Source organism: Triticum urartu, chromosome 5A, assembly GCF_056163025.1.
Source record: "Triticum urartu cultivar PI428250 chromosome 5A, HENAU_Tu73, whole genome shotgun sequence".
Lineage (NCBI taxonomy): Eukaryota > Viridiplantae > Streptophyta > Magnoliopsida > Poales > Poaceae > Triticum > Triticum urartu.
Window position 1 is genome coordinate 11,647,097 of NC_141877.1, and position 71,412 is coordinate 11,718,508.

General features: G+C 46.9%; 5 protein-coding genes and 1 pseudogene across 5 annotated transcripts; 5 read left to right on the top strand and 1 right to left on the bottom strand.

The window, feature by feature from the left end:
• Window positions 1-16,617: 16,617 nt before the first annotated feature.
• On the top strand, window positions 16,618-18,850 carry LOC125506617 (cell number regulator 2-like). Its single transcript, XM_048671407.2, has 4 exons — window positions 16,618-16,714; window positions 16,832-16,903; window positions 17,029-17,241; window positions 18,515-18,850. The coding sequence occupies exons 1-4, from the start codon at window positions 16,657-16,659 to the stop codon at window positions 18,574-18,576; spliced, it is 405 nt and encodes a 134-aa protein (XP_048527364.2). The 5' UTR covers window positions 16,618-16,656; the 3' UTR covers window positions 18,577-18,850.
• Window positions 18,851-24,933: 6,083 nt separating this feature from the next.
• Window positions 24,934-25,608, top strand: LOC125555423 (uncharacterized). The gene has a single exon (XM_048718387.2). It carries the CDS (start codon window positions 25,049-25,051, stop codon window positions 25,460-25,462), a length of 414 nt encoding a protein of 137 aa, XP_048574344.2. The 5' UTR covers window positions 24,934-25,048; the 3' UTR covers window positions 25,463-25,608.
• Window positions 25,609-33,516: 7,908 nt separating this feature from the next.
• Window positions 33,517-37,457, top strand: LOC147967463 (uncharacterized; annotated as a pseudogene).
• Window positions 37,458-37,916: 459 nt separating this feature from the next.
• On the top strand, window positions 37,917-39,532 carry LOC125506885 (uncharacterized). Its single transcript, XM_048671599.2, has one exon. The coding sequence runs from the start codon at window positions 38,371-38,373 to the stop codon at window positions 39,031-39,033; it is 663 nt and encodes a 220-aa protein (XP_048527556.1). The 5' UTR covers window positions 37,917-38,370; the 3' UTR covers window positions 39,034-39,532.
• A 6,362-nt stretch (window positions 39,533-45,894) lies between these two features.
• Window positions 45,895-47,840, top strand: LOC125555424 (uncharacterized). Its single transcript, XM_048718388.2, has 2 exons — window positions 45,895-46,724; window positions 46,853-47,840. Exons 1-2 carry the CDS (start codon window positions 46,385-46,387, stop codon window positions 47,155-47,157), a joined length of 645 nt encoding a protein of 214 aa, XP_048574345.2. The 5' UTR covers window positions 45,895-46,384; the 3' UTR covers window positions 47,158-47,840.
• Window positions 47,841-56,205: 8,365 nt separating this feature from the next.
• Window positions 56,206-57,793, bottom strand: LOC125506619 (uncharacterized). The gene is made up of 2 exons (XM_048671409.2): window positions 57,748-57,793; window positions 56,206-57,632 (listed from the first exon to the last, which is right to left on the bottom strand). The coding sequence occupies exons 1-2, from the start codon at window positions 57,791-57,793 to the stop codon at window positions 56,206-56,208; spliced, it is 1,473 nt and encodes a 490-aa protein (XP_048527366.2).
• Window positions 57,794-71,412: the final 13,619 nt, after the last annotated feature.

The window sequence follows — 71,412 nt, forward strand, 5'->3', positions numbered from 1 at the left end:
GGCCAAGCGAATTGGCCCGCAGTGCGAAGCCGCCGAAGATGAAGATCTGTCCGGGGAGGAAGGTCTCACCCTGGACTGCATCGCTATTGATGATCGTAGGAGCCATCGAGCCTGACGGCGACGACACAGAGGGACTTTGTAACACCCTCGATGCGACTATATCTCCCACGTGTCGAGGCACGACTTAGAGGCATAATCGCATTGAAGGCATATGTCGCAAGTGAGGTAATCTTCACACAACCCATGTAATATAATAAGGGAAAGAGATACATAGTTGGCTTACAATCGCCACTTCACCCAATTACATGAATAAAGCATTACATCAATCAGATACAAACAAGGCCCGACTACGGAGCCAAAATAAAAGAAGAACCCCAAATGCGACAAAAGGTCCCCGATCGACCCCAACTGGGCTCCACTACTGATCAACTAGAACGAAACAACACAAAGGACAAGATCTTCATCGAGCTCCTCCTGAGCTTGGTTGCGTCATCTGCACGGACTCATCGGCACCTGCAAGCTGGTTTTGGAAGTATCTGTGAGCCACGGGGACTCAGCAATCTCGCACCCTCGCGATCAAGACTATTTAAGCTTATGGGAAAGGTAAAGGTATGAGGTGGAGCTGCAGCAAGCGACTAGCATATAGGGTGGCTAACATACGCAAATGAGAGCGAGAAGAGAAGGCAAAAGCACGGTCAAAAATCTATGATCAAGAAGTGATCCTAGAGCAACCTACGTCAAGCATAACTCCAACACCGTGTTCACTTCCCGGACTCCGCCGAGAAGAGACCATCACGGTAACACACGCGGTTGATGTATCTTAATTAAGTTAAGGTTCAAGTTATCTACAACCGGACATTAACAAATTCCCATCTGCCCATAACCGCGGGCATGGCTTTCGAAAGTTCAAATCCCTGCAGGGGTGTCCCAACTTAGCCCATCACAAGCTCTCACGGTCAACGAAGGTATAGACCTCCTCCCGAGACATTCCGATCAGACTCGGTATCCCGGTACAACAAGACATTTCGACAGGGTAAAACTAAACCAGCAACACCGCCTGAATGTGCCGACAAATCCCGATAGGAGCTGCACATATCTCTTTCTCAGGGCACACTCAGATTGTCCTAGGTACGGGTAAGCCAGCCCAGAGTTGCCCCTGGTGGCCATCGGCAGCTGACAGGTTGGACCAACACTCAGAGGAGCACTGGCCCCGGGGGGGGGGGGTAAAATAATGATGACCCTTGAGTCCGCGAAACCCAAGGGAAAAAGAGGCTAGGTGGCGAATGGTAAAACCAATGTTGGGCATTGCTGGAGGAGTTTTACTCAAGGCGAACTGTCAAGGGGTTCCCATTATAGCCCAACCGCGTAAGGAACGCAAAAATCTGGGAACATAACACCGATATGACGGAAACTAGGGCGGCAAGAGTGGAACAAAACACCAGGCATAAGGCCGAGCCTTCCACCCTTTACCAAGTATATAGATGCATTAATTAAATAAGATATATTGTGATATCCCAACAAGTAAACATGTTCCAACAAGGAACAACATCTCCATGTTCCAACAAGGAACAAACTTCAATCTTCATCTGCAACTAACAATGCTATAATAGGGGCTGAGCAAAGCGGTAACATAGCCAATTAACGGTTTGCTAGGACAAGGTGGGTTAGAGGCTTGGTTCAACAATATGGGAGGCATGACAAGCAAGTGGTAGGTATCGCAGCACAGGCATAGCAAAAGAGCGAGCAACTAGCAAGCAAAGATAGAAGTGATTTCGAGGGTATGGTCATCTTGCCTGAGATCCCGCAAGGAAGAAGAACGAGTCCATGAAGAAGACAAACGGGCGTAGTCGAACGGGTCCTCACAAACACGACGTTATCGGAACCAACCCGAAGAAGCAACACCGGAAAGAAGCAAACAACATAGTAAACAACCACCACATAAGCATGGCACGATGCGCAAACAAGTATGATGCATGTCCGGTTTAATGATACATGGCATGGCATGGCAAAGTGCACAAACAATCCTACAGATTAAGTGGAGCTCAATATGCAACTCCGTTGCATATTGACGAAACACCACATGACTTATTTAGTTCTCACTCGTTTATGTAACCAACAAGATTAAATGTTGTTAGCATGGCAAGAGGTGAAGCAAAAGAAAACTACCTATCTAGTCAAGGTTAAATGAGGCCGGAAGCAACGAACAACAATTCTGAAAACCCCCTCATGAGCATATTATAGATTTGGTACTGTTCTCCCCTAAACACAATTTTAGAGTTGTTAAACATGCTAGGTGAGTGCATCATGTTAAACTAGGCATTTTTCTACCCCATTTACATATAAAATTTATTAAATTCCGAGTTACGGTTATTTAATTATGAATTAAAGCATTTTAACATGACATAGGGGCAAAATTAATCAAACAACATTTTAAACATTTTAAACATGGATGAAAGTTGGATATCATGAAACTAGACAAAATTCTAAGCAAGTTTCATGTATAATTCATTTTAATCCGATGCACGGTTATTAAGTTACTATATGCATGAACAGCAGGGACTTTTCTATAAAACAGCAATCCTGCGGATAATAGCTAAAATCGCAACAGAGGAAAAAAACACGCATCGGGCCGAATCTGGTGCAAACGGGCCAACAGGAGCAGGCGCTGGGGGCAGCTCACCCATGGGCTTTGGCCCGGTTCGGTGGGGAGGAGGCCGTCGGGGTGAGGAGGCGCGCGAGCTGGGCCTTGGGCGGCTGCGGTCAACGGAAGCAGAGCAGCGGCTGAAGCGGTCGTGGCGCTCATCTGTCTCCAACGAGAGGAAGCAGGGGCAGCGGCTGGCGATGCAGGTGGTCTCCGGCGAGGGCACCGGTGGCCGGGGACGGGGCCCAGCCGGCGGGATCGGGCAGGAGCGGTCAAGGGCGGCGGAGGAGAGGGGATCCGGTCCAGATCAGGGCCGAGGCAGCGGGAGTCCATGCTTCGGGCGCCCATGGAGGCTTGCTGGTTCGTGTCCCTGGAGACAGATAGGGAGAGAGGTGAGGCGAGGGAGAGAACACGAGGGAGAAGGAGATGGCAGGGGTGGCGCGACCTGGCCGGAGGCGACCTGGTGAAGGTGCTCGCCGGCGGGGGAGGCAGCTCCGGTGAGGCGAGGCAGTGACGAGGTGGAGGCGAGGGGAGCTCGAGGCGGCTTGGGGCCTGGTGCAGCTCGGGAGCCCTCGAGCGGGAGAGGCTGGAGTCTCGGGGTCAAGCTCCTCTCGAACGGAGCGAGGCTACTGTAATTGATTTGGAAGGGATCAGGAGGAGGCTCACTGGTTGGGTGGAGAGATCGGGAGGGATCGATGGATTGGATAGATGGGGAAAACGAGGAAGGTGGCGGCGGCATGGGGATTGATGGATGGGATAGCTCCCCTAGGTTTTAGGGTTTGGTCTTTAAATAACAAGTGAATTTTGGGTAGGGGTATTTGGTCCCTCCGATTAAATCGGACGGCCCTAGATAAATAGGCTAGAGAGACCAAACAAAGAAAACGGAGATATTTTGTAGATGTTAGGGGATGATCCGGACACAATGGTGACGACTGCCCGGGTCGTGTCCGGAACAACTTTCGGACGCGCGTGCGAGGAGGTCCGCGGACTGAAGAAAGAGGTTAGGTAGGTCCTGGCGGTTAGGTAGTGGGCTGTGAAGAGAGATTGAGCTGAGATGAGAGGAGAGGAGTGCAGCCCGGCAACTGTTTCCGGAGACCGAAAACGTCCGACGTTAGACCGGCTACTATTGCCGCTATATATAACGGTTGGACTATCAAACGAACTCCGAATGCAATGAAACTTGACAGGCGGTCTATCTACACTAAAACAAGACCACACACCAACTTTCAACCCATTCCGAGAACATTTTCCGGCCACTTATAAAATAATATTTCAGACGTGCCGCGGGCGCGTGCAAGTGAGGTTGGGCTCAGAACGGACAATGGAGAGAACTCGGAGAACCCTGACGGATGCAAGTTTTTAAAACATGATGATGCAATGCGTATGATGACATGGAAAGATGCAACACACAAGCAAAAGACAAGGCAACAACAGCGAATAACTGGAGGACACCTGGCACATCGGTCTCGGGGCATTACAGACTCTCAATGAAAGCACCAATGTCGGTGTCAAAACCGGTGGATCTCAGGTAGGGGGTCCCGAACTGTGCGTCTAGGCCGAATGGTAACAGGAGGCAAGGGACATGAATTTTTATCCAGGTTCGGGCCCTCTCGATGGAGGTAAAACCCTACGTCCTGCTTGATTAATATTGATGATATGGGTAGTACAAGAGTAGATCTACCACGAGATCGAGGAGGCTAAACCCTAGAAGCTAGCCTATGGTATGATTGTTGATGTGTATGTTGTCCTACGGGCTAAAACCCTCCGGTTTATATAGACACCGGGTAGGGTTAGGGTTACATAGAGTCGGTTACAATGGTAGGAGATCTACATATCCGTATCTCCAAGCTTGCCTTTCACGCCAAGGAAAGTCCCTTCCAGACACGGGACGGAGTCTTCAATCTTGTATCTTCATAGTCCAGGAGTCCGACTGAAGGTATAGTCCGGCCATCCGGACACCCCCTAATCCAGGACTCCCTCAGCGGGACGTCAGGCTAAGAAGACGGCTGGGCGGAAGCCGGCCCCCAAGACAGTGTTGACGGTGGCGATGACGACGCTGGGTGGCGAGCTGGGGGAGGCGTTGGGCAAGGCAGACGTGGGCAGCAAGGCAAGACGCTCCAAGGCTACTCCGGTGACACCGCGGGTCCCCAACGCCCGCGCCAAGGCCAAGCTGGGAGAATTGACGTCGATGGAAAGTGCGAAACTGCGGCTCGCTGACAAGAACCTGGAGGTTACGGGTAATCCCCTACCATCTTACCGTATCTTGAATGCTTTTACGGATGATCAGCTTGCTAGCATTCTGGATGATAGTGGCATGGCGATTAGTGACCCTTGTAGTGAGATTATTTCTATGGTTCGTGCTCGGGAAGAAGCGCAGGCCATGCTGGCGGCTGCGGCTGCTCATGGGGACGAACAGATCCAGCGCGCCAGCGTTCCGGGTGCGGATGGCAGCGAGATAGTGCCCGAGGAGGAGACAGAGGCTAGGGAGGCCTCTGTTATCCCTTCTTCTAGTCGGATGCCGGCTAGGAAGCGCGTGGCGAAAGCGGTGACATCCAGGGGATGCGCCTGCGCAACCGTATCATTTAAATGCGTTATCATTTTTGGAACATTCGGGGTTGTGGCCACGAGGGGGGGCGTACACAACTCAAGGAGTACATTGCCAGAGAGAGGATTGATGTCGTAGCCCTTCAGGAAACGATCAAAGCTGACTTCTCGTTCCGTGATCTTCTGGCTTTCGATCCCTTACATCATTTCTCTTGGCACTGGTTGCCCTCCACGGGCCACTCGGGTGGTATCTTAATGGGCTTTAATAATGATATTTGTGATGTTTTGCAATGGGAGGTTGGTGTATTCTTTCTTTCTGCTACTATTAGACACCGCGTCTCGGGCCTTTCGTGGGTAGTGGTGTGCGTTTATGGGCCTGCAGATCACTCGCGCTCGGCTATTTTCCTTCAGGAACTGACTAACTTGGTAGGGACCAAGCGAGCTAGCAATTTGCCCCTGGTTGTTGGTGGAGACTTCAATCTTATTCGCTCGGGTGCGGACAAGAACAACGCCAACATTGACTGGACTCGGGTGTCCATGTTCAATGCGGCCATAGCGGCATCGGCGTTGCGTGAGGTCGCTCGGACCGGTGCGAGGTATACTTGGACAAACAAGCAGTTGTGCCCGGTCCGGAGCATGTTGGATAGGGTATTTTTTACCCCCGAATGGGAGGTTCTATTTCCCCTATGCAATCTGGTGGCTGAAACTAGAATCAGCTCGGACCATGTTCTGTTGATATTTTCTTCGGGGGAGGAATATATTAGGCGTAGCCCCCGATTCTATTTCAAAACGGCGTGGTTTGAGTCCGAGGGGTTTGCTCAGATGGTGTTGGATCGTTGGGACACGATCTGCCACCAGCTTGGGCCGCAACGGGGACCGGCAGAGCGCTGGAACTTAGCGGCAAGCAAACTCAGGGCTTTCCTGCGTGGTTGGGGGGCTAACCATGGCAGCGAATCCAAGCGAGAGCGGGCCCAAATTTTTGAGGCAATTGCCGCGTTAGACTTGGAGGCTGACCGGCGGCCCTTCTCGGAGAGTGAATGGGCCGCTCGCTACGACTTGGAACGCCAAATTCTTGCCATACTCCGGGCCGAAGAGGAGTACTGGCGCCGCAGGGGCGGGATCAAGTGGGTCACCAAAGGAGACGCTAATACCGGCTATTTCCATGCTTACGCTAACGGTAGAAAATGTAAAAGTACGATCTTAGATTACAATCCGATCAAGGGCTCTTACTCTCCAATGAGCTCATCGTAGCTCACATCTATGATTTCTTCATCGGGCTGTTGGGAACGGCCGAGGAGAAAACTCTATGCCTCCGGGACGACCTTTGGGACCCTGCTGATCGGGTCTCTCAGGAGGAGAACGATGGGCTCGTCCTCTCTTTCCTTCCGGAGGAAATAGATCGTGCTGTGCACGATATGAAAACGGGCACGGCACCCGGACCGGATGGGCGGCCGGTGGAATTCTTCAAGAAGTTCTGGTCTAAGCTCAAATTTCTTTTCTACGACTTAGTGAATGGCTTTGCGCTAGGTACCGTTGACCTATCTCGTCTCAACTACGGGGCTATAAGTCTGATACCTAAGGTTAAAGGGGCCGACGACATTAAGCAGTTTCGGCCTATCACTCTGATTAATGTCCCTTTCAAGATTTGTGAAAAAGCTTACGCCTCCCGCTTGGCGCCTGTCGCACAACGAGTGATTAGTCCTAGCCAATCGGGTTTCCTCAAGCAGTGTAATATTCTTGAAGGGCCGTTAGCGCTTCTCGAAATCATGCATGAGCTCAAACGTACCAAGTCTATAGGTGTTCTCCTTAAGTTAGATTTCGAAAAAGCGTACGATCGCGTGAACTGGGAGTTCGTGCGATAGGTCCTCATCAAAAAGGGTTTTGATGTGGGCTTTGTCCACCGTATCATGCACCTTGTGAGTAGTGGTCACACGGCTGTGACCATCAATGGTGTAATGGGCAAATTCTTTCACAACAAACGCGGCCTTAGGCAGGGAGATCCTAGCTCTCCTTTGATCTTCAATTTCGTTGCGGACGCTTTGGCGGCTTTGATCAGTAAAGCCAGGGCTGCGGGGCACATCAAAGGGTTGATTTCCCACCTCATCCCCGACGGCGTGACCCATCTACAATACGCGGATGACACGATGTTGCTTTTCGAGCCAGACGACCATAGCATTGCAACTATTAAGTTGCTTTTGATTGCTTTTGAAATTCTTTTGGGTCTAAAGATTAATTTTCTCAAAAGCGAAGTGATCACCATAGGGATGGCTGGTCACGAAGGTCGGAGAATCGCAAACTTGCTCAATTGTAAGATTGGGAAGTTTCCGATCAAATACTTGGGACTACCGATAAACCACAAAAACTTGACGATTGCCGACTGGGAGCCACTTTACGGCAAAGTGGTGAACCGGGTTAGTCCGTGGAGAGGTAGGTTTATGTCCTCTGCTGCCAGGTTGATTTTGACCAATTCTAGCTTATCCTCCTTGCCTATCTTTACGATGGGTATGTTCCTCCTAGCAGATGGAGTGCATACCAAGCTTGACACGCCTCGCGCCTGGTTCTTTTGGGAAGGAACTGGGACAAAGCGCAAATACCATCTGGTTAAATGGGCTGCGGTCTGTCGCCCTAAGAAGTTCGATGGTCTGGGGATCACGAATTTGAAGCTGATGAACGTTGCTCTCCTTACCAAATGGTGGTGGCGCCTTGCCCAAAACGAGAAGGGTCTCTGGGCTGATATTCTCCGGGCCAAGTATTTCCCGGATGGCAACCTCTTTAAGGCCAAAACCAAATGATCGCCCTTCTGGAATGGCATTCAAGCGGTTAGGCCAGCGTTTGTGGTTGGGGCCCAGTTTATAGTTAACAATGGCAAGTCCACGCGGTTTTGGTTGGATTGCTGGAAGGGTTAAACGCCGCTGTGGCAGTCCTATCCGCAGCTGTACCAGCTTGCCACAGACACACACATTACGGTCGCTGACGCTCTCAGAGTGCACCCCCCGACGATCTCCTTCTTTAGACCTCTGGAAGCGGGAGAGGCGACGGCTTGGGAGGCATCGGTAGCTGAGCTCGAGGGATGGAGTCTCAGCCACGATCAAGATCAGATTGATTGGAAGCTTTCGGCTTCTCGTAAATTCTCGGTAAAATCCTTATACGAGAAGCTTTTGGAGGGGAATGGGATTGACATGGCCAGGGGGTTGTGGAAGGCTGGCATTCCACTCAAAATCAAGATCTTTTTGTGGCAAATGTTCCGCAATCGTCTCCCAACCTCGGACAATGTGGCCAAACGCAACGGGCCGGCGAACGGGACATGTGCCATCTGCGGGCTTGGGGAGGATGCTAACCATGTCTTCTTCAAGTGCTGCCTTGCTAGATTTGCGTGGAGCGCTGTTAGGGATACATTTAAGCAGAATTGGAACCCGCAAAATAGCTCGGACCTTCTTTCTTTATTAACCGCACAGAGGGGTGCGAACGCGCGTGTGGTGTGGCGTTGCGTTGGGGCGCTGTTTTGGTCCATTTGGACTGTGAGGAACAAAATTACCATCGAACATAAATTCCCTGCTCACCCAGCTGAGATTCTTTTCAAATGCCATATTTTCCTACAGGCTTGGGCGCCATTGGGGAAGCAGCGTGATGAGGGGCGCATGAACGAGATCATGGAGCAGATCAAAGCATGCACGGCAAGAGCAAGACCTCAAGATCCGCCAGACTGAGCTTTTGCATTTATTATCTTTATGGTTATGTGCTTTTAGCATCCTCTTGAACTTTAATATCTTTCTTTGCCGGGACTGCGAGCCCGCTGAACTAGAGTGTTTTGTGGTTGTGGAGTTTGAATCGGTTGGATGCTGCCTAGTGGCTTTATTAATTTAAAGTCAGACGCATCATGCGTCTATGTTCCAAAAAAACATGCAAGAGCTCCGCCGGCAGCACCCGGAGCTCGTGGAGGCGGAGCGGGTGATCTTTGTCGGCGCGGATGGCGGCGAGGTTATCGCGCTCTCCTTCGATGACAAGGTCGAAGGCGGCGAGGACGGTGATGCGGAAGGCGGCGAGATTATCGCGCTCTCCTCTGACGACGAGGTCGAAGGTGGCGAGGACGGCGGCGCGGAGGGAGACGGCGACGGCGGCGCGGAGGGCGGCGGCGACGGCGGCGCGAAGGGCGTCGAGGTGGGCCCCAAGGACGAGGAGATTGATGTCGACGAGTGGAGGAGTGCCTTCCCCAACGACCCCGACGACGGTACTGGCTCGGACCCGGCTCGCGGCACACCGTACATGATGAGGAAGGATTGGCTCGACCTCTACTTCGTCAGAAAGTAGTTTAGCTTAGTTTAAATTTATGTTTTATTGTCGGTTATGCAAAACTATCTATATTTATGTTTGAATGCATGCTACTTTCGATTGAACCTGCTTTGAACTTGATCAAATTGAAGTTTACAACCTTAAGTTTAAGGGATCGACTAAAAAAGGCCAAAAATTGCTGGAGTATATATATATATATATATATATATATATATATATATATATATATATATATATATATATATAGTTGCACATATAGAGCATCACATTGTGAAGAACTGAAATAAACAAGTCATAAGGACATCTCTAGGCGATCCTTAAAAAGTTAAAAGACTAAAACCCTTAGTGGATATATATATATATAGGTAATAAAATCTTATATAATGGGATGAATGGAGTGTTGTACTACATCATTTTCAATTGTTGTTTAGCTTCTAATATTAAGTTGGTGCTTTTAGGTACATATATCATTGCCAAAGATCCACACTTCGACCCTTTCTGCGTATGGGACAATGAGATATTCATGAACCAACATCAAGTGAGGAAACTGATAAAGATTGTTACTAAAATGGGTCAAAAGATGTCAATCGAACTATTTGTTTACGCTTTATGCAAGACAACAGTGAACTGCAGGATGGTAAGTAAGAACCCTATAGCCTTCTTTTTACTGCCCGTAATGAGTTGTGTTAGATGACAATATCTGAATCTTTTTTCTTTTGCAGTGGATTCTGAAGCAGTTTACTCAAGAGTACCTCTCAAACTACATGATTGGCGGCCGGCCATCACAGGGGGTTGGACTAGAGTCTTGCATGCCTTCTGCATCCAGAAGAGCACAATAGGGCCATTCCGCTTCACCTTGTTCAGCAAATGGAATGTCTATCGCCTCTTTCTTTACCATCTGTAATAGTACAAGTATAGAACCTTGATACATCATTCTTTATTTGGTGCTTCTGTAATTCTTAAACATATGTACCTATGAATCGAATAATGCATTGGTTGTTTGAACCTGATGGATATGAATAAAGCTATAGCCTACTTTCAAGTTTAAATTGGGTACAATTTTAAATAGCAGTAATTACATTAGGGCGAAATTAAGTTGTGTAGGTCATTACGGCACACACGGTTGGTAAAACACAAACATTTGCGATATACACCATAATCCGAGACGGTTCACAGAGAGGAAACGTGTGCAAGCATGCACACAATTGCCATTTGCAAAGCGTGTGTGATGTCAGACACTATCACATACGGTGCGGGAAAACTAAATGTACGTGATTGTCTACCTATAGTACACGGTTTATAATCATGAACTGTTTGGGATATGTCAGGCATCGTAAATCTCCCATTCCTAGAATCTACCTAGAAAACTGCCATGCCTGGAATCTGCCTGGTTTTAGGCAGAACCACAAAACTCCGACTGCGATGGCAATGAAAGCACAAACGAGTGGCAAGGATGAAGCATTTGAGATATTCGAGATATCGGAAACGGTTATACAAGGACAATTGTATGCATCAAGGCTCCCTATCCCCAACGGTTTCTGGGTCGTGTGGGAAGGACCCCCCTATCCCCACACTCACTTGGAGACGGTTCCATATGGCGTCGCGGAAAGGGGTTAAAAACCGTTTGTTTAGGACCGACGTGCACCAGTGGATGAAGTATAAACTAAAAAGAACCTAGAAGAGGAAGGTTTATCCTACATCGACTGTGCGTAGGAGTGCGAGAGTTAAACAAAAGAAAAAAATCCATGATGAAATATGAAAGGAATATTCTGAAATAGCATAGGTCTAGCGGACTTGGTTAAAAGAAGATTCCTTAGTGATACATCGATATAGCAAAAATTGGATTTCATGGCTTTATTAGAGACGGGTGGAGATAATTTCACTCCCTAGTTTCTCAACACCATTTCAGGTGGGGTTGATTTTGAGTGCCACTGTCTACCTCCAAGAGGGCGATCTGGAGGGATCCTACTTGGGGTGAAGTGCGAAACTTTAGAGGTGCTAAATGTGGTTCACGGTGAATTTGCTGTCAAATTTTGTGTAAGATCAAAAATTGATGGCTTTAGATGGGCTTTGGTGGCCGTATATGGTGCGGCGCAACCAGAGCTTAAGCCTGACTTCCTCGTAGATTTAGTGACAATTTGTGGGGATGAAAGGTTGCCCATTATGGTTGGAGGAGATTTCAATATCATTAGAAGACAAGATGAAAAATAATGAAAATTTCGATGGAAGGTGGTCATTCATGTTTAATACCATCATTGAAAGTCTCAACTTGAGGGAGATTGACCTCACTGGTAGACAATTCATGTGGGCTAATTCCTCGCCAATTCCTACTTACGAGAAATTGGACAGGGTTCTCATTAGTGTTGAGTGGGAACATAAATTTCCACTGGTAACGGTTCGTGCTCTACAGAGGGCCATTTCTGACCATGCCCCACTGCTGGTTGATTCCAGGGAATTGACCCATGTGGGCAACATAAATACTTTCTCTTTCCAACTAGGATGGTTTGAGAGGAAGGGCTTCATGGAGCTCATTGCGACAGAATGGGCTAGGGAGTCTGGTGGTACTTCTCATGTGGAAAGATGGCAAAACAAAATTAGACATTTGCGCCAATTCTTGAGGGGATGGGCCAAAAACCAAAGTGGTATTTATAAAGTTGAAAAGGAGAGACTGACACAAATTATTAATGAACTTGATTTGAAAGAGGAGTCCACACCCTTCCTAATATGTCTGGGCAAGATATTAAGAATGAGGCCGAGAAGAAGTTACAAACCCTTGTGAGAGACGAGGAGATGAAATGGGTGCTTAGAGCAAAGGTTTCTAAGATCGTCCAAGGAGATCATAATAGATAGTTCTTCGACATGGTAGCCAATGGGAAGCATAGAAAGAAGAAGATAATTCAGCTCGAACAAGATGAGTGTACAATTGTAGGACATGAGAACCTAAAATTGTACATCTCTGAGTATTATAAGAAGCTTTTTGGAGCACGCGAAGAAAGTTTCGTAGCTCTAGATGAGAGTGCAATCGGGGACATACCTCAACTTAACTTAGAAGAGAATGAGGTGTTGTCTGCCCTGTTCACTGAGAAATAGATGTTCGATGCAATAACGCAAATGAAGCATAATAAAATCCCTAGGACGGATGGGTTTCCGGCGGAATTTTATCAGAAATGCTGGCATATCATAAAGGGAGATCTTATGCCTATGTTCCATGATTTGTTTGATGGTCACTTAAACTTGTTTCACCTCAATTTTGGAAAATTAATGCTATTACCAAAGAAGGTTTAGGCTATTCATATTGAGCAATCCAGACCGATCTGTCTTTTCAATGTAAGCTTTAAGATTTTTACAAAGGTTGCCACGAATAGGTTGACACGGATTGCCCATTCGGTTGTGCAACCAACTCAAACTGCTTTCATGCCAGGATGACACATCCTTGAAGGGGTTGTGATCCTACATGAAACGTTGCATGAAATCCATACGAAGGAACTAGATGGTGTGATCTTCAAAGTGGATTTTGAAAAAGACTATGATAAGGTCAAATGGCCCTTCTTATAGCAAGCTTTATGTATGAAGGGGCTCAGCGAATCTTGGAGATCTCAAGTGGATTCATTCATACAGAAAGGTAGTGTTGGAATAAAAGTCAATGGTGATACATGACATTATTTTCAGACACGTAAGGGGTTACGACAGGGAGACTCCATGTCTCATGTGCTGTTTAACATTGTAGCGGATATGTTGGCAATACTTATTGGTCGGGCCAAAGAGAGTGGCCAAGTAGGAGGACTCGTCCCCCACCTTGTAGAGGGGGGTGTCTTCGTTCTACAATACGCGGATGATACTATTATATTCATGGAACATGATCTTGCAAAAGCTAGGAATATGAAGCTTGTATTATGCCTTTTTGAGCAACTACATGGGCTCAAAATTAACTTCAATAAAAGTGAATTGTTTTTCTTTCGGCGAGCCAAAGAGGAACAAGATGACTATAGAAATTTGTTCGATTCTAAAATGGGACCCTTACCTTTTAGTTATCTAGGGATCCCAATTCATCATAGACGTTTAGCGAACAATGATTGGAAATGTATAGAAGATCGATTTGAAAAGAAACTGAGCTGGTGGAACGGCAAGCTAATGTCTTACGGAGGTCGGTTGGTTCTGATAAATTCAGTTTTGACGAGTCTGCCGATGTTCCTTCTATCTTTCTTTGAGGTGCCGGTAGGGGTATGGAAAAGACTTGACTTCTATAGATCCCGATTCTTTTCGCAAAGTGATGAGGCCAAGAAGAAGTACATATTGGCTAGATGGGATATCATTTGTAGACCAAAAGATCAGGGTGGGTTAGGGATAAAAAATTTAGAGGTAAAGAATAGATGTCTTCTTAGCAAACTGCTATACAGACTATCTATTGAGACTGATGGTATGTGGGTACAAATCTTGCGGAATAAGAATCTACACTCTAAGACTTTGGCCCAGGTCACCGCTAGGCCAAGGCACCCACCCTTCTGGAAGGGATTAATAAGGATGAAAGTAACTTTCTTCCAACAGGTGATGTTCCTAGTTGGTAATGGGACCACTACTAGACTCTGGGAGGATACATGGCAAGGGGAGACGCCTTTGGCTTTGCAATATCCCTTCTTATATAATATTGTGCAATGTAAGGAGGATTATGTTGCCACAGTATTAAACTCGATACCGCTTAATATCCAATTTAGGAGATCCTTAGTTGGGGAACGTTGGAATGCTTGGCTGCACTTAGTCTGTAGGTTGATGGATGTTCACCTATATCCGATCAGGCATATACAATTCGCTGGAAGTTAACCACGAACGGAATCTTCTCAGTGAAATTCATGTATTCGGACCTAATTGATTCTGGGCCATTGTCGAGGTCTTTGCACATTTGGAATATTAAAGTTCCGCTTCGATTTAAAATCTTTATGTGGTTCGTCCATAAAGAAGTCATTCTAACCAAAGATAACTTGGTGAAAAGTTATTAGATTGGTAACTCCAGGTGCAGTTTTTGTGATCAAAATGAAATAATTAAAGACCTCTTTCTTGAATGTCCTCTTGCAAAATTATTATGGCGGTCAATTCATATAGCTTTTAACGTTCACACCCCACGGATCATAAACACGTTATTTGGGACGTGGCTTAATGAAATGAACATACATAGCTAAACATATTCGGATAGGAATATGTGCATTATTCTGGGCTATATAGAACACTAGGAATGATATGATTTTTAATGAGACAAAATTCACTAATTTTTTGTAGGTTATCTACAGAGTTACAACTTGCATCCGTATGTGGTTCTTACTCACACGTGCGAACTTTAGGGAGCCTTTGGTTATTGGGTGCAACCGCTGGGAGACGGTCACACGGGCTATCTTTACCCGATTTAGGTGGCGAGCTAATAATAGGCTAGGTGTGTAAGCATCATAGCTTGTTTTTTATTGCCGGATGTGGCACTTTTCAGTTCTATATCGCCGGAGGTGACGCTTTTCAGATTTTTTTTCTTTTGGCTACTGCTTCGTTTATGAGCTTCTTTGAACCTTAAGACTTTGTTATATTTTTATTTAATAATATGGCTGCATGCATCAATTGATGCAGAGGCTGGGGGTCATCCTTCTTTAGAAAAAAAAAGAGGGCTCCTGAACATGCTTGGGCGCGCCCGGTCAATCCGCCACGTAGGACGCGGCCCCATCCCGGACCACCTTTTCTCTTTCTTTCTTTATTTTTTCTTTCTCTCTCTTCATCTCCACCTATCACATGCAACTGATCGGACATATGAGGAAGAAAGTAAAAATTGTGGCTGCGTGGATGGACAAACAGGGACTCAAAATAGACACGCCCGGCCACTGACCGGATGCGTCCGTAAACGTTTGAGGGAATCGAATTAGGGATACGTGGCTGAAGATATTCTTACCAAGTCAGATAAGGAGTGCCACACTAGCACTCCCCTTGCTAGTTGCCTTTTCTTGTACTCCCTCTGTCCTATAATATAACAGCGTTTTTTTACACTAGTTTAGTGTCAAAATGCTCTTATATCAAGGACGGAGGGAGTAGCTCTCAATTGACTTTACGGGCTACAAGAGTGCACGGTCCAATGTCGTTGAGCATCTTAACCGTGTGATGACGAGTTGATGGATAATGTCGGTGTGCAGAGCTTTGCGTACCATCGCTCTGAGGATAGCTGTGTTGGCGCCGAAACCTTGCCCTAGCTCACCCTCCCGTCACTCTCACTCTCTCTTGCCGGTTCAAACCAAAGGAAGAAGAAGGAAGAGATGGCACGGTGGACACAATGGTTTTTCCGGCGCACAAACGCCCGCTGCTCGAACAGCTTTTCCAAAGCTCAAATTCCACACCCCACGCCATTACAAGGATCACCGCGGTGATCTTATACCCGGGCCAGCGTTGGGCCACGACCCCCACGCCAACACCCATTCCTGCGCATGGTCCAGCCTGCTGTGGACGCGCCCATGATGCGCTCGCACACTCATACGACGGGCAGAGCCCGCAATAAACCAGCGCGAGCACTCCGTCACCCCGTGTGGTGCACACTAGTGCTTGCGCAACCGTGTCCTGGTGGACGTTATCGGCTCCTCCTAGAACGGATCCATCATCGATCTCACGTCAATTGACACTTGCGGGTTTGGACGAGAAAGAGTAAGGCATGGGAGACGGCGTGGCCTCGACTCCCATGAGCCATGTCGTGTCTCATGTCCTACTCTACCTTACCGGCGATGGGACCAACACTCTGGGGAGCGTTGCCGGCCGCTGGACATGGGCACGACGGAGCCGGACGAGCTCCGCTTAATATTAGGTTTACGTTGCATGTAATAGTGTGGATTGGAGGTATTCATTGTTGAATAGGTATTTGAGGCTTGATCGGTGCGACCGGCGTTTGAGAGGTCAGATTTGCAGTCCGGCTATAGAGTCTAGTATGATGCATTTCTCATCCGAGCGTGGACCGAGCGTGTAGTCCACGCTCGTAGTACCCATTTCCCGCTTCTCACGGTTATGAATCTTCAGAGCGCATGGCGCACGCGAGAGACTGCATTTTTGTCGCGTGGAAAATGGCCAGTCAGTCGTCGTCCGGAATAACGCGACTCCGCCCTTAAATACGAGGCACACCCCGCGTACAGGGCCGCTCACACAGCAGGCAAGCAGCACCGGCGCCCCCCATGGCCAACACTTCCTGGTCCAGTGGCCTGTGCGGCTGCTTCGACGACGTTGGCGGCTGTAAGAGCTCTCCCCTCCCGTTCTACTGGTCATGCTTTCGGTTCCCATGCGTGCCTCGTTGTGGTTTCTCAACTGTGATCGACGGCCGGGCTCATTACCACCTGTGCTGTGCTGCAGGTTGCCTGACCTTCTTCTGCCCCTGCGTCACCTTCGGGAGGATCGCCGCGATCGTCGACAAGGGAGACACATGTCAGTCCATTTGTCTTAATTAAACCCCCACGATCTGATGATAGCAGTATTTTATGTTTCGGTATGCCTTTGTTAATTGCTGAATGATATGGTCTTGGTATTGATCCGGCAACGAACGATCTCAGCTTGCTGCCTGAGCGGGACCGGGTATCTGCTGCTCAACTGGTTTGCAGGGTTGGGCTGCCTCTACTCCTGCTACTACCGCTCCAAGCTGCGGGAACAGTATGGCCTCCAGGAGAAGCCCTGCCCCGACTGCTGCGTCCACATGTTCTGCGAGGCCTGCGCCCTCTGCCAGGAGTACCGCGAGCTCAAGAGCCGCGGCTTCGACATGAGCGCCGGTGAAGCAATCCATCCTGCTCTCTCTTTACGTATTTCACTTAGCCGGACCAGACTTTGACAAACAATTACAATATCATAACGTATAAGATTTGCGTTATACTATATCGCCGGAGTAAGTCATACAATATATTATAATTAATATGATGTAAGTACGAACAATTTATGTCACACAAGAAACATACTAATACAGGAATATTGAGGTGGTTTAGCAGTGACTCCCTCCTGTCACTATACGAGACACAACATGAATGTGACAAATACTTCATGATTTTTTTGAAGACACCAATCCTCTAATTATTTATTTGATAAAACGCTTGATTATGCACTAAATAGTACTTTCTCCGTCCGGGTTTTAAAATCTCCTTTGTATTTTCGACCAAACTTTGACAGTAGGATTTCACTAGCAGAAAATTATAATTATATGACACAAAAATTATATTTTTGAATTCGTATTCGCAAGAGAGTTTCTATAGTGATATTATTTTTTTTAGTACTACATATACTACGTACCTTCGCTCCAAAATATTGGAAGTTCTAGTTTCAGTTTCCCTTAATAAGATGTTATTTATGTTTGACCAAAAATATATAAAACATATTACTATCTAGAATATCAAATAAATAAATATATAAGCATTGGATTATTAGTGAATAAGCATTGGATGACGTCCTCCCACATCATTGTCCGTGGACTGATACCCACCGGTTCTCGGAAGGATATGATGGTCTATTTAAGGGTCATAGTTGGAGATTCCTGAAGAATGGACGTATGGCTCTCGGCCTCTATGGAGGCTTTTTCCCAAAAAATTCAAAATTTAAACTTTTCGGTTTCAAAAAAATCTGAAAACATTTGTGCATGTAAATAAGGATGTTATGTGTATGTGTGTAAAATTTCAGGATGAAATACATGGTCTGGGAGGAGGAACAGTATCATTTGTTAAAAAGCCCCAGATTTGTCTTTTTTACACAGCCCTCATTTCAACGTATTTTGCCCTGAAAATTTAAACACATATGTGTTTTTTTCAGACTTTTTTGAAATGTAAAAAAATAAGAATTTTGATGAAATTTGAAATTTGAATTTAATGGCCTCCTTGGAGACCGAGCTCCCAAGGCAATTTTCGGAGTTGCCCGTAACTAACTATAGAAAGTAGCAACGTGCCAGCAGTTTCAGGATAATACAAAGTATTATAAAATACAGTGCCTCTCTAATGTAATGGAGGGAGTACGTATCACCGGCACTGCCTGTTTTAATCAACTTTCGTGTCGGCTCTACAGGATGGCAGGAGAACGGCGCTGCGACCGCCGCGCCCCAGATGAACCCAGGGATGACTCGTTAGTGCGTCCGCATCTTCCGATCAGTCGACTACTGCATGCATATTAGTCGACTACTGCACGCAGTGCATGCCAGCTTCTACGCCGGTCCTGTCATCAGATTATGTTTATGATCGAGTGTATGTGTGTCCGCCTTCCACCATATGAGTTGTTTCCATAGATATTCGAATCGGTATAATTGTATCAATGCCTTCTTTATGTGCTATATGCGTGTTATTGAGCGTGTGGACTGTATAGACGTTTATATCCATGATCAATGTAACTTTCAACTTCTGCTTCGAGCTTTCTGTGAGTGCATGCGCCTTTCACTTTTACCTGCAATGTTTACACATTCTTAGTGGTGAAAAATGGAGTGAAACCAACTGAACTAGTATCAAACTGGGTCTGTCTAGTGCACATTTAGATATGTCCTTGTTAATAAATATTTAAGTGACTCGATCAAACTACAAAAAAAATATGCTTGCATGAATCTTAGCGTAAAATCAATAACGTAGGACTTAGATATGTAATACTTAAAACACATTTAGATGTGCTTTAGCAAAACTGTATCAAATTTCTTTCCAGATCCTTGTTCTTTATGGAAGATGATATGGAAATCATGAAGAAGTATACAAGAGAAGATAGTATGAAAAAAGATACATAAAGGTACGGATACACAAACTAGTGTAAGCCTCAATGCGAAACCCCTTGAATATACTGTTTCACAAAACACTCACAAGCTCCAAATGAAATATGAGGGAAAATATTTGGAGCATCTCCAACATTGACCCACAAAATGGACACCACATCCGTCTGCGAACCCGAGGGAGGGGGCGGAGGGGCAGTCCGCGGACACGTATGTGAGAGCCGGCCATCCAACGAACAAGTGTATCAACAAACCGGACGAAATTCAAGCAAACTGGATGATATTCATACAAATTTACGTTTTGGACATATTCTAAAATAAAAAACTATACTAGATTAGGGTAAAATTAGTCTACAGCTGGCCGTGGTGGATCTTCACTCCCACGACATGTCTTTCCTATGTCCAGCAACCCGCTCATCGAGCTACCATGAGCCCCAGACGGATATGCTTTAGTGGAAAGGGCAAGAGTAGCCTTAGCTCCCCCCATATCTCACCTATATCCGCTAAGCCGCTCATCGGAGTGTCACCGAAGGGATATGCTTTAGCCGGAGGGGAAGCGTGGCCTCCACTTCCATGAAGCACGTATTAGGGTTGCTTTTTGGGTCGGGGGACGACGGTGGCTATAAAGCGGGCAAGGCACCGGTTGTGCGCACCCACGACACGACGACGGTGTCCTTTGTGGGACCCAGGCGGCGGCGGCCTTCCAGGATCTATTTTCCCTCGTTGTCGGTGATTTTGCATTTTCCTTCCATGGTTATACGAGCTTTTCAATTCTCATATCTTTGCAAATTGCGCCGTGATTTTGCACTTACAAGATTGCCTAGGTATACCCTTCAGAATGCTGTTCGAGGTAAAAACACATTTTGTTTCTGCTGCTGTTGTATTTTTTTCGCATTTTTTTGACAAAAAAGTCATTGATGAAGAAGAAACATAGAGTAGCTGGTGGTTACATAGACAGGGTTAGGCACCGGCGACCAACTTATACAGACCAGCTTTGACACACTCAAGGCGGATCAAAAAACTTGGACATTGGCTTTAGCCCAGCGTGCAGCCAACACCGTGCCTCATCTAGGATTCTGGAGTGGACCATGCGACCAGGAGGCACGATGCCCGCCAGGTGGGTCTATCTAACTTTGGCAGTGAGGCCACCTGCCTTCGAAAGCGATCTCGGAGATGCCCGGTTGCCTGCATATGGAGGTCCCAGAGAGCTCGCCGTCTTCTCCCAAACCCAAGCCGAGAATGTGCAGTTTGCGATGAGGTGGACGGCCGTTTCCGGGGTCTGCTGGCAGAGGGGGCACAAGGGGTCGTGCGGTATCGCGCGAGATCGCAACTGCTATGGTATTTTGGGTGGGTCCTAGCTATGGGCTGTTCCTCGGTTTGTAAGTACTCCCTCCGTTCCTAAATAATTGTCTTTCTAGACATTTCAAATGGCTACCACATAAGGATGTATGTAGACATATTTTAGAGTGTAGATTCACTTATCTTGCTCTGTATGTAGTCACTTATTGAAATATCTAGAAAGACAAATATTTAGAAATGGAGGGAATAGCTTTGTAACTGTTGTAGCCTTCAGCTGCTTCCATTTCCATCACACACTCAAAGTATGCGAGGACGGCGGGTGGCCGAGGGCGGCCGACGACTGTCTCTGGTCTCGTCTGGGAAAGGTATGGGCGGATGTTGCGGTCGTAGTACCCTCCTCTCCTAGGGGAACTGTGATGGTGAGTTTTCCGACGGCGATGAGGGGTTGGTGCGTGTCACGGCAGGCATCTGTTAGAATTTTCATGTATAATGTCTTGACGAGGTGGCGCCGTGTATGCCAGTAATGGTTTTGGCCTCTGCCTCTGGGTGGGCTTAGCTCGAATGCCTTCCCGCCTAGCGTCCCGCTTAGCTCTGACGAGGTTGCTGATGTGGGTTTGCTACCTTCCCGCCTAGGTCCGACAGTCGCATGGAATCATGTTCGCTTTGATCTTACCCGGGTGGTGTGATAAGCCTGGCACGCTAGCGCTCCCCTTGCTAGTGGTCTTTCCTTGCGGCTATCAGTCGACTGTACGGGCTACAAGAGTGCATGGTACAATGTCGTTGAGCATCTTGGCCGTGTGATGGCGAGTTGATGGATCGTTAATGTCGGTGTGTGGAGCTCCGGGAACCATCTCTCTGAGGATAGCTGGCTGGTCAACTTTGGCCGTCCAGTTATCTTATAGGCTAAATATAGATGGCCTATGCCAGGTTCGTCTCAATGAGAGACAAAGCCTGTTCGCGGCGGCCGGCAATGTTTCGTCTCAATGTTTCCTACCTCGGCCGTCGTCTTCCTCGACTATACCTGCAGCAGGATGTCCTCGGCAAGCATCCCAAGCAGGTACGCCCTCTCCGTCTTGTCCTTCTTTGCGTCAACCGCCGCGGCGTCCGCCAGAGCCACCGCGTCCCAGAGGCCCTGCGCCGCCTGCGTCCTCGATTGCCCACATGCCGTAGTTCTCATCGGTGAACATCAAGCACTGCAGGGACAGCGAGCTCCCCGCGCCGCCTGCGTCCGGGACGATCGACATTGCCGGCGAGCTCCTCGGAACCCTAGCTCTTATGCCAATTGTTGGCGACGAAACCTTTCCCTAGCTCAACCTCCCATCGCTCTCACTCTCTCTTGTTGGCTCAAACCAAAGGAGGAAGAAGGAAGAGAGGGCACGGCCGACACAGTGGTTTTTTCGGCGCACGAACGCCCGCTGCTCGAACAGCTTTTCCAGAGCTCAAGCTCCACACCCCGTGCCATTACAACAATCACCGCGGTGATTTTATACCTGGGCCAGCGCTAGGCCACGACCCCACGCCTCCACCCATGCCTGTGCATGGTTCGGTCCCGCTCTGGACGCACTCCCACACGCGCACGACGCACCGAGCCCACAACAAACCAGTGTGAGCACTCCGCCCGATTCGCCAACGGCATGAACCTGGTTCGGTGCGCCGCATGCACACACGCGCGCACCCTTACACTACACACGCCCGCCCGCCATGGTGACTGCCACGTGCAGCGCGCACACGCGCACTAGTCGCCATGGCCAGCGTTGCTTATTCATGACAAGCTGGCTGGTCAACTTTGCCGTCTAGCGGTCTTTTTTGTTGAGTACTCGACATCGTCCATCCTGATTCGACATCGACCACGACGTCCCACGCACGGCTACATCAACCACGGCTACACTACCCTACGCTCTCGGCTACCTCGACAAACGGCACAAAGGGCTACCGCCTTGTTTGAGCAAACTCGTCGGTTTCCACTCTAGGCACGACTTCCGCGATGCATCGACAGTTACGGCTGGGGGGGGGGGGGGGGGGTCCGCCGGCTTACCTTCGGATTATTCTTCAGTTTCACCATCTGCGTCGCTATCGTTGTAACTGCGGGAAATATTGAGTATCGTGATTATTAAGAAAGCTAGGATAGCGTAGGATATTATTCTACCTTATCTTGTGCTCCAAGATGATCATATATATATATATATATATATATATATATATATATATATATATATATATATATATATATATATATATATATATATATATATATGCCTATGAGGCTCAAGCAATACAACAAGTTATTCCATCATACTACACCAAATCCCTCTCTTTCTTCTAACATTGTCGGCTAAAGATAGATGGCCCATGTTGGGTTGGTCTCAATGACAGACACTGCCTGTTTGCGGCGGCCGACTACGTTTGGTCTCTTCGACGGCAAAAGGGCAGTAAAAACTGGTTCATGCCGATTCGTAACAGTGTGATATTTGTGGCCGTTGATGAGGCATCCAAGGCACGGGAAACGAATCTTGTGTTTGGAGGCTTTTAGTTGGTCCAAAAGGCGGCGTGTACTAGTGTCGTACCTTTGTGTCGCATCTCATCGTATGCTGCATTAAATATAGTGGACATTTCGACAGGTGCCTAGGTTGCTGAGACGCAGAAATCTGATTGTTAAGATAGTGGTGTGCAGTGGTGCGACTTGCACGTCCATCGATCGGCTGCAGTGGTAGATGTACGTACACGTCTGGTCAGATGCGTGGGCTGCTAGACTGGGTTATCGAGTGCGCCTTATGTAGGGTTTGCACGTCATTGAGTGTTATGCCGAGCGAGTGTTCATATCCTATGTGTTTTTTTCATGTGTTTTTGAGAATATGTTTTCCATTAATAATGCAGTGTGGTGTGTGCATGTATATGCGTGTGTATGTGTGTGATATATTGATTTTTGCTATGTTCCATGTAGATGACGAAGCCAGATTTGTTAGAGGGGATCTCTCCCGTGGAAAAGGAATGAGTCTGCCAACATGCCAAGGCCATACAGTGGGCAGAGCGGTTGAGGAAGGTGATGTCCTCTTGGATGCATGTTGTTCACGATGCTCGGGATGAGCTCTTGGAGGGTCAGCTCGACGCGATGTAGAAGGCACAAGAGAGGTAACTCAATTGGCTTGGGAGTTGGGATGTGCTTCCTGGCGGAGTAAACCACCGAGGTGATCAACGAGATGCAGGTAGATGGATCAAGGCCAATACCCAGCGAGATTGTGGTGCTTCACTGGACTAGCTCTTCTGGAGGCGGATCTTTGATCCCGGAGAGGGCGCGGCGCTGGCCTTTCCCATGCGAGCCCACTCCGATATTAGGTTCGCTGGAGACATGCTCGGTATTTCCACTTCTTTGCCGCCGATCAAGGACCGAGCGACTGTCGTCAGGCTCCGAGTCTAAATGTTGCATCGTGTGATGATAACAAACACCAATGTGATGTTGTAGCTGTATTGCAGTTTCGTTATATGTTTGTGTTGTTGTCCTTTTGTTGTGCCTTTCATGGAGATGTTCAACTGCTGCTCCTCGTTAACTTCTACTTTTCTGGCAGGATGTTGGGGTGCCTGTCGGCTGGAAACATGCTCGCTTGTGGATGCCTTTCGCACCGTCCAATTCGTGCGTGCCCTCGATCGACGCCTGCCTGGTGCGCTTCCGGCCGTTCGATCGAGCAGACGTATCCACGCATAAACATCACAAAGCTTAGGTAGTTCGGACTCATATCCATCCATCCTTTGGTGCAAAGACCAATTGCAGCCAAGAAATGCAATCAAAAGGTCAGATGAACCATATGAAGGAGTATATTTTTTAAAATTGTCTGCAAAATACAATATCAATGATATGCTCATGTTGTGCTACTTTACACCCATACATTATTGGGACAGTGCGTTAAGGAGCATGAGATGACCGCATGACCGCATGCTGATCAAGGTTACACAGAACCGAAAGCCAGCCTCTCCAACAACCTCCCACTCGGTGCGTGGGGTGGCCACGCTCCCGGGGTCGGTTCGTCTGCGGCCCGCTGCCATCCCCTGGGTGCGGGTTGTTTGGTCCGTGTGCGCCGTGTAGGCTCGGCCGGTCACCGGGTGAAGGTGTGAGTGTTTCTCTCTGTTGTGGGGGCCTAACAGGTTGCTGTGAGGCGCTTTTACCAGTTGGTCTCGTTCAAATACGCGAGGGGTTTGTGAATCTGGGCTCTTTCCGTCGCTGGTCCTGGACGGGCAGCGTGTTTTCAGATGCCTGTGGCGAGTGAACAAGAAAACGTAATTGCCGTGCCATCAAATTGTGGTGTTCAAAAGAGACACTTGGTTAAGTTTTCATACGTACGTTAGGATCAGGAGATGTCGTCCATTAGCTAGTGGAGCATTTCGGTAAAGAAGCCAAGGACAAATTCGGTAATCGTACAAAGAAATAAAGCCGCGCAGGGACTGAAGCTTCAAGACTTGGCGCCAAGAATAATAGCATCACTGCACTGCACTGACCATGCTTTGCTGGGTGTATAAAGGCGCGCAAGAATCAAACTAATTAAGCTCGCGCGCTGCACTCCATGCATATGGTTGATAAGATGCCACCCCTCGCAGCATCCGCATCCTCGTCGCGGTGCGCCCCCTTCGCCTGCCGCCGCGGCGCCGAGCAGCGCTCCAGGGGCCTGGATCACGCCTCAGCACCGGCGGCCCAGGGGTGCGGGCGGCCGCTGGGCCGTGCGGCCGGAGTCGTGGGCGGCAGCATCGCCGCGGCCTTCTTCGCATCCCTAGAGCGGTGCGCCTGCGTGGAGGTCCGCACGACCGACGATCTCTCCGACTGCAGCAACAGCTCTACGGAGGCCGCGCCGCTCATGGGCAACGGCGGCAGTTCCGACCGTTCTTCCACGGCGAGGAAGAAGAGCAAGAGGAAGGCCGGCGCGGGGAAGGGCCGGAGGGGCGGCCATGGTGGCTTTGGGTGCTGCGAGAGCATCAATTAGCTACTGTAGTTCTTAGTTGGTATTCTAACGAAGTTCTCGCTGATATATGCGCGTGTGCAGATTGTATGGCATCATTAAGATTGTATGAACTTGTCGAGAGAGTGAGACCATGCACGGGGTTCTGTATATGATCAATCTTGATGTTCTTTCTTTTTTGCGGTAAACATTCAGATTTATTACCAAAGCTCATAAGAAGTAAAAAAAACACCTCAAACATAATAAAACTTACATCAAGCTTTTAGAGCACCGAGCAACCACTACCGTCGCCGAGAATGAGCTGCTAATTTCACATGTAGGTAGCGTGGCTCTGATTTTTGTTTAAGTTATCTAGTAAATAGATGTGACCATATTGCACACAACGTGCATGAACTTCAAATCAAGGAGCGTATAACTATATGTCAGTCTAATGTAAGTCCATAAATAATCCGAGAGTTGTGCGCACCGATGGATGTAGAGTCAGGGGGTGTTACCCTCTTTTTGGAAAATAAAGAAAGAAATGAAGCCCACATATCTGAGGAATTCTACATGTTTCTTTGTATTTTGCCTTTTTATTTTTTATTTGTGTGAGAGGACATTGTTTGACTGTGTGCATCTTAGTTATGCAGAGGCAGGGTGTGTAATACTTTCATAAGTAATAAAGCGCCCCTTTTCGAAAATATATCCAAGGAATTTGTTCTAAACTTTCTTCTTTTTATTTTCCTGTGCATGGTATGATTCTTATCTCAGCATAACAAAGAACAAATAAATATATGTTACTCTAATTTATAAGTCCAGAAATAATTTGAGAGTTGTATGCACCGATCGATGTAGAGTCAGGGGGTGTTACCCTCTTTTCGGAAAAAAAATAAGTCCATATATCCGAGGAATTTGTTCCAAACTTTCTTCTTTTATTTTTCTATACATGGTATGATTCCCATCTCAACATAATTAAAAAGCTATGTTTTTTCATGGAGACATTTTTAAGCAAGATTATTGAGCTACTACTCGTTAGGCAAAAATGCTAGACTTATGGGAAGGGGTTGCGGATTTCGGCTACCCTGGTTTCAAGTTCTTTTTACCCCTGACTGAAACTTTTCCCCCCTGACTTCAACTAAAAGCCCTCCCCTGATTCCATGCAAGTAATGGATTTGGACGGATGACACCTCGAAACGAGGCCCAGTTGACTGGACAGCTCAGGCCCACAGTAAACCCAGAAAATGATTCAGCTTAAGAAGGGCCCATTAGTGAGATCTAGAGTGCCTTATATTAGCTTCAGTGAATCTATCCACTGTATTAATCTCCGCCAAAAAATCCACTGTATTAATCTTCAGAGAGGAGATAAAATTATGCTCCACAGAAATCTCGGAAAATAGTAATAAAAAAGACTCACAAATTAATGAGTGTGTAGTCACTTTTTAGCCCCTTTAGCCAACCACTTGATCAGTTTCTGCAAATGCCATGCATGTGAGCCTCCTCTTTGATCTGGTTAGCTTTGTGAACGATCTCATTGCCTCACCTCCACACACCTGTCCACCTTAACCAGCAACAAAAAATGCACTATGCAAAATGCACCTGATTCCATTTATAAGCTTATCTGCTATCTTGTGCACTTCAATCAGAAAACATGTTGCATTTTAAGCATTTCATGATCTCTAGAGAAACCAAAAGCTATCCCATTTCCAAAAAGGCCAAGCCCATTTTTATATGTAGCATGTTTGAAATGAATTATGAGGCGGCCGGAAAAAAATAATCTCACTCGAATTTCTAGCCATGAGATTATATTCGTGATTCTAGTTGCCAAAAAGATGAATGCAAAGGCGACGGCGACCCATATACGTTGAGATGCATATTGAATTTATGCTTCATCCATTTACTCCAAAAGTCTAAACTGACGAAGAGAGACATACAATATATTTCAATACTCCCTCTCACGGCTGAGCTTTTTTTAATTCTTGGACATGGGGCCGAGGAAGATGGGGAGGGATGCACGGAAAACACTGAAATCGGCAGAGGAGAAGACATCAGCGACATGGGAAGGGAGGGTGAGAATGGGCTTGGGGTGATGTGATCGGAATGATTCTGGGACATCAGATGTACAACCGCTGGCTAGGAGACATTGGCGCAGGGCAAGGCTGCTAACCGTAAATCGATGTGTGAGGTCGGAGGTCTATGTTGGTGCAGCCGAGGAAGATGGGGAGGGATGCACGGAAAACACAAAAATCGGCGGAGGAGAAGACATTGGCGACATGGGAAGGGAGGGTGAGGATGGGTTTGGGGTGATGTGAACGGAATGATTCCAGGATGTCGGATGTAGATCCGATGGCTAGAAAACCTGCCCAACAGATTTCTCCAATTTTCCGGGCAAGTGACTAGCTAACACCTCCTTTCTCCCATTTAGCAGCATACGTCAAATCATTTCATTTTTCTTGCGATTTCGATGTACATCGTCGGTTTTCCACACGAAAAAGCAGATAGATCCACGCATGCAATGGACAAACCCATCAAGCTAGAATAGTAAAAAGGATGGGCAAAAGGATGCTCCACAAATCTGACAAGATCCAGGCATTTCAGCTAAGGTAGAAACTAACTGCTGGCTGCTTGACACCTGGCACCAAACAAGGAACTTAGATTCTGAAAAATCCTTAGATTCTCAAAAGCCCCAGATTAAAGCTGTGCGTGGTGCATGCCTGCATTACCGCCTTTTCCGAAAATCTCGAGGCACGCCCATGTGGCTGCCCAAATGCAAATGCCCACCATGATCCAGACGCAGACCAGACACCAATCGATCTGTATGTCTACTGGCTACATAGCTAGCTAGGCTTTGAAGCTGCATGGATGCACATGCACGCCATCTGTCCATTAACTAACATAACTAATCCCTAGCTCCTACCATCCCCTGTAGTAAGATTCATGCATCTGTCCACTAACCAACTTAACTAATTCCTAGCTATAGGACTAGAAATATGATCATTCTAAAATCAATTTCATGCTAAACTGATTACTACTGGACTTGGGTAAGCAAATTAACCACGTACTTCTTACTGTTTAAGTAGCTAGCTAATCAATCAACTTTCATTTCCATACATATAATCAATTAGCTAGCACAAAAGAGTGGACGATGATATTTGTGGTGAGTAGTGGCGCTGGGTCGACCTCTGGCAATGGATGGATGGTGCGAGCCGTGCGTGCCACCCACTCGTCGGAACAGAAGAAAATGTTGCACCCTACCTGTTCTGCTTTAGCCTAAAGCACGCAGCTTTAGTACTGGGATTAGCTAATGGTAGATCACACGTAGTGGCAGCACGTATGCTTAGCTTTCGACTTTCGAGGCCAAAAATAGTAGAGTAGGACTCGCATGCTTCCTTCATGTACAGTGCAACAGAAGGTCGATCCAAGTACAGTGCTAGCTTCCTTGTTCTCGAAGGCTCCGCTGCTCTGACATAAAAAAAGAACTGGCCAGTTAGCTTCTAGTAGTTCATTCGATAATTAACTTGCACATATATGCTCTCACTTGTCGTGGTTCTTTACGTTCTAACTTTGTATAAACTATTCCAAATTTATAAAAACATATATACCGCGAGAAGAAATTCCTAGAGGTTCGGCTAATTTTCTTGCGCATATATGCATGCATGTCAGTGGCTTCTTCCATATATTTCTATGAAATTATGAAAGCTAATTGCTCAATATTATACTATGTTATTACGTCGTTGGAATTGTCAAGGTATTCCGCCTAGAAGCGATCGGTCGATGCATGCATTATATACGGGTGATGATGGTGACCTGATCGAGCTTTGGTATATGCTGTTCCAGTGGCTGGCTGAGCTCATTCCATCTAGATGAGAATATCTACTTTTCTTTTTTGCGTTGCGTTGCATTGCATAGATCCATTGATTATTATAGTTAGTTAAAGCCAGAATATATACGTCGCCGTCTTTTCGTGGTCGCCCCGTACCTTTCAGTGGACCTGGAATCAACTCGTTATCTTGCCCGACTATTATTGGCCAGTCCGTTTCTTCGACACGTATATGCATACGTATGCACAAAAAATTAAAAAAAACTGATCAAAAAATTAAGCCAGTTAATTGAGGTTAGTATAGTAGTATTAGTTGTCGTTGTTCTCTGTCCACCTCGTGGAAAACAAATCAGAAAATTCATTCATTTGTGATCTGTTCATACCTAGGTCACCTCACCTTAATTTCGTTGAACGTATATAGTATGACTTAGACAGGTGATACATCGATCAAGGCGTTAGATTTGGGCACTGCTCATGCCTTAGTGATTAAGGTTTAGAGGTAGCTACGCTGGCAAGGTGTAGCTATAGCCTTGTGTGGGTGGGGGACTGGGGTAGGTTGGTATTGTCATTCGAAATTCCTTGGAAAGCCATGCATGCATATGCACGTCGCTCTCCATCGACCTACACCTTGCTCGATCTTCGTCGACCATTCCAAAGTTTTGCTTTCTACACTATGCTGACCAAAGTAAAGGATGGTCGATGAACTCTATTCTACTCCTACGTAGCTAATTCCAAGGTCTAGTTTTCCACCAGAAATAAAGTAACTATTTTTACATGAAATTACCAAGTGTTCGATTAACCATGGGGAATCTATGGGCAACATCAAGAAAGCCAGGTGTCCCTAAGATTTCCAGGAAGAAGGTTCCAAAAAAAAGGAAAATTTACAATATGGTTCTTGTCGATGTTTCCGTATCGCCATGTTGATCGTCACCCAACATCGATCTCCGCCCCGCAGTGGCGGAGCCAGGATTCGAGTATAGGGGGGGCCGAGTACGTATATTGATCGAATCTCGTTGATAATTACTAGTATCTTCTACTAAAATTGTTGATCGTTGGGGGGGGGGGGGGGGGGGCAGGCCCCTGCTCGTCCCCCTGGCTCCGCCCCTGCCGCCCCGTCGACGCGATCTGAAGGAAGAGGCAGTTGTCACATGCCCAAATCCAAAGGAGCACCAGCGCTGCCGACGCTGCTTTTCGGGGCGAAGAAGCGATCCGCTGAATGCAATAGAACCAAAATGTTGTGTCACGTCAGCCAGAGATTATCCCGATGCCCGTTGGATCCAACATGGCTGCCCGTAGCGGCATCATTGAAGAGGAGGAACATGACAATCAACCATCTTCCACACACCCCGCTTCACAATGCTCAAACCCTCTGTACAAGATGCTATTGTCGCCATTCGAGGGGACGACTACCGCCAGCCCTAGCATAATGAAATACCTCCATTGCCCTCCTAATGGCTTCAAAGAAAACGCCGCTGCGGCAACTGAACCAATGCCGAGTACAAAATCTGTTGGCATGGTTGCAGATGTCGCCCGCACCGAGCATGCTTAGGAACTAGGAGGTGGAGCACATTCTCAACTTCAAAGGCTTGATCAAATGGAGAAGAGTTCTGAACTGGTATAGGGTCTATCGTGCACGTGTAATCTATAATTACTACTTTCCTCCCAACCCAACTTTCCCTAATGAACCATGGTTTCGTCAATGGTTCCATATGCGCAAACCATTGCTCTTGCATGTGGTGGGGAGACTGGAGGCACACGATCCCCACTTCGAACTCACCAGGGATTGTTACGGACAACTATCATTCTTTGCTAAGCAGAAATGTACGACTGCTCTGACGATGCTTGCACATCGTACCGCCATCGATGTCGTTCGTGAGATGGTCCGAATGGGGGAGATCACTTGCCTGAAGATCATTGTCAAGTTTGCCCGTGTCGTGGTGTAGATTTTTGGACCAAAGTATCTGAGAGAACCAAATGTGCAGGATACAAAAAAGTTATTGGCTATTGGAAAGGCAAGAGGATTTCTGGTATGCTCGGGTCAATTGATTGCATGCATTGGCAATGGAAGAACTACCCCAAAGGTTTGCGCGGGATGTGCCAAGGTCACATCAAAGAGGCCACCATCATATTGGAAGAAGTGACATCACATAAATTGTGGATTTGGCACACATTCTTTGTTCTGGTTCTCGCAATGACATCAATGTGCTTCAGTGATCTCCCATTTTTAGAAGACTTTGTAATGGGGAATTGCCATCATGTAACTACACTGTCAGCATCCGCAACTACAACATGGAGTACTATCTTGTCAATGGTATTTATCCTCAATGGACGGCGTTTGTGAACACCATATCTGATCCCCAAGGAAAAAAAGTCACTTTGCAACAATGCAAGAGGCTGCTAATAAGGATGTGGAGAGGGCATTTGAAGTGCTCCAAGCTCATTGGGAATTGTTCATGGAGCTGCAATGATGTGGGAATCAAAGACTTTGTGGCAATTGATGACATGTTGTGTCATTTTGCCCAATATGATTATCGAGGATGAGGGTGATGGGTAGCCCAAAACAATGATTTTGAGATGCCTAGAGAACAAGTCCACATTCCAGAATAACAAGATGTGGATCTGCTTATGAAATTTCCTACAAATGCATGAAAACCTTTGAGATCATCAGGCGCACGTGCAACTACTTAGTGATCTTGTGAAATATATGTGGGCCAACAATAAAAACCAAAGAGCTAATATTTGAATTGTGCACTTAAAATAATTTTATGTTTGAACTATGTTTTTTTTCGAACAGCCACTTGGGGTGGGTAGAGGATGTCGACCTGAATATACTACTCAAAGGCCAATAGGGAGAGTTACATCAAGGATTACAGTGAGAGGAGATGTAAAGGTGCCAAGACACAGACGCCTCCCTACTAACGGGGTCCTTAAACCTGAAGGTCCGAAGCGTAAAGTCTGAGATGATGTTACAGAGAGTGTCTAGGGTGAGTGGAGCTCGTTGTGAAAGACACGAGCATTCCTGGAGCCCCACCACTTCTAGAGAATGGCAAGGGAGACGGTGGGCCAAATGTTGATATCGAGACCAACCGACATAGGAGTATCCTAAACTAGGTCGATGGAGGGAGGGGTGGCAACACGAAGAGGAGCCAGACCTGTGCCACACATGGGCAAAGGATGGCGAGGTGCGTCGCGTCCTGCAGTGTGATGTCGCCCCGGGGGCAGGCCAAATCCGAGGAGATGGTCTTGCGATGTCGTCAGCGTGATCAACTATCACAATAGAGAAGCCAGCTAAAGATCTTGACCTTGATAGGTGCGTTGGAGCTCTAGATGTGCCCCGCGTTGAGATAGATCTCGTGGTCGGAGGAGAGCGGCAAGTAGGCGCACCTCGAGGAGAGCGAGGATCCGTGGGTGAGGAACCTGTCCTTGGGCACGTCGTTGGCAATGACATCCTGCAACAAAGACAAAACATAAGTAAACTGTATAGAAGCAACATTGGTTAGGTGGTTTCATAGAGTAGCGAGTAAACCATTATGCATGACATGAGAAACCAGGACAGAGGGTGAAGTGGAGTGGGAGAAGAGGTGTGGGTAAGTATCTTCGAGTGGTGTCGAAAGAAGCCAAGCTTCGAGCCAGAAGAAGGTGGATGTGCCATTGCGAGTACAGGCAAATGGGATTTTGCACCGGGGGGGGGGGGGGGAGTTGGTCGTTTATGATTCTCCAATGGTATAAGGGGTTGTGAGCCTTATTCGCGTATGATTCTCCAATGGTAGAAGGGTTTGTGAGGCTTATTCGGGAAGCCAAGGCAGTTGTGTTGGAAGAACCTGTTGACCCAAGGTAGTTTTGGTTTTTGGAGAAGTTTGAAGGCAAATTCATGAAGCAGTTATTTTGAAGAAGCAATTTTATGGAAGTAGAAGTTTGAAATATGTAATTTTGCCACCAACATTTGTTATTTATGTCCGACATTGATGTGTTTGATTGGTGTGCATGGATTTGCATCAATTTGAGAGTTTGAATTTGAGGTGTGTGGCTGCCACATATGAGGGGTGGCCCGGCTCCGTCCACGGACATGTCCGGGCGCGTCCGCAGAGGTATATGAAGCGGATTTGCAAGTCCGGTTGTAGATGCTCTGAGTTCAAGTCACAGCGTGCGCATTTTTTGTCGTTGAATTTATAACCACCTGCTTTTGAAAAAAAGCTGCTGACAATTAGAGGAAGGTGGGCGTGACTAGCGAGCAGATGAAATACTATGGAAGGGAATCCCGCTAGCGATCAGAGGGAGGTGCATGAAACTGTTATGTTGGAACTGCCGGGGGCTTGGTAACGCCCCGGCGGTTCGTGCTTTGTTGGATGTCCAGCGAAGCAGCAACCCAGATGTGATGTTTTTGTCGGAGACACACTTAGAAAGCTATCCGGCAGAGTGTTTGAGGAGGAGATTGAGAATGGGTCAGAAATTGGTATGTGCTGGAGATGGAAGGAAAGGTGGATTGATGTTATTGTGGAGGAAAGAAATAAAAGTGCAGCGCATGGAACTTGATCCTATGTTCATTGATGTTAGAGTGACGGATGAACAGAATAACGAATGGAGATTAACCGGCATGTATGGTGAATTCCGTTGGGAACACAAGCATAGAACATGGGAGAGAATGAGAAGATTGCATCATAATAATACATTACCATGGCTTCTGATTGGGGATTTGAATGAAATACAATTCCTACATGAGAAAGAAGGTGGTAATCCAAGACCACACCAGTATATGCACACCTTTCAGGCAGCCATTGAGGATTGCGAGTTGAGGGACATGGGATATGTGGGAGACCAATTCATGTGGTTTCGAGGCAGGATTAGAGAACGACTGGTTAGGGGCTTGGTTAATGATGCATGGTCCACTCTTTATCCTCATGCTGCATTACAAAATTTAAACTATAATCATTCAGATCATAGACCCTTGTGTGTGGACACAGAGTATTACTCAGGAGTGGCGGCCAATGGTGCAACAAGCAAGAAATTTGAGGCGAGGTGGCTGCGTGAATAATCATTCTTGGATGTTGTCCAGGAGGCGTGGGACTCGGCAAGCGCGGCTGCGGGACAAAATACGGTCTATGAAAAACTAAATCGCATGCACGATTAGTTCCATGATTGGGATCAGAGAGTTTTGAAGAAGCCCAAAAAGAGACTTCGGAAAGCACAAAGAGAGCTCGAGAAAATTATGTCTGGCCCTATGAATGATGAAAGTGAATCGAAAAGAAAAGAACTGTCTGAGCTAATCGGGTTTCTGCTAGAACTCGAGGAGATACATGTCATGCAGCGATCTAGAGCAGGATGGCTCAAGCATGGGGATCGGAACACGGGTTTCTTCCAAGCATTTGCTTCGGCGAGGCGTAAGAAGAACTTGATAAAAAAATTAAATGATGACCAAGGGAATGTGATTGAAGGTACATCAGCACTCAACATACATGTCCAGAATTATTTCTGTAACCTCTTTGCTTCAGAAGTAAACCATGTTGACCCTGCTGTTCTGCAAAATGTGCAAACGAAAGTTACTGAGCAAATGAATGAAATGTTATTAGCCCCGTATACCCATGATGATGTACGTAAGGCTGTGCACAGTATAGGAGATCTCAAGGCGCCTGGCCCTGATGGTCTCCATGCTATATTTTTTAAGAAGTTCTGGCATATTATTGGTAATGAGATTTCCCAGGAGGTGTTGTTTGCGATCAATACAAGGCAGATCCCGGCAGAGTGGAATGATACGTCCATTGTACTCATTCCCAAGGTAGACTCGCCTGAACAAATTACACAATATAGACCTATCAGTCTATGTAATGTGATGTACAAAATTATCTCAAAGATGTTGGCTACTAGACTGAAAGGTATTCTACCAGACATTATCTCCCCCACTCAAAGTGCATTTGTTCCGGGATGTTTAATTACTGATAATGTACTAATAGCATATGAGTGTGTCCATAAGATAAAAAACTCAAGAGAAGGTTGCAGGGGGCTATGTGCAGTGAAATTGGATATGCATAAGGCCTATGACCGGGTTGAGTGGATATCTCGAGAGCTATGATGGAAAAACTTGGTTTTGATACTGGTTGGATAGACATGATAATGGCCTGTGTATCTTCTGTCAGATATAAGGTCAGATTCAACTCCCAGGAGACTGAGACTTTTACCCCTACTAGGGGGATTCGGCAAGGGGACCCCCTCTCCCCTTATTTGTTCCTTCTTTGTGCGGAAGGGTTGTCCAGTATGTTGACGTTTGAAGAAGAAGTTGGTGGCATAGATGGGATTAGAGTGTGCAGAAATGCACCGTCAGTTTCACACCTTTTATTTGCTGATGATTCTCTAATTCTCATGAGAGTAGATGTCATGAATGCAACTTCCTTACAAAACGTATTGGATACCTATTGTGCAAGTTTAGGACAAAGGGTGAGTTTGGCCAAGTCTAGCATTTTCTTCAGTCCCAACACCTCAGTTGTTTCAAAAGCAGAAATTAGTCAAATTCTTCATATTGACACAGAAGCATTATCTGACAAGTATCTTGGGTTGCCAGCAATTGTGGGAGCTGACAAAAGTGACTGTTTCAGGCATTTCGTTGACAGAATTAAAGCAAGATTGATAGGTTGGATGGAGAAACAACTATCAATTGGAGGTAAAGAGATTTTATTAAAGTCTGTGGCACAGGCCATTCTAGTTTTTGCCATGTCAGTTTTTAGTCTTCCAAAAGGAATTTGCAAAGAAATCACAGATATTATTGCACAATTTTGGTGGGGTGATGATGAAGATCACAGGAAAATGCATTGGATGGCGTGGTGGAAGCTATGTATTCCAAAAAATGAGGGAGATATGGGATTTCGTGATTTATATTCATTCAACTTAGCTATGCTTGCTAAGCAATGCTGGAGGCTCATCACTAATCCAGATTCCTTGGTTGCAAAAGTACTGAAAGCTAAATACTACCCCAATGGAACTCTTTTGGATGCTACCCCAAAGAAGGGGTCATCATTTACATGGCAAAGTATTTTAAAGGACCTTGGTACATTCAAGAAAGGTTACATATGGAGGATTGGTACTGGTGAGGAGGTAAATATATGGAGGGATCCTTGGATACCTTCAAGCTCAGATATGAAGGTAATTACACCGAGAGGCCAATCAATTATTACAAGAGTTTGTGAACTCATTGATCCGGTGACCGGGGAGTGGGATGAACAGCTATTACAGAGCCTTTTCTACCCTGTGATGTTAGAAGAATACTTCAGATCCCGCTCAACACACACGCATTTGAGGATTTCATTGCCTGGCAACCTAATCGCACCGGAATTTTTTCAGTGAAAACTGCGTAGCATTTGCAATGGATGCACACTTATAGGGCACTTGCAAATATGATGGAAAGGGCTGGTGGTTCAACGCCTTTGGCAGTGTGGAATACACTTTGGAAAGTGCAAGTCCCACGTAGAATTCAGATTTTTGGGTGGAGGGTTCTGCGAGGAATCGTTCCGCTAAAAGCAATCCTAACAAACAGACATATTGGTTCTAATGGGGCGTGCCCGATATGCCATCAAGGTGCTGAGGATATTAGGAATCTTTTATTTCTATGTGTGCATGCAAAGGAAGTGTGGATGCGTCTTGGGATGTTGCAACTGGTGGAAGATGTTGTACCAGTGGATAGGTCGGGCTTGATTATATTCGAACATCTTTTAACCCTTCCGGATGATCTACTGATGGTACATTCTAATGTCAACTTCAAACAAGCACTAATGGTGGGAGCATGGTACTTGTGGTGGATACGTAGGCGAATGACACATGATGAGCCGGTGCCACCTTCCTGGAGATGGCCCATATCCATTCTATCGATTGCTTCAAATTTCCAGAATGCATTGACAAGTTCACATGTAATGCCAGAGACTAAATGGTGTAAGCCGGACCCAGGATATACAAAACTAAATGTTGATGCAGCCTTTTTTTCCAGATGAAGGGAGTGGGGCAACTGCGGCTGTTATGAGGGATATTCATGGAAACTTCATTGCCGCGCAATGCAATTTTGTACCGGTGGCGGCGGATGCGATTACAATGGAGGCGATGGCTATGAGGGATGGGCTATTCTTTGCCAACTCTCTAGGACTAAATCAGATTGAAGCGGAATCAGATTCTCTTCAGGTAATTAACTTCTGCAATGGCCAAGAAAGATGGTGGGATGAAGCTGCGGCTCTGTTCGCGGAATGAGTTGATATTAGTACGTCAATTGGAAAGGTCATTTTTAAGCATTGTATTCGTTCTTGTAATCAAGCGGCGCATGTGCTAGCTAACTTCTCCTTTTGTAATAAGTCGAATCTCAGTTAGTTAAACGAGCCACCTGATGTCATTGTCAGTAAGCTCGTGGACGATGTAAGTGTTCTATAATTCAATAAAGCTTGCCATGATGGCCTTCTCTCAAAAAAGAAAAGCAATCAAACAGAATCGTTCGGTAGTTTAGCAAAACAGCGGTGGTGTGCCAGTCACATATTCCGTTAGCTAATTGATCCATGGGGACTTCTGCAAGAATTAACCCATGAAATTACATGTCTCCATATATCCCGGTTGACCAACCTAGATATGAAATTACATGGTTAGCTAATTAAAGCGAAGTGCTACAAGGCCGGAAGAAAAGAATCTCAAGTGATGTGAGGTAATTAATTAACAAATCAAAAGGCAGTCTCAGTCGAGCTAGCTGGTTCACAGCAGGCAAACTACGTTGTTGTCAGAGTATTTAACCTTGTGACCATCGAGCTGCAATATAATAAATAAATTATATGCAGCAAAACATTTGGTACCTCGACGTCGAGATCGATCGACAACGCACCACCATCATCGACACGACTTTTTTTTTCTTTTCTAAAAAGAAAAAAGCTTCATCGTCAGTGGGCACTCGCTACCGAGGCGCGTGTGGGCCCACGCGGGACGTCCACGAGAAGAAAAATAATGGAAGTGGGCCCAATGTGGCAGCCCGCCACGGGCCGTCCGGAACGGGCTATAAATAGGGCCCTCCTACACTTGTCTCCCTCCCTTTTCCCTCTCCCGCCACTCGCACAGCACACTCCAGGTTACGCTGTGACGCTTCTGCCCCTGCCCACCCCTAGCGAACTGCTAGTGCACTGCCATGGCCCTCTCGGACGTCGACCACGACTTCGAGGCCTTCCTCGCCTTCCTCGCCTCCGGCCTGGACGCGCCGCCGACGCAGACGTCCCCCGTGCCGGCTCCGTCGTCGTCGCCGGATCTTCTTCCCATGCTCACGTCGTCGCCGGAGGAGGGCCTGCTGAGCCCCGCTGCACCGTCGCCGCTGGAAGTACCCATGGCCACGTCGTCACCGTCGGAGGGCGGCCTGCTGACCCCAGGTGCGCTGTCGCCGGATCTTCCCATGACCACGTCGTCGCCGGAGGAGGGCACGTCGTCGGGATCAGCGGGGGCAGTTGCCGTCGCCGGGGACGACGGCGACAGGGAGCGGAGGCTCCGCCGCAAGGTGTCCAACCGCGAGTCGGCGCGCCGGTCGCGCGCGCGCAAGCAGCGGCACCTCGAGGAGCAGCGCGCCGCGGCCGCCACGCTCCGGGCCGGGAACCGGCACCTCGCCGAGAAGCTCCGGGTCGCCAGGGCGCGCGCGGGGCTCATCACGCTCGCCAACGCCCGCCTCCGCGCCCAGGGCCAGGCTCTGGGCCAGCGTCTCGCCGCAGCACGCCAGGCCCTCGCCCTCAGGCAGCTATACGCCGCCGCGTCGGCCTCCGGCGGCGCCCTGGACATGCAGGCGCTCGCCTCGCTGATCCGGTAGCGCATGGCACGGCGCGGGCGCACGAGAAGATGTTTTTTGACCTGCTGCAAGATTGAACGAACGAACGACGAACGTACGTACGACGGGCTGCTATTAATCACAACCCATAAGATGCTATTATGCATGATCCTTGATGATATATAAAAGCAAGAAATTATGGATGGAAAATGGTACCGAAATTAAAACGTACGTACTTGCTGCTTGATCGAACATCGCCGATTTCTGCGCTCCCTCCGATTGGAAATGGACGGCCAGGATCGATCCAGCGAGCATGAGATGCTTCGACTCCCTCCGCTGGATCTCAATTATTGTCTCTGTGATTTAGTAGCTAGTGCTTCAGCTTTGCTATCGATCTGTTGGCCGATTACTGGATGGATGTATCCATCGTCTCTCTTTGTGTCCTTCTTATTCCTCATGTTTGGCACCTGTCACCCTCATTCATGTCTCTCTAAATATAATTTCTTGCTCACCGGCCGAAAGTTGGTGGAAGAGTTGCACATATGCTTCTCCTCATTGTCTCATCATTCTTCTCCCCCTCCCTTCCTTTGTGTGTGTGCGAAAGAAAGTGTGTGTGTATATGTATGAAAGCGATGCGCCATATATTAATTTTGTTGAGTATCGGTTGATTCTCCTATGGGTACATACGCCCGTGGCGGCTTTATATATGCTCATCTATATGTCTGTTTCTAGTGGTGGTGGTGGCGAGTCGTCGTCGAAAGCAAAGACCGCGAGGTAGTCATTGCGGTTTACATCTCCTTTTTTGGGGGAAATCATTTTACGTCTCTAGTGTCTTTGACGAACCACTGTCTCTTTTGTGTTGCTTTTTCCAAGCTGACTCTTTCATTGATGGCACTTTCGCCACTCTTTTTGCGAAGAACGTTGTGGAATGATGCATGATGTGAAACAGTAATTACACCAGCCATAAGAAAAACCTCTACGAAAGTCTTTTTTTTTTGAGAAATTGGTAATTTACGTATCTCTAATGCCTTTACCAACCGCCGTCTCTTTTGTGTGTGTTTTCTGAGCTGATTCCATTGGTGGAATTTTCACCACCTTTTCCGGGGCGTCACCCATAAGAAAAACCTATTGCAGTTGGTTATTATTCTTACAATTGCTATTTGAAAGTTTCCTGGAAATGATTCTAGCGTCAATAGATTTTTGGAGAGATGAAGGTGAGGGGCAGAGCACCGAGCCGCATACAAGGAGGTCACGACGTACCTGGTGAGGGATAACCAAGAACGAGCCGAGCCAGCAACAACGCAGCTAGCCGTGATATCGCGGGTGGAGGCGACGCAGAGGGTTGACGGTTCGGGGTTCAGGGTGGGCTACTGAGTGATGGGGAGTTAGGAGGGTGGTCGGGACGGCGATGAGCCAATGACATCACAGAGGGGGCAACTTGGGCAAGGTTGTGTGGCGAGATGGCACGAGGCATCGACGGCTGAGCACTAGTGTCTAGGGCCGGGGGTTAGGCAGGTGCTGGAGGGTGCTTGACACGGGGAAGAAGAAGAAGAAAAGCACACAAGCTCAAAATCGACTGCCAGTTCAACAAAATTCAGGTAACTTCTATATAGTTGCCCTCTTTTTTCATGATTTTCAATAACCGAAAGTTGGTGGAGGAATTGCATATATGCCTGCCCTAATTGTCTCATCATTCTTCCCCCCCCCCCCCCCCCCTCCCATTGTGATATTGAGTGATAGAGAAAGCGTGTATGTGAAAGCGATGCACCATAATTATGTCGAGTGTCGACACTTCCTCCCATACATACACCCCATGGCAGCTCTATATATACACATGTTTGTCATTTTTTTATGTTGGTGAAAACGCACGCGTGCACACACTCATCTCTATGAATGCACAGCGAGTCATTGTCGAGACATCACCAAGAGAAAAGAAAAAAAAGGCCGAGGTAACCACATGCTGGTTTACGTCTCTCCAGTGCCTTTACGAATCATGGTCTCTTTCGTGTTATTTCTCCGAGCTCATTTTGCTTATGGCACTTTCACCGCATTTTCTGAGAAAGAACATTGTAGTTGTGTACTTTTTTTTTCACTTCTTTTTTTGCGAATGGTTGTATAGCTTTATTGACAGTGAAATAGTAATTACCACGTCCACAAGAAACGTAAAGAAACAAATTAATAAAATTCAACTAACCCTGTCCCCATCGACGAATTTTGTGCTGAGAGAAAAGGCCTTCTTGCAGGGCTTCTCTCTTCGGCCCACAAACGAACTCATCCAGTAAGGCCTTGGAGGTCTATACGCGGTCCAGGTTACTGATGATGTGTGGGTGCTCTTGTTCACTTTCTCAAAAAAAAATAGGTACTCTTGTTCACAGTTTATTTTTTTTATTTTTTTAGGATATTCTTCACAGTTTATGGCAAGCTGCACTTTTAACACGAGAATTAGTCTGAAAAACTAATAGAATTTAATGAATATTTGTTCAAGGCTGAGAAATTTAACACGAGAGAGCCCTGCATTTTTGTTAACACACGAGAGAATTACTCCCCTGTAAAAACTCAATAAGATCACACACTTTGCGCGCCAAGCAGACACCAAGGCTGCACAAGAGATTAACTCTGTAAATCGAACTATGTATATGTTAGCTCAACTTATGAACAGAGAAGGTGGTAACAGAAATGCAGGTGTCAAGTGCGTGTGAAGTAAAAATATTTGGAGAAACGGTTTTGCTAATTATCAGGCACCTAATTTTTTTTGCTGCGTCAGTTACCTCTTCCTTCCTTCTTCCTTGTACGTCGCCGGAGAAGAAGCAACCTTGCTGGAGAAGAACCAGCCCCACCATCTATCTTAGGAGAAGCCCCAACCCCAGTATCTATCTTAGTCGTCGAGGAGTGTAGGGGATCGCCGAAGCTGTTCATGGGTGATGCAGGGGCTAGAGCGATAGTCGGGGCGGTGGCTAGCAACAACGGTGGGGGGAGGTTGAGGGGAGGGTGGGGCGGTGAGACGGTGCGTGGCGGTGCCTGCCGGCCGCGAGGGGTGGAGGCAGGCAGATGGGGTGGAGTAGGCTGGCGGCTGCAGAAAAGAGCCGGATCAGATCGTGGGGGGAAGAAGGTTGGGAGGTGAAAGACGACGTGTGAGCCGTTTGATGAAGATCCGATGGACAGGAAAGAAGTGACTGACCCTCGATGTATTTTTAGGTACCTGACTTTCAGTCGGTCCTTGGAGAAAATATATATGTGCAGTAGTCTTTTTTAAAAAGACAAGGAAAAGATCATTCCCTATGCATGCATGCATGCATGCGATTGAGCTGGCCATCCCAGATCTGGCAGTAGCCGAACAGCAGCTGTGGCCTGTGGTCTGTGGATGCAGGAGACAATCAATCACAAGCTGCTGATGGCAAACAAAGCTGAGTGCAAAGACAAGACAAGAAAATGAAATGAGTTGATGGTGAGGAGACAATGCCCTGCAGCAGCAAACCAAGTGCATGCAACATACTACTAGTACTATTTACCTTTGGGAATTTCATTTCTTGGTCATTTCTTGCTCTGAAACTGTGAAACATGAGGCCACCGCCCAGAGGTTTTCGACCCAAAAGTTGGCCTGGCACCTGTAACCTGCTGAGAGCTTTTCACCAGCATTTTGGAGTCTGAACATCGGCAGCACTAGTTGCCAGCAGTCACACGCTTTAGAGTGACAAAGCAGGCAGTGTGCGTAGGTGTTTTTTTTTTCTTTCTACGAGAACAGCAGGAGCTCTGCCTTTGCATTATAGTGAGGGGAAAAGGTACAAAGTACAAGGACGAGCTGCTAAACACCTCGAGCAGAAGAATAACCACCAGCTAATACACTTGCACACCGCTAAGAACAGTACAAAAACTCCTGAAAGGCTTACACTACCCCCAGGCCATCGGAGCACACACTCGCTTCCAAATGACAATCCTTTTCCCTCCTACTGAATCGAGCCAGTGTAGGTGAGGCATACACTATACGTGCAATAATAGTGTGAGTGTGCTAGAGCTAACTGCAAAAGGACCGAGACTTAACATATATAGTACTCCCTCGGTCCAACAATATAAGACCCTTTTTTGTAACCTGTGTTAGCTTTCAAACGTGTCTTATATTACATGGGACGGAGGGAGTATATAAGGAGAAAAAGGAAAAACTAAAAAGAAAAATTTTGCACAGATCTTCATGCGAGATCAAACCAATATAGTATCAACCGATACATAAGAGCAACTCCAACGCAAGGACCCAAACGGACACCAATTTTGTCCGTTTCGTGTCCGTTTGGGTCACCTATCCGTCTAGCGGACATAGGGCGAACAAACCTTGTATCCAACGGGCGGCACAAAAACAGACCCAAACTCCCCGCGCCTCCCGCCCCCTCCTCTCTCCCTCGCGCCGCCCGTCCCCTTCTCGTCGCGGCGCCTGTCCTATCTCCCTAACGCCGCCCCTTCTCTCTCCCTCGCGCCGCCCCTCCTCTCCTCCTCGCGGATCCCCTCCCACGCGAGATTTTTCTCTGCTCGCGCCTCTGCTGCAGGGGCGTGGAGGAGCAGCCGAGCGCGCAGTGGCGACCTGCTCCGGTGGCCTCGCGGCGGCGTGGAGGAGCGGCTGAGCGCGCGTCGGCGACCTACGCCGATGGCCTCGCTGCGGCGCGGAGGAGCGGCCGAGCGCGTGTCGGCGACTTGCGCCGGTGGCCTCATTGCGGGCGTTGCAGTCGCTGACATATAGGACCAGGGACGGACACAAGCAGGCGACAGCGGTGGACGAGAGCGTTCGCTTCCGTCCGCTTCGTACTCATTTGTTCCCAGATTGGGGTCAGGTTTGGATCGGGGACGGACAGCAGGCGGATACGGACATCCGTTTGGGTCGCCCCGTTGGCCATTTCTGTCCGGATGACCCAAACAGACAAAATGGGTCCTCCCTTTGAAGTTGCTCTAACCGAACTGAAAAGACAGTCCACAGGCAAACAGCGCGCCAAAACTTTTTCAAAAGATAAAATGCACATGTGCGCTGTGGCACCTCGTTTCCTTGGCTGACTGTTTCGGGCAGCTCAGCTGCCACTGCACTGCACAACAGAAAGGAAAGGAGGGACATGCAGTGCAGCGACCCATTACTGCCAGTACAAATTTGAGTACACGATGCTGATTTTCTCATTTTCTGACAATTAGACATGCGGCAGTCCCCTCCTCCTCATGAATGAACGAGTGAGTGAGTGATTGAGTCTGAACATGCATGACAATTAATAGGAACGACATGGTTTTGATTTTGAATCTCTGCCCTGCCCTCCTAAGGTTGCATTGCATTGCCTGCTACTCTGTGCAAAGCTTGCAAGAAGCGTACCTGCATGAATGCATCAATCACAGGCTGCCGAGAAGAGCAGCAGCAGCTGTTGCGGCCTGTGGCAATGTCCGGAGGAAAGATGCATGCATGCGTGAGCTGATGACGATGACGGGGAGAACATGCACTGCAGCAGCAAATCGTTCTAACTCATTTTACCTCTGAGACATCCATTTGGTCATTTTGACTCATTTCTTGCCCTCGAACATGAGAAAGACCGCCGCACCGAGTTTCCACAAGAATTGGCTTGATCAATGCACAATTATATTGTGAGTGTCCAAGAGCTAGCAATTGAGAAGAAATGAGTAATAGTGAATTTTTGAAAACTACAAACAGAGTGCCAACACATTTCCAAAAGATAGAATGCAGATGTCTGAGAGCATCAACAACCGGGCTCCCACCCATCCAACAGAGAGGCGTCGACAACAGGAAGGCACCCGGTGGCGCCAGTGGAGCAGAGGGACTTTTTACTGCTAAAAACCTCTGTTACTCACTGTGAAACATGCATGCATGATTAAAACATGGCTTGAAGCTGATTCTCTGGACGATGCATGCATGTACGGTACGTGCGTACCACCTTTGATAATCTCAGCGCTGGAAAGGGTGCATGCATGCATGCTTGAGTCTGCATGCAGTGCAGGGCCATGGAGCCCATCCGCTGCAGGCCTTTCGCTGCATGAGTGAGCGAGGGAGTGTGAATAGGCATGACGATTTGAGTGGAGTGAAGTGATTAGGATTTCGTCCGGCGCCGGGTTTGACGTGTCGGAGACGTTCAGAAGCTTTCATATGCGTCTTATATTTAGATTGGATATGAAGAGTGCATGTCAAACCGGACGTTTGAGGCCATTTGAGTCGCCCGTTTCGATCGAAATTTTGTGACCGGACAGGACGGTTACCGGACCGTCCGCCCTACCGTTTAAGCCGAGTTTGATGTGCCTGGTTGTAGATGTAGTAAGGGCATGTACAATGATGCTATCTTAGGAGTGCCACGTAGGATAAATGATGAGGTGGAGGAGAGAGAACTCATAAGAGTAGACTTGTCTTCTCTTATTTAAAATAAAACAAGAGATGATCTCTTAGCACAATATGTCTCACCATATTTTTAGGAATTGCTAGTTATTGAAGATAAGGCTAAGAGATGACCCACTGTAGACATTTTTCTTTGTCATCTTCAAATTACATGCAAAACTTAAGATAAGACTATCTTATCAACCATTGTACATGCCCTAAGCTACCAACAAAAACTGCATTTTGTTTTAGACAATTAGCTGCAAGAACCTACAGACAAACGTACTTATCGTACACCAGCTAGCTCCTGTAGCTCTGCAATTTTTCCTTCATTCACCTCACCTTTGTTGGAGGCTTCTGCTTGTCCCTGTCTGGCTGTCTGTGCAGTGCAAGCCCAGCCATCTCCGAGCCTGAACCTGAAGGTCAAAGTAAATAACAAAACACATGCCTGAATCCATGGCGGCCTTGCTCGCTCATCTTCACACATGAATCATTTTAAAAGTGCCACCTTGCCACCCTTTGAGCAAACAACATCGCCATCAGATCAAAAACCTTCCTTTGTTGTTTTATTTACCATCCATCTTCCCGCCATTTCAGCAGATTGCACCACGCGCGCATGACTCCTCCACCTTTCCACCACTCCTCAGCGACCACCTACCAATACCAAGAGAGTGGACCTTCTTTACTGTCCACAACAGGAAGAAAGGAGAGGACCCCTCTCTCTGTCTCTAGAACACACACTTTTTGTCAGCGAGGCCCCTGCCACAGTGTTAATTGTAGCAGTGGTGCCCTACCACTGCTTTGCTTTGCTTTTCCGGAAGGAGAAGGAGAGGAGGAGGAGGAGACATGTCGAGCTTTGCATCAGGATCAGTCGCCGTCCACAGCCCCGCCATGTTGATCGATTGTGCTTCATGAGAGGTAGACCTCGGCCGCTAGAAGTTCAGAGCACACTGGGTTCACCTGACACTCGCAGTAGCACAGAGTCCCACACCACTCTGCTCTTCGGCTTCTGGTAGTTGCTTGGAAGCTGGTTGACCAGAGCCGCCGTGGATGGCCGGCGGCGTTAGGAGGCTCTCGGAGGTGCTGCGGGAGCAGCAGGAGCCGTTCCTCCTTCAGGGAGAGCCCTGCTGCTCCGTCAACAACAAGGGCGTCAGGGCTTCGTGGGGCCGGGCCGTGAGGAGGGCGCTGCCGCGGTGGCGGTCTGACGGCCTCGCCGTCGGCTGCTTCCCCTGCGCCGCCCGCAAGCGCGAGAGCTTCCGCCCGCTGTCGCGCGCCGGCCACGCGCACTGCGACGACGACGCGAGGCGGCTCAGCCCGGTGTCCGTCCTGGACGTGCTGCGGTGCTCCGACGACGAGGAGGAAGCGTCGTCGTCGCCCACGCTCAGCGACTGTAAGCACTACACTAGTCTGCTTCTGGCTTCACGGTTCCAAGGAGAATTCTCCTCTGTCAGCACAGTCATGCCCACAAATAATTCACCTTCGTTTCATGCCCTGCTTCTTGATAAATGATAAATACAGGGGAGGAGGAGGAGGAGGAGGACGACGACGACAAGCCATCGTCGACGGCAGGCAGCTCGCAGCCACCCGACAAGAAGGAGGAGTCGGAGGAGGAGTGGAGGAAGGTGGTCTCGTCGTGGGAGAGGATCGCGGGGGACATCGCAAGGGTCCCCGTGCTTGCGCAGCTGGACCTGTTGAGCTCCATGTCTGCGAGGGAGTGGGAGTGGCACGGGGAGGCGGAGGCAGAGCGGGTGGGCGCGAGCGTGGAGGCCATGATCTTCGAGGAGATGAGCGCGGATGCCGTGCGCGACATGGTCGACCTGTAGCGGATCGGAGTGCTCCTTGTCCAAGCGAGACTCTGCAGCTGGCTGAGTGACGGACGATGCTTCGGTGCCTTAAGCCACCTATCTTTGATCTTTGTGTCTATAACATGTGGGTCCAACAGATGGCTGGCTCATATATCAGTGATCCAAAGCAGGTGCCTACCGAAGCTGCGTCCCTGAGTGACGGCACTGGCGAGTGACTTGATCGACGAGATTTCCACCATTTCTGGATTCAGTTGGTATAAAGAGTACTCTACGTAGTATAATACTTGTAGTACTAAGTATAGCTAGGAGCAGACTGGTTGCAGTTTCAGTTGTAGTAATGGAGGTGGACTGTCTGGAGATGGTTAATCTCTGGAATACTCGCCACAACTCTCGTTCGATTGTGCCTTCTATCTTAGTTGAAATTGGAGAGTTTGTTAGTGATTTTTCTCTTTTTGTAATCCAACATGTATTAAGGTCAGCAAACGTTCCAGCGCATCTATGTGCCAAGCGTGCTTGCACATTGAATGTGACGGAAAGCTGGCTCGAAGACAACCCGGGCTTCCTCCTGACCAGCTTATTGGCTGATTGTCGGGAGAATGCCTTCGTTTGAATAAAGCTCTCTACATTGCCCGCCAAAAAAAAAGTTTCAGTTGTAGTACAGGGCAGTGGTACCCGATGCAAAAAATGTATGACTCAAGAAGAAAAGAAAAGAAAAATCCCTCGAGATATTTTACATTTTCTACTAAATACAGTTTAGACATGTTAGATGCTCAAGCAATGTTCAAAATATCATCCGATTCACTGATGTACCGGCCGATTCATCACTTATAGATGGGTGGGTGGCCATTAAGATTATATCTTATCTTTGCTATTTATTATTTGAGCCGATTTATCGCTCTAACAAACGATTAATCAGAAATCTAGCGATTAATAGTGCTAGATCCAGATGGTCAAAACCCAAAACAAGGCTTCCCCTTCAGCCTGCACATCACACTTCATCTCCTATTCGATAAGGCATGTGTTGTAGTATTGTCCTGCTTTGTTTATCATTGACTCGTTGTTTGATATGTAATATGTACTTCCTCTGTACCACAATACTTGTGGTACAGAGGGAGTAGTTATGTATTGACATGGTGTTGCACTATTTAAAGGCTTTGAACACAATAATGTTTGCTTCTATTTTTAGCTTTCAGTGCTTGGAACCTAGAATTATTAATATTTGACTGATATAAATGATTAATTGACTGATTTCCGATTAATCTCTTATCCTCAATCAACCGAAACGCTAAAAAAACGATATCCTCACCATTGCTTGCAAGTATGAACTGAAATTGGTTAATGTCCTACACGCACTAGTGCACCACCGGGGCCACTAGCAAATGTACCACAAGACTGATTTCAGAACTCTATATACGCATGACAAAATATCATCAAGCACCACTCAGTACATTGGACACAGTTTAAGAATTACAACTGGATTATTAAATGTGAGAGGGAGAACGACTAATCAACCCACACACGCGCAGGCTGTGTTTATTCAATGTGACGACAGCCACACTACTCTGGCTCCACCAACGTAACAAAAACCCTAATTATGTGAAAACTATGAAAAGAAATGGGAGGTGCGAATAATAAGCATGGCAGAGGTCGTGCCTTCACCGACGTTCAACAAGGGAAATTGTCTTCTCCGGGTCGCCTTCTCTCTCGCGCGCACGCGGTTGGGAACGAAACACTTCGGTTGGGCCCTAGGGCTTTTACCCGCCTACTAGTCTTTATTTTATTCGGAGGCAAACCCACCTACTAGTTGTATTGTTTTTTTTGGATCGTTGTTTTGTTTGTTGACACCTTAACTCTTACCAGGCCCTTTCCGTACGGGCCATGACACATTAGAGCGGGTTTTCTTTTCAATTTATGGACTTTTTTCTTTTTTCTTTTGGTATTTTTTTCTCGTTTTTGGTTCCTTATTTTTTGGCTTCCCTGTTCGTTCTTATATTTTTATTTATATTTTTCCTTTGGATTTTCCTTTTTCCCACTTTCTTTTTGTTTTTAATCTACAAAAATAAATACAACTTATTTGATACATATATATTACCCTATGTTTATTTATATTTAGGTTTTTCTCTACCTTATTAAAAAAGTTAAATCAGTACGAAGATTTTTTGAAAAGCACTCAATATTTTTTCCATCAACATGTCAGAAATTTTAGTAATGTTGTTCAATTAAATAATTCCATTTTCTATTAAAATTTTATTTCATTTTATTTATTCCTTGTTTCTTTGCTTTCAATTTTTAACTTATGTTTTTGAGAACCTTTATACTGCATTAAAAAAAGATTTTCACGTATTTCAAATAATTTTATCCCAACTTTCTAAAAATGCAAAACAATTGATCAGGAAAATGTTAACTATCTCTGCATTCAAAAAAAATCCGTCATGTATATTGAACATGTGCAACATGTGTTCAGCACATTTAAGAGAATGCGTTATCTATTTCAATAAAAAAATCATTGTGTCTAAAAATGCTCATTATACGATGAAAATTTTATGAAATACTCGATAAACAATATTTTAGTTCTTGTTGGAAAATTTTCAATACACGATGGAATTATTTTAATACAGGATTAACATTTTGTAAAAGATATGTTGGTCATTTTTCATGCACAATGGACATTTTTTAATACACGGTGAATATATTGATAATACTCAATGACCATTTGAAAAACATGATATTTTTATCTAATTATCATATACAATATTTATTTCTAAATTATTTTTAAAATTTTAAATATAAATAAATGAAGAAAATAAAATTGTAAAAAGTGCAAAACAATAAAAAAAACTAGCACAACCATACATGAACTGCATCATCTAGCGACATGAATTTGTAATGGGCCAGCCCACAACACATGAGCGTGAATGAGCACCCTTTTTCTCGCTATGATGATTTGAGGTATAGGCTCACTTAATGACATCGGAGAGCAACTACTTAACGAGCGCTCTTTCGGGAGCCTCGCAACGATCAGCGCCACTTGGCGTGTTCTCAGCCATTCGCCACGTGTCGCGCTCTGGGCGCTCCCTTCTGATTTTTTTTATTTTTCCGCACGCGTTTTCAGCTTTTTAAACGGGGTTTTCCCGGGTTTTTTTGACGTTCTGGTTTTCCACCAGTTTCCTCAGCTTTTCAATAAAAAAAATTGAATTTTTTTGCGCGAAAAAACGCATTTTCTTTCCTTTTTTTTCCTTTGCGAGAGTCATGGTTTTGCTTCCGCGAGAGGCACGATTTTGCTTTCGCGAGTGTCACGGCCGTGTCTCTCGAAAACGGAAAAAACACGTTTTCTATTTTTTTTCTTTTCGCGAGAGTCACGGTTCTGCTTCCGCGAGAGTCACGGGTGTGCTTTCGCGAGAGTCATGGTCGTGCCTCTCGGAAACGGAAAAAAAATGCGTTTTTTGTTTTTTTCTTTCGCGAGAGTCACGGTTTTGCTTCCGCAAGAGGCATGGTTGTGCTTTCGTGAGAGTCACGGCCATGCCTCTCGGAAAGGGAAAAACGCGTTTTCAATTTTTTTGTCTTTCACAAGTCACGGTTTTGCTTCCGCAAAAGGCACGGTTGTGCTTCCACGAGAGTCACGGCCGTGCCTCCTCGGAAATGGGAAAAAACGCATTTTCTTTTTTTTTTCCTTCCGCGAGAGTCACGATTTTGTTTCCGCGAGAGGCACGGTTGTGATGTCGTGAGAGGCACGGGCGTGCCTCTTTCGAAATGGGAAAAAACCCGTGGTCCCGGTTTGGTTTTTTCGTCCGGTTTTTTTCATGAAAAAAAGTTCGTCAAAACCTATCAACATGAGATCTAATGTTGAAGATCTCGACGCAAGGAATCCAACGGTAAAAGCGGTTAGAGATTTGGACGCACGGTTTAAGAGATAAAACGTTTTGAAAAACGAATCTAGAAAAAAGGGAAAACTCACAGGTTGCAACAAGTGACAATCTGCATGTGCATCACTTGTCGCAACCAGAGGAATTAAAATGATCTTTGCAACGAGTACTCCTCAATTAGTGATTTTGATGATCGAGCGTGTCAATATGATGATTTTGAGAGTAATACTAAAGGGCCGCCCTGCACAGTCCATCACATGGGCTGGCCCACTATAGCCTCGACCGCACGTAGGTAGTTACATCTAAGTTGGTTAGTGTGCTAAAAAAAATCTAAGCTAGCTAGTGTGTCGATATCGTCGCCACAAACCGTACATTTGAATTCTTCTTGATATGTTCGTCCATAGGATTAAAAGGACGAAGAGAAAAAGGTTATGTAATTTAAAAAAATTTCTTTATACTTTTTCTAAATGTTCTTTTCTTTACAATATATTCATGTATTAAAAATATTCAAACAATTTTCAAAAGATTTTTTTCATAATAAAAAAATTATTCACATATCAAAAAGAATGTCTGTGTAATTATTACTTTTGTTTTGTACCTTTCTGAACAAATGTTCTTGTAACTTCAAAAGTGCGCATGCGTTTGTGCAATAAAAAGTACTTTCTATCCCAAACAAGTTGGGTAGGCTATAGTTGAAAACCACATGATCTCAAAAACATAGATATGGCTCTAGCACAGGGATCCCTAACACCCCCCCCCCCCCCCGTCCATGGCTAGTTTTTTGGTCATATTCTAGTCTTTCAAGCCTCTTTTAATAGACTCCTCCAATCTTAGTTTTGGTCTACCCCTTTCTCTCTTTTGGACTTAATCTCTATAGGGTTATTGAGTTCGATGTTGGCTCACCAAGCCTTTCACAACCCTCCTCCTTTACCCTGGTTTGAGACTGGCTATGTTGAGCCAACATAAAGGGATTTTGTATATAAACTCTTATATAATTACTTTTTAAAAATATAAGTTGAATGGTTTTTGATGAGCAACAAATGTTTCAAACAATAATATACTTTTGGAATATATGATAATGTTCTATAAATACACTAATTACTATGCAATTAACTTTTTAAAATTTGATGCAAACATTATTTCTACAAATCAAGAAAAAATTAATACCCGATGGACGTTTCCAAATTAAATGACAATATTTCAATATACTTTTTTATTACATGAAAAAATAATTTTAATACATGATGACATTTTGGACTGTGCACTTTCCACTTTTTTATAAATACACGATGAAAATTAACATTCAAAATAAAACAGAAGAAAAGAATTACTAAAAGTATGAGAAGATTAGAAATTGTATTAGGAAAGAAAAAAGTAATACATAACAGAAAAAAGATGTTACAATATTAAAAAAATAGGAATAAAAAATAAGCATAAGTAAAAAATAAACATAAAAATAAAGAGGTAAAAAGAAAATGGTAATAAGAATAATAAATACAAAAGTTAAAAAGGGAAACTATTATCAGAATCACGTGGTAAACAATTTTATAACAGTGAAAAACTTTTTGAAAACCATGATGAACATTTTTTGTGTAAACAACATGACCTTCATTTAAATAAATGGCAATCATTTTGAAGATGAAAGATGACAATTTTAATACACCATAAACATTCTTTGGAATCACGTTGACAAGTTGTTAAATACATGATGAATGTTTTTGAAATATGTGATGAACATTTTTGATACGCGATGAGCTTATAGCAATACACCACAATAATCTTTTGAATAAATGCACAATAAATATTTTCTCAATGGATGATGAACATATTTCAATAGAAAATTAATATTTTTGATACATTATGGACATATTTTGAATTACATTACAATTTTTTTAAAGTACACAAGGAGCATTCACAATGATTAAAAATGTAAAAAAAAGAGAAAATAAAATAAAGCAACAACGGAAAATGAAGTAAGAAGAAAAATAGAAACATGAATAAAAAAGGAATAAGGTACCAAGAAAAAGAAAGTTACAATTAAAGAGGAAACATAAACAAAAGATAAATGGTGAAAAGGGAAACATGAAAGAGAAAACCCCCAAAAGGTGAAAATGAAAGAACAAAAGGAAATAAAGAGAAGGAAACAAAAAGGGAAGAGACCTAGAAGGAAGTCACCAAAACCCAGCAAAACACAAAAAAAATATTTAAACCCCGCATCAAGAGAAACGGTCCATCTCTCCCATTATGGGGCTGGCCCACGTCACTGTGATTGTGGGCGAGCATGCTATTACGCGCACTAGGTGAGCAATAGCTCCTGCGGCGAAGAGCAAGAAGGTGCATTGTGTGAGCCCAATGTTTCTCCTGAATAGCTTTTGGTCCCCCTTCCGGTCTCGTCACCTCTGTTGAAGGCAAGACATGCAAAAATCAATCTGCGGTGGTCTCTTTGTTTAGGCTAGTGGTTTATTAGGTTTTAAAATGCATCTTGTTTGACTGCTTTTGCAGTTTTTGCACAGTTTGCACTTTTTGAGTCCGACCAGACCAGGCTAATCCGTGGTTTCATATTTGGTTAATGGAGCCGGAGATCACTTCCTGTTTTGCTAAAAGATAACTTCTACAGTTGGCGTCAAAGCGTAAGTGACGTACTCGGGGTAGCTAGTACATTAGGCCGACCTTTGTAGTTTTTTATTTCCCTCCCCATTTTCACATGAATTTCATACAATTTTCACTTGATTAAGGTACGCACCTATCTTAACAATACGAAGTGTTTTTTTAATATGTACATTTTGTAAATAAACTTCTAAATATCTGCCCATTTTCCTTTTCAAAACCGCTTGTTTTTTGTCTCGCTTACGCCTATTGCGCATGGCAGTTGTGCCGAGCTCAGGAGTGGCCCATTAACACGTACATTTTTTTGTCATAAATCTCCAAGAACACCCAGTAATTTATACATAATCATTTTAATAGTATTAATAAATAATTAACATTGGTGTTGCAAAAAATATTTGGAAATATAAAGTGTCCATTCATATACTACTAAAAATGTTCACGTAGAAAATGTTCACATGTTCTACTAATATAACATCTAGGTAATAAAAAAAGTGTCCATGTATTTATAATGTAATCAGAAAAAAATATTCACATGGTTTAAAATGTGTTGATTTAATTTCAAAAAATGATCACGTATTCTAAAAATATGTATGTAATTTTAAAAAGTCTTTAGAGGTTTTCACTTTAGAGCATGGCAAATCCTTACAACAACATGCCAATCTTATCTGTTTTCGCATGATAATTCTAGGCGTTTGCTTGGAAATCTTAAAAATCGGATATTAGCCTATTAAAATTCTTGTATTTGTTTTACATTTAATAATTTTATTTTTGGATGATTTGACGATTGCTCACCACGACTGCCATGTGGTATAACTCCTTTTGTTTGTTGACCAGATTATCGTAAAATAAAATTCAAAAATACGTGAGGGTCTTATAAACAGGAAGACATGGAGTAATAAACATACACCATGTTTGGGTTTGTTTTCAAGTGGTAGATAAGCAACTAATTAAGGGACTGGCTAACTGCAAGTCGAGCAAAGAGAGCCTTGGCTCAGTGGTTGGGCATGCGGTTATGTAGCCTAACGACCCGAGTTCAATTCCTAGAATTGACAGGTGATGCACAGGGGTTTCCCCCGTTTATTGAGGATCAAGTTTGGTGTGTAGGACCATGTTTATCTTGGTACTCATACTAAAATGGCAGTATGCATCCCTAGTTGGTGCAGAGGCCGGGAAGTGAAATTCTCTCCCATTTTTAAAGAGGGCGACTTGGGCGCACGCCCTACCCTAGCGCCGCCAGCCGATCTACCAACTCTCCCGCCGCGCCGCCGCCGGAGGAGGTTGCCGGGCGAAGCCCTCGCGGCCGGCGGCGGCGGCGGGGTGTCTCCTCGCGGCGGTTCCCGTGCTGCAGGGCAGCAGTTCGTGGCGGCGCGTGGTGTGCAGCCGATGTGGCCCGGCTTGCATCTGACCAAGGAAGGTGATGGCGTGAGGCCCTCGTCCTTAGATGGATTGGGATTCTCCGCCGCGCTTCCGAAAGGATTCCAGCGCTGCGGGTACTGGTACGTGTGAGGTCCAACCGGCAGTTGCAGGCTTGGCCGGATATACACGATGGTGTTCAAGGCCGGCGAGGTGGCAATCGGTGTCCAGGATGAACACTCCGGTGTGGCAGCGGCCTCACGGCGGACTGCAGGGGCGACTGAAAGGTCTTTGCGAGTGATACCCTCCAAGATCAGGTGGTTGCTTCGACAGTGTTATGCAATCTATGGACGATGTCTTGACGCAGAGGGTATGGTTGCGCAGCGGAGGCTGTTGGTTTCTAACCCAGCACTTGTAGCTGCTAGGATCGTGGAAAAGTGACGGCGACAGCACATGCTTGACTTTGATGGTGGTGCTTTTTGAGTACCCGGTCTTGAGCTCCGGGGTGAAAACCTAGATCAGGCCCATGTCGGTTATACCTGGCAATGACGATGTTTCGCCATCGTTAGCTTGTTGAAGGCATTGCTCGGAGATGCGCGGACAGTTTTTCTTCAGGGTGAAAACCTAGACTTTGGCATTTGGTGATTGGTCCCAGTGACGGCGGTGCTCGAGCATCGCTCCCTTCCTGAAGGCGTTGTTTGTCAATCTCGACTTAGAACGCTTCAGGGCGGGTTTTTTTTTTCCGCTTAGGCATAGCTTTGGTCTTATATGACTTTGCTATTTGCCGATGGTATTTTCTGTGTGTGCGTTAGTGTTGGCTGTGTGCATCCTAACTATGCAGAGGCCGGGTGTGTGCTCATTGTGTTTGTATTATCTTGATACTCCATTTTGAGTAATAAAATCCACCCTTTGTCGAGAAAAAAACTGCAAGTCGACTGAAAACATGAATTGGGTTAGTCGATTTGCAAGGATCAATCTGAGCCGTTGGATAACAAAAGAACGGTTCTGCTCACGTCCTCTTCCTCCAACCGTCAAACTCCTGGAAAACAGATCATACGCTCGATCTTCTTCAGTCGACTGGCGTGCAACTATCAAACTCGAGAAATTACATGCGTTTATTACATTACAGGATGAGAAAGCATGGGAAAGTAAGGACGTACAAATACATGCAAGGATACATAATTAATTGTTGCTGCCGTCGGCGCGAGCCGGGCAGCGATGGCGGCCAAGGGGTGGCTTTCTTTTACGAAATCTCTCCCTCGACGTCATCGTCGGCGGTGGGCATCGGCTCCTTTGGGTTCTCCTCGAACCTCTTGGCCTGCTCCAGGTAGGCGTTCATGCGCGGCGTCGCATAGAGGCACATGACCTCCCCCTCGTCGCCCCTCGCGGCGGTGCGCTGCCGCCCGTGGGACGTGACGGTGGCGAGGGCGTAGGGGTGTCCCCGCTCGTTGTAGATCTCCTGCGACTCCATGAAGGCGAGCAGCTGCAGCAGCTCGGCGCGGAGCGCGTTGACCATCTTCTCCCCGTCGTCCAGGTCCAGCAGCACGATGTCCTCCACCGCGTTCTGCGCGTCCGCGATCCTCTCCCGCGCTTCCTCCAGCCTCTCATCGTCCGCCAGGAGGCTCGCCGCGTTGATGGTGTCGGCGTGCATCCGGCGCACCTCCTCGGCCAGCACAGAGCGGTTCTCGACAGCACCGGCGTCTACGGGAGAGCTTGGGTTCGGGGTGCGCACAATCAGGATGGCCTCGAGAGACTGGCGCGTCTTCTGGCCAGCGTAGCTGTGCCGCGCCTCAGCCAAAGTGGCGTCGTACTCCTCGGTCTCGTCGCTGTCCCTGAGAGTGAAGTTGACGGCCACCTTGCGGGCTTCTCCACTGAAGAGGGTGCCGAACTTGATGGTGATGAGGCCTCTCTTGTCGTCGGTGATCGTCGTGTAGTCTGTGCCGGGGGCCACGGTCATCTTCTCCAGGTCGCCATCGGCGGTGTTGGGCTCGAGCGTGAGCTGCACGTCCTGCGCCACCACCGTGAGCAGGCCGCCGAGCAGCTGCGAGAAGGGCGCGCTGAGGTTGGTCCCGTCCGGCACCGCGCTGTACGTCCCGCCAGTGGACTTCTTGGCCAGGTCGCTCAGCAGCTTGTGGTTCGTGCCGGCGCCGAAACCAAAGGTGTAGACGGCCACTTCGCCGGGGTGGACTTCCCTGGGGTCGCCGGAGGTCGTCTGCCCGTCTGACATGAGGAAGATGTTGGGGGTGCGGGACTCGGCGTGGACGCGGCCAGCGAGGACGGCCAGCCCCAACTCGAGACCGGCCTTTATGTCGGTCCCTCCGCCGGCCGCCAGGCCGTCGACGACGGCCTTGAGGTCGGTCTGGGCAGCCTGCGTCATGGAGCGCAGTGGGGTGAGCCTGCGGGCGGTGCTGTCGAAGGTGACGATGGAGAGGCGGTCCACGGAGGTGAGCTTCATGATGACGAACTGCAGGGCCTTCTTCACGCTCTGGATCTTGTCCCCGCCCATGCCGCCGCTCACGTCCAGCACCGCCACCAGGTCCAGCCCTTCCCTCATGGCGGCGGAGGATGTGGCCCTGATCTCCACCATGGCCGTCACTGTATCCTTGGTCAGCCCCACATCTTTCCTGTTGTACGCCGGAATTGCCATCATCACCAGCCCATCTTTGCTACCTGCATATAATCCTCGATCTCCATTCTTCCCTTGATGAATCAATTACATATATTGGGGCCATGAGTTGAAATATTCGTGCATGCATCTGGATTGACTTAAGCTAGCTAGCTGTACCTGCATTCGGAGAAGGAGGCTTCTCATCGTCTCCGAACGACCTCATCCCGCCTGGTACTGCTAAAGTGCTAAGGTCGCTAACAAGGCAGAGAGCACAGCACACCTTCTGTATGCCTGCCTGTCGCTCGTCTGTGTGAGTGATCGATAGATGGGCAGGGATACCTCTATATATACACACATCCAACAACAAGATAGCTACCAAAATTCAAAAAACAGCAAGATAGCTTTGTACTAGATAGGAGAGGGAAAGTAATTTTGGCAAGCGGACTTTGAAACAGTTTTTCATAGAATATTTAGCTTAGGTGAACTGGGTTGTTAGAATACTTTATTTTTTAAAAAGGTTTTACCTTTTTAAATTGTACTGATATTTTAAAAATTGTCCAAACATACAAACGGCTAAGGAAAATGTGCTCAAAATTTTCAGGATACTTAGGAAAGGAAGATTGTACTGGTAAATTTTTTTTTTCAGACTTTTTTTTTGCAATTTTGCAAATTATGCCCATTTTTTACTACTCACCCCATGAATCCGGGGTATATATTAAAATCCCATGAAGTTGTAGTTTTTCTGTGCAAAGCCCTAAAACATCTTTACTGGTGCAACTTCGTCACACATACATGATGTTCAATGCCGTCCAAAAAAGATCCTGGCATCAATACACTTTGTACGGACCGTTTACTAATTATCAAAGAAGTTTGGCCTAGGATAAAGTTAGAAATTAAATTACTGTGAAATGGAGGCAGTAGATGTTTATAAGCTTATACTACTGCTAAATATTGCAAGAATAACAATATTCCATGCGAGCAGGCAAGGCGACCTAGTGCGGCCAGACCAGCCGGGAGCGGTCACCGGGTCCGGTTCGGTGCACCACAGATTAGCCGGTTCAGAGCATCTCCAGCCACGTCCCCAACAAGGTCCTCCAGACGAGTTTTTGGCCGCCGACGCCAAAAATCGGCTCAGTCGCGCCCCCAAGGACCCAATTTTCGTTGGTTCGGATTGAAATTGGCGTCGGCAGACCCAACCCGACCCCGGCGTGCTGGGGGGCGCTCGAGGACGCCGGGCGAATCTTTTTTGGCGCGAAAGAGCCGCGTGCCCTCCTTACCAGCGACTCGTCTCGCTTCTCCCCGCTTAGTCGTCCTCATCGCCTCGTTTCCCGCGGTGAATCAATGCTAAAGCTGCCGCGCGCTGCCGCGCCGGTCAGCCTCCGCCATTGACGCCTCACGGGCGGCGCAGTGAAAACGAGACGACGCGCATCCCCTTGCATGCCACGAGTACGCGCGGCGCCTCCGCCTACATAAAGCCGACCCCCAGCGCGTTGGTGGCACGCACAGAGTCTCCACCGCCGACGCCACCTTTCTCCCCCTTCATCCCTCTCCTCTCGCCGTCTCCAGCTCAAAGAATGGCCGAACGCTTCCCAGGCGACGGCGAACAGCTTCGGCCGTCGCCACCTTCACGAGAACGAAGCTCGGCTCCTCTTCGAGGCCGAGTACCCGGTCCCGCCGGACATGCGGGTGCCCGGGGCCTGGAGAATCAGCGCTGTCGGGGTCCCGGTGCCGCCACCGCCCACCGGGGCGGCGCGGAGCGCGGAGATTGCGCGTATCCGCTCCTCCCTGCCGCGGGCGGCGAGGGAGGGGCCACGCTACGTCCCCGACAGCCCGCTCTGGGAGCCATACTTCCGCCGTCGCCACACCAAGCAGCTCGAGGCCACCAACGGCGTCGTTCCCTCCGGCAGGCTCAACTCCGAGGGGAGGCGCCGATGGTGGGGCGTGCCTAGCCGCACGCTGGAGGCCATCCTCGAGTACATCGAGGGCGGCAACACGCCGAGGCTGGAGTACCCCTCCCCCCGTCCTTCTCTCGCCGTCGTGGGAGCTCGTGGACGCCGAGGCGCATGGACCCCGGGGCGTCCTCCTCCTCGTCAGGTCGGTCGACCGGCTCTCCCTGCCTCCGCCCCGTCAAGCCGGAGCCCCAGGACACGCCTGTCAGCGCGTGCACCCACAGCTCCGGCGTCCGCTTCGACGACTCCGCCCCCGCCTCTGGCCGCCTCGTCCTTGTCAGGCCGGAGCCGGAGCCCGGCCTCCCCGCGGAGTACAAGGAGATAGCCCGGCGCGGCTTCTCCGATGAGGACGCCCTACGGTGGGCGCGGGACGACTACCTCCGCGACGAGGTGGTCCGGCAGCGCCGGGCCCTGGAGGAGATAGCCGCCCGCAAACGTGGGCGCGAGGACGAGCACGGCGTCGTGGTCCTCGACGGCGACGACGACGACGCCCCCGGTACCGTCCAACCCGCCGCGCCAACCGGGGGACGGTTGCAGCAGGGACGGCGGCCGCGGCGGAGATGACGACGATGATGACGACGGCGGCGGCTACACGCGGTTCTACCGCCTCCTCGGCATGTAGATCTGCAAGGCGGCGGGCGGCGAGGAGCGGCGAGGGAGACGGCGAGGAGTAACCTAATAGTTTTTTTCTTTTTGTAAAATATTTTAAATATGAACGAACTCGCCGAAATTTGGTTGAATTTGCGCCGTGTTTGTGCCGTAATTTATATTTTCAAAAAAACGTGGGCGCCGTGACTGGGGGACATCACGCCCCCAGCGCGTCGTTTATCGCCGGTGCGTTTTCAGGGGGCGATTTTTAGCGCCTCCTGGGGAGCCAATGGTTGGAGATGCTCTCACGTTGTATGAAAACCAGAAACATGGCATGCCAAATAGCACCAATCAGAATGAATAGTAAAATTGGGGGCAATTTGTGTCAGAGGGAGGGGGGAATGTGGAAGGAATCTTTAAATTTGTGGTAAAAATCTGACAGAAACCCGATTTGTGATGTTCTCTGTCACACGTGCATATTTTGGGGGCAAAAGGTGGAATTTACTCTAATTGCAATAATAAGAACATTCCATGTGAAATATCAGTACAGATATAGTTATTATGCAATTATTTTATGCTATACTATTGGCCTTAAACAAAAAGTGTAGACAGTAGACTACATAAATAAAATTCATCACAAATTTGTTACATAGCCAAGGAGGTGTACATGGAAATAGCGGTGCCTCGATTAGATAGATTGAAGGTTCATCTTTCTGAATTATATTAGCAACAAAAGACAATTTTCATATTCCTACAATAGAGGTTGGGGGTTGATTTCCAATAACTTGTGCAGCGGGCATCAGTGGCGGAGTCAGGATTGGAGCAAAGCCCCGGGTCCAATTTTGTTCCAGCGCGAAGGGAAAAGTTATTGTCCATAAGGCTATAACTACCTCAAAAAATACCCCATACCGCAACATACAAAATTGGCTCAATTGCACAATAAATTTAGAATTTAAACTCAACGCTTCACGATACAACAAAATAGATAAAACAAAACAAAAACTACAAAGAACAGTATGTGACTAAAAAAGTGTACCAAATTAATGGTTTGCTTTATCGTTGTCTTGATTCCCTCGAGCTGAAACCCCATGTGTAAACACTTTCGTCGCGGGCACTAATGAAAAAGATCTCTTCATATTCTATTTCTACAACATGATATAAAATTGACACAAAAGTGAATCACTCTTTAGTTCAACAATACATACAGGTGGTTCATTCACACAAAAAATTATTTCAATTAAATTTAGCTCAGTTTGACATTACCTAGAACAATAGAATAGTAGACAGTACACAAGAAACTCAGAGGACATCGATTAACTTGTAAAGAAAGAATCTGAGTCATCTGCTTTTTTAGTTGATTTTAGATGCAAGATAGACTAGTGGTTTATTGATCCATTTGTACTAGTCTGCAAATGCCTGGTTTGCATTGACATTTCTTTCAGTGTAAAGAAAATTACTAGGGTTGCTAGGGAGGAGGGCAGCCGGTGGCGAACGGCGACACAGGAGCATTGGAGTTCACAAGCTAGGCCATGCCTTGGTCGTGCCCGTGTGTTCAGTGGTGGAGAGCTAGGTGGACATGGAAATGTTAGAATAAATCCGAGCCATACCGTCGATCATTCGAGGACTAATCAATCACACAAGCACGACCCCAAGATTTGTTAACAAGGTTCACCGATATGGCTACATCTCCGGGGCATGACTACGGGCGCTTCTCCCCATGACACCGTCACAATACCGTACCCGGTCTCCCTAGACACCGGCACAAGCCGCCAACTTTCCCTGTGTTCCGGTGCTATTATGTTGGCATAGATTACATCGTGTGTCTACCCCGCTATATATGAGAGACCTAGGATACAAGTGTCCTATTAGGACACGACTCCATATCCTATGTAAACACAATACTACTCAGAGTCTACTGTAACCTACCTTATACACTATATTCGACACAACTCTAACAAACTCCATCTTGGCGAATATTCTTCACCACCTTAAATTTGTCCATGTGTCAAACTTTCATGTGCATTGGACTTGAGTTTATCCCATGAGCACCATTGCTACTCCAAAGACTCCATATGACTCCACTTGCAACTTGTCGTCCCTTCCTTTCTTGACCACAGTCAATGCTCGAGCAAAATTAAGTTCCTCTTTACTCTAGTCTGTGCTCTCAACTTTTAGAGTATCCGTCCAACGCCATCACACACTGATCACTGACCTGCGTGAAAGTGAACAACTCACATATTGAGTGTCACACATAAGAGTTACCTGAACTCAACATCACCGCTTCTTTCTTGACCGCCTGTCTAAAACTTGAAGGAATTTCATGATTGCCTGTAGTCATCCCGAGTCAAATTCGTAGTTGTCTCATCACATGTATGACCACCAGCAGGCCCGTCGAGGAGGGTGTGCGAGCGGTGCAATCGCACATGGCCCCCAAAATTGTAGGGCCCCGATCGAGCAAACAGGCCCTCAGCCGGATGCACCAAACGTGGATCCTCGTTACGGCTGAGGCCCATAGTCTTTTTTACGGCTAAAGCCCGTAGTCATCCCGCAAAAAAAAAAGCCTGTAGTTAATATCATCGTTTCCACGCAAAACGCAGCAAACAGGCCCTCAGCCGGATGCACGAGATGAAATAGATATCTCTCTCCGAAAAATAGATAGTATCTCTCTCAGCGAGAGGGCACGTCCTGCACGCCGTAGATGAGGCGGGCGGGATCAGATACCGCTCGATTCAGAGGGAAATAATAGATAGGTCGCGAAATTTTGTTGCTTGTATTTTCGCCCACGAGTATAGGAGCTCGAATTTCGAGCTCACAATCTCGCTAAATACTCTTTAATGTTTGTGGTTGGTCGCTATCTTTGGTTAGGCCAGCCGGAAGAGCTTTGTTACTTACCTGTAAACATTATATCAAGGCGAATAAAGCTAAGCGAGTTTGTCTAAAAAAAAAAGACACCGCTCGATTCAGATCGACACTTCTGCTTAAGGAGAGAGAGAGATAAGGAGGCACTGCTTACCTGCTTCTACCAGGGACAAGCCGCCGGTAGATGGCGGCGGGCCGCCCGCACCTGTTGCAGCAGCCTCATCTAGTCATCCTCCAATATATTCTGAGGTAAGTTGTAAGCCATAAGCCCGGAATCAAAATAGGCAGACGAGAAACTAGTTAGGGTTCTTTTTTTTGATACAATTCTGGTTCTTTTGATGTTTTCATATCGTATCGCATGCAATCCCTACTAGCAGAGCAGTGCCACTCCATGAGGGATGTACTTAATTGTAATAAAAATTAATACGATTAACACATTACCTGTAATCTAATTTTAAATTCTAGTACCAATTCTTCGTTGTTTACTCTTTTGCTACACTACTAGCATATTTCATTACAAGAAAGGCACAATTAATTTTTCTTTTGCGAGAATAGACTCGATGGATTTAAAGATTTTGTTTCAGGAAATACTAGACAGATTATGCTTTTCGGTAGAACCTACATTTACTCGTTGGCATTACTATATGATATATGTCTAAATATTATACGAAATAACACAAATTCAAAGCTATATAATTAAGTGAAAATATGTATAGCTGTAGTAGTTATACAACTTTTTGCAAACTTTTGGGTCCCATGTCACATTTCGCACCGGGACCCTGAATTTCTGGAAACGGCCCTGCCATCAGAGCCCTGATCCGTCTCCATGCCTCATGCATACCGCATGCCTCGCCGCTATTATTGCGTCGAGCCTCCGCTGTCCCGGTCGAGTCTCAAGGGTCACGAAACCACACCACTTAACCCCCACTGCAGAGTACCACCGATCATCACCGACCAATGACGAGTTTCACGCTTCCATCAGACCACTGGGTTCTAGTCCGAACTACGCGTCACTCGCTTTTTTCATCGGCTGAATATGCTTTGACTCTCCGGATCCTTACACCGTAGCCCCTCAATCCAGCTCCACCTTCAACATGACTCCATGATAGATGATCAGCCCACCCACGCGCCTCGTCGACATCAAGCTCCGTGTGTACATCACCTTGAATCAACCCCGCGCCATAGTCTTGTCGAAGCCACACAAGCCCTCGGGCCTATGTCACGTGTTTCCACGCCCCAGAAGTTGGTCACCATCAGCATTACGCTTCTATGTCGTCTTCGCCGATCCCACCACCGTCTTCTGTTCCAACCGACTCACGTCGATCCGTCAGACTGTCTAGTCCAACCCAGCCGAATTTGTCCGACTACACGACACGTCCCAGACTCCTCAAGCCGTCACCGTGACCATCGCCTTCCGTACACATATGTATACCAACAAAGAGAACCAAAGCACAATCCTTCATAGCCTTCCCGTCTGAACACGAGAGGAGATTAACAAAGCAAGTCAAAGCTCCTAATTCACCACGCGTATGTAGCTTTTGAACGAACTTTTCTATTCCTTTCTTGATAAGAATCATGATCTGACTCTGAGTCCTTGTGTCAATTTTTTTTTTTGTCATGAGGAGGAGTGCCCGTAGTCAGGCCCTGGGGATGTAGCCATATCGGTGAACCTTGTTAGAATAAATCCGAGGCATACCGTCGATCATCCGAGGATCAAGCAATCACACGAGCACGACCCCGAGATTTGTTAACGAGGTTCACCGATATGGCTACATCCCCGGGGCCTGACTACGGGCGCTCCTCTCCGTGACACCGTCACAATACCGCACCCGGTCGCCCTGTACATCGACACAAGCCGCCGGCTTCCCCTGCGTTCCAGTGCTATTATGTTGGCATATGTTACATCGTGTGTCTACCCCCACTATATATGAGAGACCTAGGATACAAGTGTCCTATTAGGACACGACTCCATATCCTATGTAAACACAATACTACTCAGAATCCAACTGTAACCTACCTTGTACACTATATTCGACACAACTCTAACAGGAAATGTATAAGATCGTTTGCTACCTGTATATCCCAACCCGTTCACTTATCCTGTTTGGTTGTGCTGGGCTGCATGAACCCCGGGCCCATACAAAAATCTATCTAAGTACTCTCTCCGGTCCTGCATATAAGTTTTTCGAAGTCAACTACTTTGACCACACTTATAGAAAAAAGTATTAAAATTCAAAATGCCAAATCAATATTGTTAGATTCATTATGAAATATAGTTTCATAGTATACATATTTGGTATCATAGACGTTGGTGTTTACAAAATTTGACTTAACACAAATCTAATATGCGGAGTAAAAAGGACAAGAGGGAGTATAATTAAGTAATATCTGGGAAAAAACCTACGCTCAAGGGCCAGGTCCAAGGCGTGGCTTCGCCCTGCCTCCCATTACAACTGTCCACAAGCTATTGCCTAACATTTTTAGTTTTTTTTATAGAAAAGGAGGATATACCCCCGGCCTCTGCATCTGGGAGATGCATGTAGCCATTTTCTCAATTATTCATAAAGGCCTTACAAATTAATACACCAGTAAGCATGAAGCCTCCATCTTGGCAACATATGTTGCTATCCATATCCCCTTGATGACGGGGTGCCAAATGTACGAGCCTAATACCAAACAGACATCGTACCAAAGCCTAACATCTAAAACCGGATACCTGTTGGAAATATGCCCTAGAGGCAATAATAAATTAGTTATTATTATATTATATTTCATTGTTCATGATAATCGTTTATTATCCATGCTAGAATTGTATTGATAGGAAACTCAAATACATGTGTGGATACATAGACAACACCATGTCCCTAGTAAGCCTCTAGTTGACTAGCTCGTTGATCAATAGATGGTTACGGTTTCCTGACCATGGACATTGGATGTCGTTGATAACGGGATCACATCATTAGGAGAATGATGTGATGGACAAGACCCAATCCTAAGCCTAGCAAAAGATCGTGTAGTTCGTATGCTAAAGCTTTTCTAATGTCAAGTATCATTTCCTTAGACCATGATATTGTGCAACTCCCGGATACCGTAGGAGTGCTTTGGGTGTGCCAAACGTCACAACGTAACTGGGTGGCTATAAAGGTGCACTACGAGTATCTCCGAAAGTGTCTGTTGGGTTGGCACAAATCGAGACTGGGATTTGTCACTCTGTGTAACAGAGAGGTATCTCTGGGCCCACTCGGTAGGACATCATCATAATATGCACAATGTGACCAAGGAGTTGATCATGGGATGATGTGTTACGGAATGAGTAAAGAGACTTGCCGGTAATGAGATTGAACAAGGTATCGGGATACTGACGATCGAATCTCAGGCAAGTATCATATCGATAGACAAAGGGAATTGTATACGGGATTGATTGAATCCTTGACATCGTGGTTCATCCGATGAGATCATTGTGGAGCATGTGGGAACCAACATGGGTATCCAGATCCCGCTGTTGGTTATTGACCGGAGAGTTGTCTCGGCCATGTCAGCATGACTCCCGAGCCCGTAGGGTCTACACACTTAAGGTTCGATGACGCTAGGGTTATAGGGAAAGTATGTATGCGGTTACCGAATGTTGTTCGGAGTCCCAGATGAGATCCCGGACGTCACGAGGAGTTCCGGAATGGTCCGGAGATAAAGATTTATATATGGGAAGTCCCGTTCTGGTCCCCGGAAAAGTTTCGGGTGCTATCGGTAACGTACCGGGACCACCGGAAGGGTCCCGGGGATCCACCAGGTGGGACCACCAGCCCTAGAAGGACGCGTGGGCCAAGTGTGGGAGCGGACCAGCCCCAGGTGGGCTGGTGTACCCCCCACCAAGGCCCAAGGCGCAAGGGAGAGTGGGAGGGGGCAAACCCTAGGTCCAGATGGGCCTTAAGGCCCACCCTAGGTGCGCCCCCCTCTCTCCCCCCTTGGCTGCAACCCTAGATGGGTTTTGGGGCTGCCGCCACCCCTAGGGAGGGAACCCTAGATGGGGGCGCAGCCCCTCCCCTTCCCCTATATATACTTCAGGTATTGGGGGCTGCAAGACACACGAGATCATCTCCCTCTTGGCGCAGCCCTACCTCTCTCCCTCCTCGTCTCTCGTAGTGCTTGGCGAAGCCCTGCTGGAGTTTCGCGCTCCTCCACCACCACCACGCCGTCGTGTTGCTGCTGGACGGAGTCTTCCCCAACCTCTCCTTCTCCCCTTGCTGGATCAAGGCGTGGGAGACGTCACCGGGCTGCACGTGTGTTAAACGCGGAGGCACCGTTGTTCGGTGCTTAGATCGGAATCAACCGCGATCTGAATCGCTGTGAGTATGACTCCTTCATCCGCGTTCTTGCAACGCTTCCGCTCAACGATCTACAAGGGCATGTAGATGCACTCCCCTTCCCCTCGTTGCTATATTACTCCATAGATTGATCTTGGTGATGCGTAGAAAATTTTAAATTTCTTCTACGATCCCGAACAGTGGTATCAGAGCCAGGTCTATGCGTAGTTTCTATGCACGAGTAGAACACAAGTTGTTGTGGGCGTCGATTTTGTCAATTTACTTACCGTTACTAGTCTTATCTTGATTCGGCGGCATCGTGGGATGAAGCGGCCCGGACCGACCTTACACGTACTCTTACGTGAGACAGGTTCCACCGACTGACATGCACTAGTTGCATAAGGTGGCAAGCGGGTGCCTGTCTCTCCCACTTTTGTCGAATCGGATTCGATGAAAAGGGTCCTTATGAAGGGTAAATAGAAATTGGCATATCACGTTGTGGTTTTGGCGTAGGTAAGAAACGTTCTTGCTAAAAACCTATAGCAGCCACGTAAAAATTTGCAACAATAATTAGAGGACATCTAACTTGTTTTTGCAGCATATGCCTTGTGATGTGATATGGCCAAAAGGATGTGATGAATGATATATGTGATGTATGAGATTGATCATGTTCTTGTAATAGGAATCACGACTTGCATGTCGATGAGTATGACAACCGGCAGGAGCCATAGGAGTTGTCTTAATTTATTTATGACCTGCGTGTCAACTTAAACGTCATGCAATTACTTTACTTATTGCTAAACCGTTAGCCATAGTAGTAGAAGTAATAGTTGACGAGACGACTTCATGAAGACACGATGATGGAGATCATGGTGTCATGCCGGTGACGATGATGATCATGGCGCCCCGAAGATGGAGATCAAAAGGAGCAAAATGATATTGGCCATATCATGTCACTATTTGATTGCATGTGATGTTTATCATGTTTTACATCTTATTTGCTTAGAACAACGGTAGCTTAAATAAGATGATCCCTCGTAATAATTTCAAGAAAGTGTTCCCCCTAACTGTGCACCGTTGCGAAGGTCCGTTGTTTCGAAGCACCACGTGATGATCGGGTGTGATAGATTATAACGTTCGAATACAACGGGTGTAAGCCAGATTTACACACGCAATACACTTAGGTTGACTTGACGAGCCTAGCATGTACAGACATGGCCTCGGAACACGGAAGACCGAAAGGTCGAACATGAGTCGTATCGAAGATACGATCAACATAGAGATGTTCACCGATGATGACTAGTCCGTCTCACATCATGATCGGACACGGCCTAGTTGACTCGGATCATGTATCACTTAGATGACTAGAGGGATGTCTATCTGAGTGGGAGTTTATTAAATAATTTGATTAGATGAACTTAATTATCATGAACATAGTCTAAATTGTCTTTGCAAATATGTTGTAGATAAATAGCTCACGTTGTAGCTCCCTGTTTCAATACGTTCCTAGAGAAAGACCAAGTTGAAAGATATTGTAAGCAATGATGCGGACTGGGTCCGTAGTCCGAGGAGTGTCTGTTGGAAATATGCCCTAGAGGCAATAATAAAAGCATTATTATTATATTTCCTTATTCATGATAATTGTCTTTATTCATGCTATAATTGTGTTATCCGGAAATCGTAATACACGTGTGAATAATAGACACCAACATGTCCCTAGTAAGCCTCTAGTTGACTAGCTCGTTGATCAACAGATAGTCATGGTTTCCTGACTATGGACATTGGATGTCATTGATAACGGGATCACATCATTAGGAGAATGATGTGATGGACAAGACCCAATCCTAAACATAGCACAAGATCGTATAGTTCGTTTGCTAGAGTTCTCCAATGTTAAGTATCTTTTCCTTAGACCATGAGATCGTGTAACTCCCGGATACCGTAGGAGTGCTTTGGGTGTACCAAACGTCACAACGTAACTGGGTGACTATAAAGGTGCACTACAGGTATCTCCGAAAGTGTCTGTTGGGTTGACACGGATCGAGACTGGGATTTGTCACTCCGTATGACGGAGAGGTATCACTGGGCCCACTCGGTAATGCATCATCATAATGAGCTCAAAGTGACCAAGTGTCTGTTCACGGGATCATGCATTACGGTACGAGTAAAGTGACTTGCCGGTAACGAGATTGAACGAGGTATTGGGATACCGACGATCGAATCTCGGGCAAGTAACATATCGATTGACAAAGGGAATTGTATACGGGGTTGATTGAATCCTCGACATCGTGGTTCATCCGATGAGATCATCGTGGAGCATGTGGGAGTCAACATGGGTATCCAGATCCCGCTGTTGGTTATTGACCGGAGAGTCGTCTCGGTCATGTCTGCTTGTCTCCCGAACCCGTAGGGTCTACACACTTAAGGTTCGGTGACGCTAGGGTTGTGAAGATATGTATATGCAGTAACCCGAATGTTGTTCGGAGTCCCGGATGAGATCCCGGACGTCACGAGGATTTCCGGAATGGTCCGGAGGTAAAGAATTATATATAGGAAGTGCTGTTTCGGCCATCGGGACAAGTTTCGGGGTTATCGGTATTGTACCGGGACCACCGGAGGGGTCCCGGGGGCCCACCGGGTGGGGCCACCTGTCCCGGGGGGCCACATGGTCTGTAGGGGGTGCGCCTTGGCCTAGATGGGCCAAGGGCACCAGCCCCAAAAGCCCATGCGCCTAGGGTTCCACTTAAGGGAAGAGTCCCAATGGTGGAAGGCACCTCTAGGTGCCTTGGGGGGGGGGGGAGGGAAACCTCCCCTTGGCTGCCGCACCTAGGAGATTGGATCTCCTAGGCTGGCGCACCACCCCCCTTGGCCCTCCTATATATAGTGGGGGAGAGGAGGGACTTCATACACCAGCCCCTGGCGCCTCCCTCTCTCCCCGTTACGTCTCTCTCTCGTAGTATAGGCGAAGCCCTACTACTGTGACGCCCTGCATCCACCACCACGCCGTCGTGCTGCTGGATCTTCATCAACCTCTCCTTCCCCCTTGCTGGATCAAGAAGGAGGAGACGTCTCCCGTCCCGTACGTGTGTTGAACGCGGAGGTGCCGTCCGTTCGGCGCTTGGTCATCGGTGATTTGGATCACGTCGTGTTCGACTACATCATCACCGTTCTTTGAACGCTTCCGCACGCGATCTACAAAGGTATGTAGATGCATCCGATGACTCGTTGCTAGATGAACTCCTAGATGGATCTTGGTGAAACGAGTAGGAAAATTTTTGTTTTCTGCAACGTTCCCCAACAGTGGCATCATGAGCTAGGTCTATGCGTAGTTCTTCTTACGCGAGTAGAACACAATTTGTTGTGGGCGTAGATTTGTCAACTTTCTTGCCGCTACTAGTCTTTTCTTGCTTCAGCGGCATTGTGGGATGAAGCGGCCCAGACCAACCTTACACGTACGCTTACGTGAGACCGGTTCCACCGACTAACATGCACTAGTTGCATAAGGTGGCTGGCGGGTGTCTGTCTCTCCCACTTTAGTTGGAGCGGATTCGATGAACAGGGTCCTTATGAAGGGTAAATAGAAGTTGACAAATCACGTTGTGGCTTTAACGTAGGTAAGAAGTCGTTCTTGCTAGAACCCTAAATTCAGCCACGTAAAACTTGCAACAACAATTAGAGGACGTCTAACTTGTTTTTTCAGCAAGTGCTTTGTGATATGATATGGCCAAAGTTGTGATGAATGATGAATGATATATATGTGATGTATGAGATGTTCATGCTATTGTAATAGGAATCACGACTTGCATGTCGATGAGTATGACAACCGGCAGGAGCCATAGGAGTTGTCTTTATTTTTTGTATGACCTGCGTGTCATTGAGAAACGCCATGTAAATTACTTTACTTTATTGCTAAACGCGTTAGCCATAGTAGTAGAAGTAATAGTTGGCGAGCAACTTCATGGATACACGATGATGGAGATCATGATGATGGAGATCATGATGTCATGCCGGTGACAAGATGATCATGGAGCCCCAAGATGGAGATCAAAGGAGCTATGTGATATTGGCCATATCATGTCACGTTTATTATTTGATTGCATGTGATGTTTATCATGTTTTGCATCTTGTTTACTTAGAACGACGGT

Bases quoted from the DNA above. Each gene is read 5' to 3' on its own strand.
- LOC125506617 (XM_048671407.2), top strand. From the start codon at position 16,657: ATGGCCAACACTTCCTGGTCCAGTGGCCTGTGCGGCTGCTTCGACGAC. The intron at 16,904-17,028 runs GTCAGTCCATTT...GAACGATCTCAG, and splicing joins CGTCGACAAGGGAGACACAT to CTTGCTGCCTGAGCGGGACC. The intron at 17,242-18,514 runs GTGAAGCAATCC...TCGGCTCTACAG, and splicing joins CGGCTTCGACATGAGCGCCG to GATGGCAGGAGAACGGCGCT.
- LOC125555423 (XM_048718387.2), top strand. From the start codon at position 25,049: ATGCATATGGTTGATAAGATGCCACCCCTCGCAGCATCCGCATCCTCG.
- LOC125506885 (XM_048671599.2), top strand. From the start codon at position 38,371: ATGGCCCTCTCGGACGTCGACCACGACTTCGAGGCCTTCCTCGCCTTC.
- LOC125555424 (XM_048718388.2), top strand. From the start codon at position 46,385: ATGGCCGGCGGCGTTAGGAGGCTCTCGGAGGTGCTGCGGGAGCAGCAG. The intron at 46,725-46,852 runs GTAAGCACTACA...TGATAAATACAG, and splicing joins GTCGCCCACGCTCAGCGACT to GGGAGGAGGAGGAGGAGGAG.
- LOC125506619 (XM_048671409.2), bottom strand. From the start codon at position 57,793: ATGAGGTCGTTCGGAGACGATGAGAAGCCTCCTTCTCCGAATGCAG. The intron at 57,633-57,747 runs GTACAGCTAGCT...GATTATATGCAG, and splicing joins GCCTCCTTCTCCGAATGCAG to GTAGCAAAGATGGGCTGGTG.